At 42.9% G+C, this 60,948-nt stretch overlaps 1 pseudogene; it reads left to right on the top strand.

Moving 5' to 3' along the window:
• Positions 1-26,122: 26,122 nt before the first annotated feature.
• Positions 26,123-59,182, top strand: LOC123727314 (forkhead box protein I2-like; annotated as a pseudogene).
• Positions 59,183-60,948: the final 1,766 nt, after the last annotated feature.

Here is a 60,948-nt window from a genome sequence, read left to right on the forward strand (position 1 = left end):
GGTCTCGTCCCGTGGGATAATCATTGTGTGACTGTGTATTTATTCGAGGTACTCCTCACTCTTTTGTTTGGGTTTCTACCCTGTGTTTTGTATACGTGTTTGTTTGGTCTTTGTCCCCGTAACTGTACACGGCACGCTGTAATTTGAGTAATAAATAAAAAAAACTATTACGCGTTCTTGCGCCTGTCTCCCGACCCTTTATACCAACGTGACATGAACAGCAAAGACTAGTTTTACTAGAGAAAATAAACAGACAGCTAATTTCATTATAAATATGCATAACCTATATTCATGAAATGATTGAACAACAAAAACTGCATGACCAGGTACTGGACAGGCAGACTTTGCAGTGCCTCCGTGAGAAAAAGCCTGGAGCAGCAGTTTGAAGGACTTCGGAGGGAAAATGCCATGCAGTGAGGTGTAGGGAATTGTCTGCAGCAGGATGGCCCCCAGTGGATGGACGCTGAGGGTTGTGGTGCTCCTCCAGCCTCTTTCTCATGAGGTTCTCTTTGTACTTTTTGAAGGTAATCACCTCACCTATGAGGGAGTGGAGAGGATGAGGGAGTGGGACTGTGGGTGGAACTGCATGTGATTTGTATGTCCAATTACAACAAAAGAACGTGTTCAGTAATCATCTCACCTGTTAGCTGGCCGTGAACTAAGTGGCCATTGAGAACAGCAGTGTTGATCAGATGAAAAAATATATTCTTATACCACTTGGTAGTTTTCCGTGCACATTCCACAAAGCTGTTTATCATGTCTGCCTTATCCACTGCCCCCATTTTGAGGTTATAGTCAGGCACCCAGTCTGGTTTGCTCTTTCTCTCTCCCGTCAGGTGGTCCAACTTCCCTGTGGCCGGCATGGTTGCTGTATGGACAGCAGAGAGGACATGGACGTCTCGTTTGTCATGCCACTTTTCTGACAGCTGTTTACCATTCTCCTGGAAGACCACCTCCCCCCACTGCATGTTTCTGCTTCCGAATGCCGGAATCCACTTCCTGTTCGACCTGACTGTACCACAGGCCCCTGTGCTGTTCGAGAGCAGATGCTAGAAGAGTGTGGAACTGCTGTACCATTTGTCAACATATTAAAAGTGTGGCCCATCCTGAGACGGCGAGCCAGCATGGTCATCACCACGGACCCAGTCACCCGAAGCCCCTCATAATGTTGGATGTCAGTGGTGGACCCTGTGTAGACTATAATGTCCTGGACAAATCCTGTCTTCACGTCTCACATAGCAAAATAACCTGACCCCAAACCTGTGCCTTTTGGAAGGAATGTATTGGCAGAATGCCAGCCTACCCTTCCATAACATCAGGGACTCGTCAATGCATAGGTCCTTGTATGGCACAAAGACCCTACCAAATGCTGATTGTTTGTCTCTTCCACAATGTCTCCCACCAGTTCCTCTGTCATAAACAGCTTCAACCACTCTGGGAGATGGCAAGGGGCTTTGCACTCCAGACTGGGACTCATCAAAACCAACAGCCAGGATGGGTGAAATGGCTGGCGGCTTTCCAGCTACCGCATACCTCCTGTACTTCGCCCACTGTTGGTGTGCCTCCATCAACACCAGCAACTTTAGAGGGACCTGGGACATCGATGGGAAAGTGGTCCTCATATTCTGGATTTTCAAAGATCACAAGGTTTGGGGCAGCTCTTCACTGTTACTGCCAGAATCTGATACTTCACTTCACTTTCATACTCATTGTCAGAATTGACAAAACTCTCCAGAATTTCCGCATTTGTGAGTTGTCTCCTTTTGAAAGACGTTGCCCAATGCTACATCTTAGCCCACTAGCTACATGCATGAATAACAACACTGAATGGTTCCGAGTGACTGTCAGAGGTGACGTGATTGACTGCCTGCACATGCCACTAAATCATTATCAGAATTATGGTTTGTGTGGTAGTAATAATAATCATAATAAATACATTCAAATGTTGCATTCTGCTGCCGTCGTTGACGGCAGCCACCCTCCCTTCCCTCCCTTTAGTTAGGAGTTTATTCTTTTTTTTTTTTTAGGTGCATCCGGGGTCTGCACCTTTGGGGGGGGGGGTACTGTCACGTCCTGACCAGTATAGGGGTTATTTGTTATTGGAGTTTGGTCAGGACGTGGCAGAGGGTATTCGTTTTATGTGGTTCGGGGTGGTGGTTTGTTTAGAAGGGTGTTTGATTGATTATTTCTGCGTTATGTTCTATGTTTTTGTATTTCTATGTTCTTTCTAGTTTAGTATTTTCCATGTTAGGTATTGGGTGTTGGACTCTCAATTGAAGGCAGGTGTTGTAGTTGCCTTTGATTGAGAGTCCTATATATAGGGATGTGTTTTGTTTGTTAATTGTGGGTAGTTGTCTTTAGCACTGCTGTAGTAAGTATAGCCTGTTAAACTGTCTTCTGTCGTTCTTTTGTTTATTGTTTTTCTCGTGTTCACATTTATTTAATAAATTAATATGATGAGCACGCAACCCGCTGCGCCTTGGTCCTCTCTTCACGACGACAGCCGTTACAGTCACGTCCTGACCCTAGTAAGATGTAATTTTCTATAGTAGGGCAGGGCGTGACAGGGGGTGTTTTTGGGCTGATCTATGTTTTCTAGTTCTATGTTTAAATTCTAGTTTTCTATTTCTATGTTGGATTGTTTGGGGTTCATCTCTAATTGGAGGCAGCTGATCCTCATTTGCCTCTGATTAGAGATCGTATTTAAGTAGTTTTTTTTTCTTATTGTGGTTTGTGGGTTATTGTCTTTTGAGTAGTGTGTTGTCCTCTCTGCGTCACGGATTGTTGTTTTCCTATTTTCAAGTTATTAGTGTATTGCATTCAGTTTCTCTTTTAATAAATATGTGGAACTACGAAACGCTGCATCTTGGTCCGCTCCTTCAAACAGCCGTGACAGAATAACCCACAATATAAGGACCAAGCAGCGTAAGAAGGAGCAAGAGGAATGGACATGGGAGCAGATATTGGAAGGAAAGGGATCCTGGACATGGGAAGAAATCCAGGCCAGTATGGATCGCCTCCCATGGGAACAGGTGGAAGAAGCGAGGGAAGTGCAGCGACGAGATCAACAGGCAAGGCAACGAAGTAAGTGCGAGAGGCAGCCCCAAAAAATGTTTTGGGCGGGGGGCACACGGGGAGTTTTGCTAAGTCAGGATGGAGACCTGAGCCAACTCCCCGTGCTTATCAGGCAAGCACCGAGCTATGCGGTAATGAGCACTGTATCGCCCATACGCATTCACAGCCCGCTGCGCTTGGTGAAAGATCCTCAGCGTTGCCATGCTAGAGTTGGCACTCAGCCAGGAAGGAGTGTGCCTGATCAGCGCATCTGGCCGCCAGTGCGTCTCCTCGGCCCAGTTTATCCTGCGCCTGCTCTATGCACGGCAGCCCTCATTCCCCAGCACAGCCCAGTTCGCCCTGTGCCAGCGCTCCGCCCGTGCCGGGCTACAGTGACCATCCAGCCAGGACGGGTTGTGCAGGCCAGACCTCCAGTGAGTCTCCAAGACCCAGTGTACCCTGTGCCTGCTCCGCGTACTCTACCTCCAGTATGCCACCATAGCCCAGTACGTCCTGTTCCTGCTCCCCGCACTAGCCTGAAGGTATGTGGTACTAGCCTGGCGCCTCCTATACCAGTCCCACGTAGCAGACCTCCAGTGCGTCACCAGAGCCCAGTACGTCCTGTTCCTGCTCCCCGCACTAGCCTGAAGGTGTGTGTGACTAGCCTGGCGCCTCCTATGCCAGTCCCACGTAGCAGACCTCCAGTGCGCCACCATAGCCCGGTAAGGCTGGTGCCTGATGTGAGCACGCGATCCGAAGTACAGTGAAGGAAAAAAGTGTTTGATCCCCTGCTTATTTTGTACATTTGCCCACTGACAAAGAAATGATCAGTCTATAATTTTAATGGTAGGTTTAATTGAACAGTGAGCGACAGAATAACAACTAAAAAATCCAGAAAAACGCATGTCAAAAATGTTATAAAAATGATTTTCATTTTAATGAGGGAAATAAGTATTTGACCCCTCTGCAAAACATGACTTAGTACTTGGTGACAACCCTTGTTGGCAATCACAGAGGTAAGACATTTCTTGTAGTTGGCCACCAGGTTTGCACACATCTCAGGAGGGATTTTGTCCCCCTCCTCTTTGCAGATCTTCTCCAAGTCATTAAGGTTTCGAGGCTGACGTTTGGCTACTCGAACCTTCAGCTCACTCCACAGATTTTCTATGGAATTAAGGTCTGGAGACTGGCTAGGCCACTCCAGGACCTTAATGTGCTTCTTCTTGAGCCACTCCTTTGTTGCCTTGGCCGTGTGTTTTGGGTCATTGTCATGCTGGAATACTCATCCACGACCCATTTTCAATGCCCTGGCTGAGGGAAGGAGGTTCTCATCCATGATTTGACGGTACATGGCCCCGTCCATCGTCCCTTTGATGCGGTGAAGTTGTCCTGTCCCCTTAGCAGAAAAACACCCCCAAAGCATAATGTTTCCACCTCCATGTTTGACGGTGGGGATGGTGTTCTTGTGGTCATAGGCAGCATTCCTCCTCTTCCGAACATGGCGAGTTGAGTTGATGCCAAAGAGCTCCATTTTGGTCTCATCTGACCACAACACTTTCACCCAGTTGCCCTCTGAATCATTCAGATGTTCATTGGCAAACTTCAGACGGGCATGTATATGTGCTTTCTTGAGCAGGGGGACCTTGCGGGCGCTGCAGGATTTCAGTCTTTCACGGCGTAGTGTGTTACCAATTGTTTTCTTGGTGACTATGGTCCCAGCTGCCTTGAGATCATTGACAAGATCCTCCCGTGTAGTTCTGGGCTGATTCCTCACCATTCTCATGATCATTGCAACTCCACGAGGTGAGATCTTGCATGGAGCCCCAGGCTGAGGGAGATTGACAGTTCTTTTGTGTTTCTTCCATTTGCGAATAATCACACCAACTGTTGTCACCTTCTCACCAAGCTGCTTGGCGATGGTCTTGTAGCCCATTCCAGCCTTGTGTAGGTCTACAATCTTGCCCCTGACATCCTTGGAGAGCTCTTTGGTCTTGGCTGTGGTGGAGAGTTTGGAATCTGATTGATTGATTGCTTCTGTGGACAGGTGTCTTTTATACAGGTAATAAACTGAGATTAGGAGCACTCCCTTTTAAGAGTGTGCTCCTAATCTCAGCTCGTTACCTGTATAAAAGACACCTGGGAGCCAGAAATCTTTCTGATTGAGAGGGGGTCAAATACTTATTTCCCTCATTAAAATGCAAATCCATTTGTAACATTTTTGACATGCGTTTTTCTGGATTTCTTTGTTGTTGTTCTGTCACTCACTGTTCAAATAAACCTACCATTAAAATTATAGACTGATCATTTCTTTGTCAGTGGGCAAATGTACAAACTCAGCAGGGGATCAAATACTTTTTTCCCTCACTGTACGTCACCCCAGTCCGGTGAGACCAGTTCCAGCGCCCCGAAGGAAGCCTCTAATGATGGTCAATGGTCCGACGTCTCCAGCGATCCATGGCATGAAGCCTCCAGTGATGATCCATAGCCCGGAGCCTGTAGTGTTAATCCATGGCACGAAGCCTCCAGTGATGATCCATGGCCCGGAGCCCGTAGGGATGATCCATGGCACGAAGCCTCCAGTGATAATCCATGGCCCGGAGCCTCCAGTAATGACCCATGGCACAAAGCCTCCAGTGATTATCCATGATGCAGAACCAGTAGTGATGACCCATGGCACGGAGCCTGCAGCAAAGGTCCCCAGTCCGGAGACTCCAGCGATGCTCCTCAGCCCGGAGCCTCCAGCGACGCTCAGCAGCCCGGAGCCTCCAGCGACGCTCAGCAGCCCGGAGCCTCCAGCGACGCTCAGCAGCCCGGAGCCTCCAGCGACGCTCAGCAGCCCGGAGCCTCCAGCGGCGCTCAGCAGCCCGGAGCCTCCAGCGGCGCTCAGCAGCCCGGAGTCTTCAGCGGCGGTTGGTGGTCCGACGCCTCCGGCGATGATCCATGGTCTGGTTCCTCCGGACAGACAGAAGCGGGGGGATCAGCGGGCGGTGGGGGTACCACGCCCGGAACCAGAGCTGCCGCCATAGACATTAGTCACCCACCCTACCCTCCCTTTGTGTGTTTTTTGTGGTTGCTTTCTTGGGTTTTTGTTTGCATTCAGAGTCTGCACCTTTGGGGGGGGTACTGTCACGTCCTGACCCTAGTATGATGTCATTTTCTATAGTAGTGTAGGGCAGGGCGTGACAGGGGGTGTTTTTGGGCTGATCTATGTTTTCTAGTTCTGTTTAAATTCTAGTTTTCTATTTCTATGTTGGATTGTTTGGGGTTGATCTCTAATTGGAGGCAGCTGATCCTCATATGCCTCTGATTAGAGATCATATTTAAGTTTGGGTTTTTCTCATTGTGGTTTGTGGGTTATTGTCTTTTGAGTAGTGTGTTGTCCTCTCTGTGTCACGGTTTGTTGTTTTCCTATTTTCAAGTTATTAGTGTATTGCATTCAGTTTCTCTTTTAATAAATATGTGGAACTACGAAAACGCTGCATCTTGGTCCGCTCCTTCAAACAGCCATGACACACATATGATGTGGGTTTTATATAAATATATATATATATATATATATATATATACTGCGGAAAAAAATAAAGGGAACACTTAAACAACACAATGTAACTCCAAGTCAATCACACTTCTGTGAAATCAAACTGTCCACTTAGGAAGCAACATGCTGTTGTGCAAATGGAATAGGCAATAGGTGGAAATTATAGGCAATTAGCAAGACACCCCCAATAAAGGAGTGGTTCTGCAGGTGGGGACCACAGACCACTTCTCAGTTCCTATGCTTCCTGGCTGATGTTTTGGTCACTTTTGAATGCTGGCGGTGCTTTCACTCTAGTGGTAGCATGAGACGGAGTCTACAACCCACACAAGTGGCTCAGGTAGTGCAGCTCATCCAGGATGGCACATCAATGCGAGCTGTGGCAAGAAGGTTTGCTATGTCTGTCAGCGTAGTGTCCAGAGCATGGAGGCGCTACCAGGAGACAGGCCAGTACATCAGGAGACATGGAGGAGGCCTTAGGAGGGCAACAACCCAGCAGCAGGACCGCTACCTCCGCCTTTGTGCAAGGAGGAGCAGGAGAAGCACTGCCAGAGCCCTGCAAAATGACCTCCAGCAGGCCACAAATGTGCATGAGTCTGCTCAAATGGTCAGAAACAGACTCCATGAGGGTGGTATGAGGGCCCGACGTCCACAGGTGGGGGTTGTGCTTACAGCCCAACACTGTGCAGGACATTTGGCATTTGCCAGAGAACACCAAGATTGGCAAATTCGCCACTGGCGCCCTGTGCTCTTCACAGATGAAAGCAGGTTCACACTGAGCACGTGACAGACGTGACAGAGTCTGGAGACGCCGTGGAGAACGTTCTGCTGCCTGCAACATCCTCCAGCATGACAGGTTTGGCGGTGGGTCAGTCATGGTGTGGGGTGGCATTTCTTTGGGGGGCCGCACAGCCCTCCATGTGCTCGCCAGAGGTAGCCTGACTGCCATTAGGTACCGAGATGAGATCCTCAGACCCCTTGTGAGACCATATGCTGGTGCGGTTGGCCCTGGGTTCCTCCTAATGCAAGACAATGCTAGACCTCATGTGGCTGGAGTGTGTCAGCAGTTCCTGCAAGAGGAAGGCATTGATGCTATGGACTGGCCCGCCCGTTCCCCAGACCTGAATCCAATTGAGCACATCTGGGACATCATGTCTCGCTCCATCCACCAACGCCACGTTGCACCACAGACTGTCCAGGAGTTGGTGGATGCTTTAGTCCAGGTCTGGGAGGAGATCCCTCAGGAGACCATCCGCCACCTCATCAGGAGCATGCCCAGGCATTGTAGGGAGGTCATACAGGCACGTGGAGGCCACACACACTACTGAGCCTCATTCTGACTTGTTTTAAGGACATTACATCAAAGTTGGATCAGCCTGTAGTGTGGTTTTCCACTTTAATTTTGAGTGTGACTCCAAATCCAGACCTCCATGGGTTGATAAATTGGATTTCCATTGATTATTTTTGTGTGATTTTATTGTCAGCACATTCAACTATGTAAAGAAAAAAGTATTTAATAAGATTATTTCATTCATTCAGATCTAGGATGTGTTATTTTAGTGTTCCCTTTATTTTTTTGAGCAGTGTATTTTATAAGTTATGATTATGATGAGGTAATGCTAAGCTAAAGTATTCATACCCCTTGACTTATTCCACATGTTGCGTTACAGCCTGAATTCCACCCTGGTGGAATAAAGTGATGTTAATCTATTGTCCTGCTAAAAGGCAAATTCATCTCCCAGTGTCTGGTGGAAAGCAGACAACCAGGTTTCCGTCTAGGATTTTGCCTGTGCATGATGCAGCCACTACTACGCTTGAAAATATGGAGCATGGTACTCAGTAATGTGTTGCAATGGATTTGCCCAACCACTTTGTATTCAGGACAGAAAGTGAATTGCTTTGCCACATTTTTTGCAGTATTACTTTAGTGCCTTGTTTCAAAAAGGATGCAGGTTTCCCTTTTTTCACTTTGTAAATTAGGTTAGTATTGTGGAGTAACTACAATGTTGTTGATCCATCCTCAGTTTTCTATAACTGTTTTAAAGTCACAGTTGTCCTCAGTTGCATGTATTCATGGATGCCAAGGGAAGCCAGGCTTCCCCAAAAAATGTACAAAAAAAACCAACATACAAAACAATTGATCTTTCATCTCTCTGTGTTTCATAAATGTCCTTCAATTCACAAGAGGCTGAATGTATCTCCCTGGAGAAAGCATCACAGCGAATGAAACAGTGCCCCTCAGTCTCAGTATGTGTAGCCCAGCATTCTCTTGCTGTCGGTTTTGGATCCCTTTGTGGCCCCCCTAATTGTGGAGTATGAAATTATTTTTACATAACTAATTTTTGCTATCGTTCTTTTTTTACATCCGTTATTAGACAGTGGCAACGATGATGATTATGAACATGGTCTTTTGCCTGCTAATGCCTGCAATGCAGTGAAGAAAACGATATGACAACAATAACGTCTAATGTAAATGGCCCCTCTAATAATACAATTGACCCCAGCTTGGCCCCCCCAGTTGAAATGGTCTAGAACCGCCACTGGCAACACCACCAAGTCCATGGCATGTATCAGTTATTCTGACAGTTCTCATCACTGATGTGATTTAGGCCTACTTATTTCAACAATTTATGGGCTTTCAGTATAGTTGTCTAATGTTGGTGGGGCATGTTAACCTGTTTTAATGATACTCCTGAATCACTATTATCAATAAACATTTTTGTTGAGTGTACTTTTAACAGAGCTGAGATTTACTTAAGTACATTCACCTAATTGCTAACAGCCTTAACACCTATCAAGCTGTTTCAGATCTACACATGTGCAAAGGGAGGAGGGGTAGGGTTTATTCTGGATATTGGCCCAATAAGCACATGCTAGATATATCCTTTATTTGGACAGTGGTTAGGGCATTTGTCATTGGTGCTGTTGGCCTAGGTTTGCGACCCGCTAACGCAGTTACCCTTCTCTCACATTCTTAGGAAAATATGTTAATGAAATTATCTGGCACAAGTTATAACACACATCTGATTAATTTCTCATTGAAAGATGGGATTCTGTAGGATTTCACCTTGAGCATGAATTATGATCACATTTCCACTACCTCATAAATTATCAGTATTTATTAGTTGTATATAGCTGAGCATCTCAAGAGAATTCACGTATTTTTTTAAATCTACACCTAATATAACATTTATAACAAACGTGTCATTGACAAACTCATTTTAATTAGATCAGATAGGTGTGTTGTAACTGTTGCCAAATAATTACTTTAAAGGGATACTTTGGGATTTTGGCAATGAGGGCCTTTATCCACTTCCCCAGCGTCAGATGAACTTGTGCATACCATTTGTATGTCTCTGTGTCCAGTAAAGTTAGAGGTCATTTTGAGAGCCAATGCTAACTAGTGTTAGCACAATGACTGGAAGTCTATGGGTATCAGCTAGCATGCTATTAAGCAACGTCCAGACAACTGACACACAGAAATGTTCCTGTACGTTCCCATGAAACAAATCTAGAACATTAATATCTTAGATTCTGAGAACATGGCAACCGTGTTCTGTGTATGTTTGGTGGGATTTTGATGGAATATTTTCCTAACCCTCTGGACATGAATGTTCTTGCAACGTTCCCATGAAACATGTCTAGAACATTTATATCTTAAATTATGAGAACATGGTAAGCACGTTCTGGGTAAGATCTATTTGACATTAAGGGGATGGTCTCTTAGAAACATTCCTTGCACATCATGGGTACATTCCTACGAGAACATTATTTGATGACCTAATGAAACTCTTAAGAGAACTTTCTCCAAGGTTGTTGGAATATTTGTTGTTCGCTGGGAAGCAAACAACTAGGCTACACTGTATAGTGACTATAAAAGTAGTAGGAGACCACAAACCCAACATTTTATTAATCTTGTAATTAGAAGAAAGTGTCAGTGAATCATTTTCCATCTGAAGAAACCAAAGCAACACCTCCTGCCCCCATCTTCTCTTTCACATACACACACACTCCTACCAAAGTTCATACTCAAATGTATGATCATCAATAAGAACCACCATCCTTCTCTCCCTGAGATTGGCATGCGTTCCTCTCATCCTCCCATCTCCAGCCCCCTGCCTGTGGTTGACCCTGTGGTTGACCCTCTACCCGGCCGTCAGGCTCCGTCCGGCCCCCTGTGGGTCCCCTCCCCACCCAGTCTGGGGAGGCCCATGGCAGAGCTGCAGTTCGGGCTCATTAGCAGGGGCCATCTGGAGGCTGGCTAGGGGCCAGCAGAGGGCCCGGGCCCTTGATCTGTGGTCTATGAGCAGCAGTGTGACACGCTGCCTGGCTGGGGCTGGCCGGCTGGGCTAACATTACAGCCCACCCCAACCAGGCCAGCACACAGCCTATCGAATAAAGAGCACTCTCCAGCCTTCAGCCGACTGCAGCCCAATCACTACAGCCAAAACAAGCCACCCTCCTCTGTCCCCCTCTTCTGACTCCAACACAAACCTTTTTGAGGAAATGCAGGACATCTTTGCATGAATTAGCTACATGTTTTTTTTTTTTTTACTGTTGCTGTTAGTGATATCATTGTTAAAGATTTGCATGAAATGCTGGTGGAAATGGTCGGGTTTTTCATGTTTTCAAATCAATAAAAAAAAATGTATTTGGCCCCCCCTTCACATGCGTCGAATACAACATATCACTTTATCGTGAAACGCTTACTTACAAGCAATTAACCAACAATGCAGTGAAGAAAATAAAAGTTAAGAAAATGTTTACTAAATAAACTAAAGTAAAAAAAAAAAAAAAAAAAAGTACAATAACGAGGCTATACAGTGCATTCGGAAAGTATTCAGACCCCGTGACTTTTTCCACATTTTGTTACTTTACAGCCTTATTCTAAAATGGATTAAATAATTGTTTCCCCTCATCAATCTACACACAATACCCCATAATGAGAAAGTGAAAACAGGTTTTTAGAAATGTTTGCAAATTTATTACAAATAAAAAAGAGATACCTTATTTACATAAGTATTCAGAACCAAAATTGAAACTGAAATTTGAGCTCAGGCGCATCCTGTTTCCATTGATCATCCTTGAGATGTATCTACAACTTGATTGGAGTCCACCTGTGGAAAATTCAATTGAATGGACATTATTTGGAAAGGCACACACCTGCCTATATAAGGTCCCACAGTTGACAGTGGATGTCAGAGTAAAAATCAACCAATGAGGTGGAAGGAATTTTTCGTAGAGCTCCGATTGCGTCAAGGCACAGATCTGGGAAAGGGTACCAAAACATTTCTGCATCATTGAGGTCCCCCAAGAACACAGTGGCCTCCATCATTCTTTCAATTGAAGAAGTTTGGAACCACCAAGACTCTTCCTAGAGCTGGCCGCCTGGCCAAACTGAGCAATCAGGGGAGAAGGGCTTTGGTCAGGGATGTGACCAAGAACCCGATGGTCACTCTGTCAGAGTTCCAGAGTTCCTCTGTGGAGATGGGAGAACCTTCCAGAAGGACAACCATCTCTGCAGCACTACACCAATCAGGCCTTTTTGGTAGAGTGGCCAGACAGAAGCTACTCCTTAGTAAAATGCACATCATAGCACGCTTGGAGTTTGCCAAAAGGCACCTAAAGGACTCTCAGACCATGAGAACAAGATTTACTGGTCTGATGAAACCAAGATTGAACTCTTTGGCCTGAATGTCAAGCGTCACGTCTGGAGGAAACCTGGCACCATCCCTACGTTGAAGCATGCTGGTGGAAATATCATGCCGTGGGGATGTTTTTCAGCGGCAGGGACTGGGAGACTAGTCAGGATTGCGGGAAAGATGAACAGAGTAAAGTACAGAGAGATCCTTGATGAAAACTTGCTCCAGAGCACTCAGGACCTCAGACTTGGGCAAAGGTTTACCTTCCATCAGGACAACGACCCTAAGCACACAGCCAAGACAACGCAGGAGTGACTTTGGGACAAGTCTTCGAATGTCCTTGAGTGGCCCAGTCAGAGCTGGGACTTGAACCCAATCGAACATATCTGGAGAGACCTAAAAATAGGTGTGCAGAGACGCTCCCCATCCAACCGGACAGCTTGGGAGGATCTGCAGAGAAGGATGTAATCACTGCCAAAGGTGCCTTAAAAAAGTACTGAGTAAAGGGTCTGAATACTTACGTAAATTCTTTGTACATACAGTACCAGTGAAAAGTTTGGAAACACCTCCTAATTCAAGGGTTTTTCAGTATTTTTACTATTTTATACATTATAGAATAATAGTGAAGACATCAAAAAGTTGAAATAACACAAATGGAATCATGTGGTAACCAAAAAAATGTTAATCAAATCAAAATATATTTTAGATTCTGTCACGGTAGTGTTAGGATTGAGACCAAAACACAGCGGGTATATGTACACTCATCTTCTTTTATTTGGACAAAGAAGGGAAACCAAAAACAAACACGTATACAAAAACACAGCGACGATGGACAGTCCTGTAAGGCATAACGCTAAACACGGAAATAACCTCCCACAAAGTGACAGGTGAAAACAGGCTCCCTAAGTTCGACTCTCAATCAGCAACAACGATGTACAGCTGTTCCTGATTGAGAGTCATACCAGGCCAACACAGAAATACAAAACTAGAACAGCCCTTAGAAATATAAACACAAGAACAAACCCAACACCCCAGAACACATAAATCAAATACCCCTCTACAATACACACACACCCCGAACCACCTAAATCAACTAACCCCTCTACATCGACACTTACACCAATAAACCCCAGAAATACTCTACACAAAATATCCCTCTATCTAAACACATACACAAAACCATGAAAACAAATACCCTCTGCCACGTCCTGACCAAACTACAATAACAAATAGACCCCTTTACTGGTCAGGACGTGACAGATTCTCATTGTAGCCACCCTTTGCTTTGATGACAGCTTTGCACACTCTTGGCATTCTCTCAACCAGCTTCATGAGGAATGCTTTTCCAAAAGTCTTGAAGAAATTCTCACAGATGCTGGGCACTTGTTGGCTGCTTTTCCTTCACTCTGCGGTCCAACTCATCCCAAACCATCTCAATTGGGTTGAGGTCGGGTGATTGTGGAGGCCAGGTCATCTAATGCAGCACTCCATCACTCTCCGTCTCGGTCAAATAGCCCTTACACAGCTTGGAGGTGTGTTTTGGGTCATTGTCCTGTTGAAAATCAAATTATAGTCGCACTAACCACAAACCAGATGGGATGGCGTATCGCTGCAGAATGCTGTGGTAGCCATGCTGGTTAAGTGTGCCTTGAATTCTAAATAAGTCACCGTCAGTGTCACCAGCAAAGCACGCCCACACTATCACACCTCCTCCTCCATGCATCACGATGGGAAACACACATGCAGAGATCATCCATTCACCTACTCTGCGTCTCACAAAGACACGGTGGTTGGAACCAAAAATCTGGACTCATCAGACCAAAAGGACATAATGTCCATTGCTCGTGTTTCTTCGCCCAAACAAGTCTCTTCTTCTTATTGGTGTCCTTTAGTAGTGGTTTCTTTGCTGCAATTTGACCATGAAGGCCTGATTCACGCAGTCTCTTCTGAACAGTTGATGTTGAGGTGTGTCTGTTACTTGAACTCTGTGAAGCATTTATTTGGGCTGCAATCTGAGGTGCACTTAACTCTAATGACCTTATCCTTTGCAGCAGAGGTAACTCTGGGTCTTCCTTTCCTGTGGCGATCCTCATGAGAGCCAGTTTCATCATAGCGATTGATGGTTTTTGCGACTGCACTTGAACAAACTTTAAAAGTTCTTAAAATTTTCCGAATTGACTGACCTTCATGTCTTAAAGTAATGACGGACTGTCGTTTCTCTTTGCTTATTTGAGCTGTTCTTGCCATAAAATGGACCTGGTCTTTTACCAAAGAGGACAATCTTCTGTATACCACCCCTACCTAGTCACAACACAACTGATTGGCTCAAACGCATTAGGAATAAAATTAATTCCACAAATTAACTTTTAACAAGGCACACCTGTTAAATTGAAATGCATTCCAGGTGACTACCTCATTAAGCTGGTTGAAAGAATGCCAGGAGTTTGCAAAGCTGTCATCAAGGCAAAGGGTGGCTACTTTGAAGAATCTGAAATCTAAAATATATTTGGATATACATGTGTTATTTCATAGTTTTGTTGTCTTCACTATTATTCTACAATGTAGAAAATAGTACAAATAAAGAAAAACCCTGGAATAGTAGGTGTGTCCAAACTTTGGACTGGTACATTTGCAAAAATGTCTTAATCTGTTTTTGCATTGTCTTTATGGGGTGTTGTGTGTAGATTGAGAAGTGGAAAATCCATTTTAGAATAAGGCTGTAATGCAACAAATGTGTAAAAAGTCAAGGGGTCTGAAAACACTCCGAATGCATTGTACATACAGGGGGTATCGGTACTGAGTCAGGTTAGTCAAGGTAATTGAGGTAATATTTACATGTAGGTAGGGGTAAACAGCGAGTAGCAGCAGCATAAAAAAAGGTGGGAGCAATGCAAATTGTCCGGGCAGCAATTTGATTAGCTGTTCAGCAGTCTTATGGCTTGGTGGTAGAAGCTGTTAAGGAGCCTGATGGAACTAGACTTGGCGCTCCGGTACCGCTTGCCGTGAGATAGCAGAGAGAACAGTCTATGACTTGGGTGGCTGGAGTCTTTGGCAATTTTCAGGGCCTTCCTCTTTACACCACCTAGTATAGAAGTCCTGGATGGCAGGAAGCTCAGCCCCAGTGATGTACTGGGCCGTACACACTACCCTCTGTAGTGCTTTGTGGTTGGATGCCGAGAATTTGCCATTCCAGGTGGTGATGCAACCAGTCAGGATGCTCTTAATGGTGCAGCTGTAGAACTTAGAGGATCTGAGGACACATGCCAAATCTGTTCAGTCTCCTGAGGGGGAATAAGCTTTGTCGTTCCCTCTTCACGACTGTCTTGGTGTGTTTGGACCATGATAGTTTGTTGGTGATGTGGACACTAAGGAACTTGAAGCTCTCAACCTGCTCCACTACAGCCTCGTCGGTGAGAATGGGGGCGTGCTCGGCCCTCCTTTTCCTGTAGTCCACAATCATCTCCTTTGTATTGATCATGTTGAGGGAAAGGTTGTTTTCCTGGCACCACATGACCAGGTCTCTGACCTTCTCCCTATAGGCTGTCTCATCGCTGTCGGTGATCAGGCCTACCACCGCTGTGTCGTCGGCAAACTTAATGATGGTGTTGGAGTCGTGCTTGTAGAGGGAGGTGTTTAGTCCCAGGGTCCTTAGCTTAGTGATGAGCTTTGAGGGAGCTTTGAGGGAAAAGGGTGTTGAACGCTGAGCAGTAGTCAATGAACAGCATTCTCATATAGGTGTTCTTTTTGTCCAGGTGGGAAAGGGCAGTGTGGAGTAAAATAGAGATGACATCATCTGTGGATCTTTTGGGGCGGTATGCAAATTGTAGTGGGTCTAGGGTTTCTGGGGTGAGGGTGTTGATGTGAGCCATGACCAGCCTTTCAAAGCACTTCATGGCTACAGATGTGAGTGCTACGGGTCGGTGGTCATTTAGGCAGGTTACCTTGGTGTTCTTTGGCACAGGGACTATGGTGGTCTGCTTGAAAAATTTAGATATTACAGACTCAGTCAGGGACAGGTTGAAAATGTCTGAAGACACTTGCCTGTTGGTCAGTGCATGCTCTGAGTACACATCCTGATAAATCATCTGGCCCTGCAGCCTTGTGAATCTTGACCTGTTTAAAGGTCTTACTCACATTGGCTACAGAGAGTGTGATAACACAGTCATCCGGAACAGCTGGTGCTCTCATGCATGCTTCAGTGTTGCTTGCCTCGAAACGCGCATAGAAGTCATTTCTCTCGTCTGGTCGGCTCGTGTCATCTGGGCTTCCCTTTGGGGTCCATAATATTTTGTAAGCCCTGCCACATCCGATGAGCGTCAGAGCCAATATGGTAGGATTCAATCTTAGTCCTTTATTGACACTTTGCCTGTTTTGGCAGCTTAGGAATGGTTATTGCGCTGTTCGGCTATACACTCTCCCTCTCCATCATTTTGACAAACATTATCCCTGTTGGTGGTTGTTTGCTATACATTTTGGGTTTGCTGTGAACTAGCGGTGTTCTGACTCCCTGGGTGAATCTCATCTATCACTCATATTTAAAAAAATAGTTTACATATGTTGGTTCTTGAAAAGAGGATAGTTCACTTTAAGCTAAACTTCCCTTTAAACTTCTGAACTGTCCCTTTAAACCTCACAGGTGCCCCCTGGCAGTGTTTGCAACCTAATGACAGATGTGTTGAAAGTAACAGCAGGGAGAACATAATGGTTTATTCAGTTAGTTAACACAGTAGCCATGCCCCCCGGACAGTCGTTGCCCCCAGGCTCAATGTCATAGCATGGCACAGCCTCAGGTGAGAGTCTCTGTGGGGCTTCACAAGACAAGACCATGTCAATACACATGCTAACAACACCCAGGGGCAGGCCAAATCTACCATAGCTGAATGGTAAATCTACAATGGCTGACTTAAGAAAACGTCAACTTTGTAAAAGAGATGGCTAACTGCAGTAGAGAGCAGGTTAACTTAATTAAATAGCACAATATTATAAAATGACACCACTGAAGATGGGCAATTCCACGCTAACAGAATTTGTTGAAAGTAGTCCTTGTGCACAGAGTTCTATGGTTAGTTAAACTCTGAAATCATTGGTTTTTTTTGTATACATTTAAAAAAGTGAAAAATATGAGTCTCAGCATAATTCTGTTAAACTCATTCCACCTGCAGCCTGCTGTTCAAAGGGCAGCCTGCCGTTCAAAGGGCTCCTGTGATCTCCCTGTGCTGCACCTCAGCAGTGCACCGCAGACGGACACCACCACCACCTGCCATGAGGCTAACCTGGCTACAGCTAACACACCGCAGGTGACCAGCTGCTTCATCAAACACCACACCTCCCCTCACATCCCCCACACTTGTGCTGAATCACAAACCAAACCTTAACCCTTACAATCCTAGGCGCTCCTGTAGATTTGATAGCAAGCTAAGCAATATAGGTGAAAATTCCACTATGCCTATCAGAGGGCAAGATGGAGCTATTGGAAATATGGTTAACCTATCCTCTCCACAGGTACATAGGGATGCGGGAAGAGTTTGGGACTGGCTCACTGCCTCAGGTAATATTCAAATGTTATATTATTAATAGTAAAATGTTATTCAAATGTTATAATATTCAGCATTGGCCACACTTCTGGCCTATGACAGAGAGCACGAGGGTAACAGTAGCATTTAGTCAGCTCTGCATCAATCCCCCTACTGCGGGACGTAGCAAGATGGCTGTCAGTGCAGATGCATTTTTTGGTAGCTGAAAGGATTTTTGGATTTCCTCACTGAAATATTACCATTTGGTAATTTTTAAGGTCATAGAACCAAGGAAGAATATGGTTTAGTTTGTTTGCCAAAGGAATTGATTAATTTCTGCAAGTTATTCACCTCTAAAACTATTAAGTTAGCAACAACACTAGATAGCCAGATCAGCTAGCTAGCTCAAAAATGAGCTTGTCTACATGAAAACTTCCACGACCAGAACCAAAAGAAATGGAGATATCATCAGATGGACAATTAATGGCAAAATATGTTATAGTTTTGGGTACTCCTCTTCAGAATGTAACTGGGGGGAAATAGTGCTGTGGGTGGTGAGCACTGACAATAATGCTGACAACTTGCGCCCATCCAGTCCCCAGCTCAGGCCGCTATCTTACGACACCGACACTCCAGTCAAGCCCCAGGGGAAAAGATGTGAGGTCAAGAGGGTATGTCACTTCTTGAGATGCAAAACAATATTGTGATGCTTTTGCTCCACTAAGAGTTTTGCGATTATGCTGTGGGACTAAGAGGTAATTTGTGGTTTAGTACGGTACCCTGTGTCACCACTTCATTGCTCCAGACCAGCGCAAGGGGCAGATATAGCACTGATTATGCTTTTTGGTCCTACTGTGTCTCTAACTGACAATGAATGGGCGACATAAACCTAAATAGAAACTGATAATTGTGAACGACTTCAGTATTACTTACTAAAACTGTTGTTACACTAAGGTTTTTATTATTTTATTAGGATTATTTTGCTCTTACTCCCGACCAGTCACGTTGTACAGCGCCCTTTACAAATATATATATATTTCACCTTTATTTAACCAGGTAGGCCAGTTGAGAAAAAGTTCTCATTTTCAACTGCGACCTGGCCAAGATAAAGCAAAGCAACACAGAGTTACACATGGGATAAACAAATGTACAGTCAATAACACAATAGAAAAGTCTATAGACAGTTTGTGCAAATGTAGTAAGATTAGGGAGGTAAGGCAATAAACAAATTGCCCCGTCACACTAGGTAGCACAGAGCAACACTTTAAGGGGCATTGCACTAATAATGTCGCTGACAAGGGAAGCGTTCCCACTGTTCTTAGTGCCAGTCTGCACGTTCAAACTAAAACAATGTAACTAATAATTGCATATATATTTTCAGTTCAATTCTAACAGAAACCCAGAGTGTTTTTTCAAAAATAAATAGAAACACCATAATATTAATCAAATTAATCTCAAACTCTAAAACTAATTGGAAAGGTAGATCCAAATTATTTGTGACATTGTGGTTACAGTTGAGACTGGTGTTTTGCGGGCACTATAAGGATTGGCGTTCCATCAACGGGACAGTTGTAAATCATGCAGCATGTTATGTCAAGATCGCAGATTTTAGAGAAACAACAAATGTCGGTACATAGAAGTGTCTTATATCGGCTGAAAGCTTAAAATCTTGTTAATATAACTGTACTGTCCAATTTACAGTAGCTATTACTGCGAAAAAATGCCATGCTATTGTTTGAGGAGAGCTCCTAACAACAAAACAGTTTTTTTCACCGCGATAGCTTTGATAAATTCACCTCTGAAGGTGAAATGTGTACTTACATTCTGAAATCTTGCTCTGATTTATCATCCAAAGGGTCCCAGAGATAACATGAAGTGTCATTTTGTTAGATTAAATATTTTTTCATATCCTAAAAAGGTCCATATAGCATGCACAATCGATTTTGTATTTCCACTCGTTCAATTTGCAAAGAAAGGAATCTGTGAAAATCTCACCCTAAACGTTGTTTCAACGAGTCAAATCACGTTTGTATCTATTCCCTGAGATCCTAGAGGTAACAAGACTTCACTATTTCATTAGGGTTGTAGTATATCCTATAGGACACCATATTTGGTCAGAGCGCTATGCGTTTATGGCACGCAGATGACGCAGGCGGCCATCACTTGAACGACTGTATCTTTGTCAAATAAGCACCAATTGGGGTCAAACAAAGCTATCTAGATAGCCAATGACCTGGGATTTATGAAAACCATGTATATGTCAGAAAATGTAGCTACTAACCTTGTACAGCAGCATGCCTTTTCATTTTGGACAAAAATTATAAGGATATTCAGAGTTATGAAGTTCAACATTTGTTGAACTGGTTGTTTTGCAAATGTTGATCTTATAATATGGCTACTAATACTTGGCAAGCTAAATCAAAGTCCAAGTATACAGATATGACGATATTCTTGCAGAAAAAAATGGAATATGAATGCAAATATCTCCTTCACTATTTATCAAAATGTACCTTGGGACTTCACACTAAAAGTCTTGAGGTTCAGTCATACTTCAAGTTATCCATCTGAACCTTTACACATACACTGATGCCATCTTGTGGACACTATTGGAATTACAAACAGAGTGATGGCTGTAACTGTGACCTTTCTCTTGCATTTCAAAGATAGTGGTAAAAAAACACTGGTTGTTTTTTTCTTTGTTTTTTCTTCTACCAGATATATTGTGTTATATTCACCTAAATTCAATTCACATTTCCACAAACTTCAAAGTGTTTCCTTTCAAATGGTACCAATAATATGCATATCCTTGCTTCAGGGCCTGAGTTACAGGCAGTTAGATTTGGGTATGTCATTTAAGCGAAAATTGTAAAATTGCCAGTTGTGAGGCGTCTGGTTCTCAAACTAGACACTCTAATGTACCTGTCCTCTTGCTCAGTTGTGCACTCCTCTTTCTATTCTGGTTAGAGCCAGTTTGTGCTGTTCCTGAAGGGAGTAGTACACAGCATTGTATGAGATCTTCAGTTTTATTGCATCTTTAATCAGGCCAACAGTTTTCAGCTGTGCTAACATAATTGCAAAAGGGTTTTCTAAAGATCAATTAGCCTTTTAAAATGATAAACTTGGATTAGCTAGCACAACGTGCCATTCGAACACAGGAGTGATGGTTGCTGATAATGGGCCTCTGTACGCCTATATAGATATTCCATTAAAAATCTGCCGTTTCCAGCTACAATAGTCATTTACAACATTAACAATGTCGACACTATATTTCTGATCAATTTGATGTTATTTTAATGACAATTTTTTTAAATTTTCTTTCAAAAACAAGGACATTTCTAAGTGAGCCCAATCTTTTGCAATTTATTCGATGCTTAAGTACTCTGAAGTGTTACATTTCTAACTCAAAACAGCAGTACAGTATTTCTTAATCAACATCTTTATGCTTTCGCTAATAAAATAACTAGAAAAAAGACATTCAAAATGCAGATGGCTATTTAAACTAGATTTTAGTTGCACTTCCACCCAGCTCCACGTCCACGGGTAAAACCTTGCTGAGATTATCAATGCATTTGTTGCATTGTAGTATCATCAATTTCTCTAGCCAAAACATCTTGATGGCCTTGACCAGTTCATCTTTGCTTGTAGGCTTGGCAGAGATACGGATTAATGTTTTCAGTTGGTGCCAAACAAGTTCAATTGGGTTTAAACCAGGAGACCTACGTGTAGAGATTATTATTATTATTTTTAGATATATTGTAGGCCTACCGTAGGTGTTGTAGGTCTTATATTTATTTATTTTTATTCAACCTTTATTTTACTACATGAAGGTCTACTTACTCTGCTGGAGTCTTGACCCAGTTTATGCCCTCATTTGTAATGCAAACCTGGGCGGCAATGTGTTTTGGGTCATTGTCTGCATTTGGAGAAGAAAAAAATAAATTTAGCCTAACAGCCAACATTAGGTATAATAGTATAAATATACATGTAAATAGGCCTAAACATAACAAAATATTGCTATAATCCTACCTTGAAAGAAACGATGTGGTCCCAGAAACACCTCTCTGACATGGGGTCCAGCATATCTCTTGATGATTTCTTCCTCAAAGAAATCTCGAGCAATGATACCTGAAAAAGGAGGCAACAGTGAATTATTGTGGAACACATAGCAGTCCATGCAGTGTAGGTTACAATATTTTATGTACCTTTTGATTTGTAAATAGCCAAACTTACCATCAAAAATCAAATATGGGCCTGGTCCCTGGCGAGAAATTGCCCCCCACACATGAAGTTTGAGAGGGTGCTTGGGACTTGGCTTGCTTGACCTTCTTCTTTTTTTTCTGTAGCAATTTTGAGCAAATTGCTCAAGGGCCATGTTTGATTCATTTGTGAAGATGACATCATTGAATGTCTCACTAGCTTTGATCCATGCCTGGACGCATGGTCCATGCAGGACGCAAAGGTCTTTATTTGTCAGATGGATCATCGGGTCGAAACTACAGAACAGCACAAAACAAGCGAACACACATGGTTAATGTTCAGAAGAAAAAATAATAATAATAATTATAAAACATGTCTTACTGTGCCTTTCCATAAGTACAAGCAAGTTTCTTCAACTGTCTTCTGACTGTGAGAAGAGCGATGTTGATGTTGTGCCGTTATGCCAGCAGATTACAGATTGCCTTTGCCGATCACTCATCATCTTCATTCATCAGTGAGTCGATGGCTTGAATAGTCTCGCTAGAAATGGAATACAATGTAAAAATGCACAGCATACAGTTAAGACCAGCAGTCGATTTATTAGGCCTACTTAACTGTATTGTCGCCTACTGCACCTGTTCATAGGCCACTGTAATCGATGGGGGCTCAGGGCGGTACCATTCTGCTCATCTGATGAAGGTGCACATAGATCAGATTCAAACTTTGAAGACCGAGGTGGAGTCATTGAAGGCAGACCAGCAGAAAGAGAAACATTATCTGAGGGCAGAGATATGGGCGACAGCTGATGAATTGGTTCAGAGCCAGGCGGCATTGGCGGAGAGTCAGGCGGAGAATGACGCGTTGAACAATGTGAGGAATGAGATTGAGTCACAATCCATGCCAGGCACACATGTGAGCTCTGGAACTCCACCCCCGACAGGCAGAGTCAACATACCTGGCAGGTTCATCAGGTCATCGATTCACCCTGATATTTCCATTCCTCTTCTGATAACATAACTTTGACCAACTGCTCACCAGGCACAGCAAGGGCTGTCCGGACCGTTATGCTGTTCTGCTATAGATGAATAAACAAATGCAGGTGGCCAAATTATCCAAATGTAAAGGCATATACTGTACAGTCGTGGCCAAAAGTTTTGAGAATGACACAAATATTAATTTTCACAGTCTGCTGCTTCAGTTTGTATGATGGCAATTTGCATATACTCCAGAATGTTATGAAGAGTGATCAGATGAATTGCAATTAATTGCAAAGTCCCTCTTTGCCATGCAAATGAAGTGAATGCCCCAAAAACATTACCACTGCATTTCAGCCCTGCCACAAAAGGACCAGCTGACATCATGTCAGTGATTCTCTCGTTAACACAGGTGTGAGTGTTAACGAGAACAAGGCTTGAGAACACTCTGTCATGCTGATTGAGTTCGAATAACAGACTGGAAGCTTCAAAAGGAGGGTGGTGCTTGGAATTATTGTTCTTCCTCTGTCAACCATGGTTACCTGCAAGGAAACACGTGCCGTCATCATTACTTTGCACGAAAAGGGCTTCACAGGCAAGGATATTGCTGCCAGTAAGATTGCACCTAAATCAACCATTTATCGGATCATCAAGAACTTCAAGGAGAGCGGTTCAATTGTTGTGAAGAAGGCTTCAGGGCGCCCAAGAAAATCCAGCAAGCGCCAGGACCGTCTCCTAAAGTTGATTCAGCTGCGGGATTGGGGCACCACCAGTACAGAGCTTGCTCAATAATGGCAGCAGGCAGGTGTGAGTGCATCTACACACACAGTGAGGCGAAAACTTTTGGAGGATGGCCTGGTGTCAAGAAGGGCAGCAAAGAAGCCACTTCTCTCCAGGAAAAACATCAGGGACAGACTGATATTCTGCAAAAGGTACAGGGATTGGACTGCTGAGGACTGAGGTAAAGTCATTTTCTCTGATGAATCGTCTTTCCGATTGTTTGGGGCATCCGGGAAAAAAGCTTGTCCGGAGAAGACAAGGTGAGCGCTACCATCAGTCCTGTGTCATGCTAACAGTAAAGCATCCTGAGACCATTCATGTGTTGGGTTGCTTCTCAGCCGAGAGAGTGGGCTCACTCACAATTTTTCCTAAGAACACAGCCATGAATAAAGAATGGTACCAACACATCCTCCGAGAGCAACTTCTCCCAACCATCCAGGAACAGTTTGGTGATGAACAATGCCCTTTCCAGCATGATGGAGCACCTTGCCATAAGGCAAAAGTGATAACTAAGTGGCTCGGGGAACAAAACATTGATATTCTGGGTCCATGGCCAGGAAACTCCCCAGACCTTAATCCCATTGAGAACAAAAACCCACAAATTCTGACAAACTCCAAGCATTGATTATGCAAGAATGGGCTGCCATCAGTCAGGATGTGGCCCAGAAGTTAATTGACAGCATGCCAGGGCAGATTGCAGAGGTCTTGAAAAAGAAGGGTCAACACTGCAAATATTGACTCTTTGCATCAACTCCATGTAGTTGTCAATAAAAGCCTTTGACACTTTTGAAATGCTTGTAATTATACTTCAGTATTCCATAGTAACATCTTTCAAAAATATCTAAAGACACTGAGGCAGCAAACTTTGTGGAAATTAATATTTGTGTCATTTTCAAAACTTTTGGCCATGACTGTACAGTACTGTATTTGTTCATCTTTATGCTTTCGTTACTAAAATAATGATAAAAATACTCTTTCAAAATGCCAATGTTTATTTTGATTAATTAAGTATCGGTGTCAAGCTAGCGGGACAACTTCCGGTGAAACTGGAGGGCGCGTAATTCAAATAAATATTATGGATTTTAAACATTTAGGTACATACAAGTGTCTTATATCGGCTGAAAGCTTAAATTCTTGTTAATCTAACTCCACTTTCCGATTTACAGTAGCTATTACAGCGAAAACATGCCATGCAATTGTTTGAGGACGGCACCCCACATCAAAATATTTTTCCACCGGCACAGGTTTCATACATTCACATATAAAGATTAAATCTTCACTTACTTTTGAAAATCTTCCTCTGATTTGTCGTCCAAAGGTCCCAGCTATAACATGTAGTGTTGTTTTTTAGATATAATCCTTCGTTATATCCCAAAAAGTCAGTTTAGTTGGCGCCATCGATTTGAGTAATCCACTCGTTCAACGTGCAGAGAAAGGAATCTGAAAATCTACCCCTAAACTTTGTTTCAACAAGTCAAAATATGTTTCTATTTACTCCTCAGATACCCTAAAATGTAATCAAACTATAATATTTCTTTCTGAAAGAAGTATGTTCAATAGGAAACCGATTTTAGCAGATGCGTAATTTCTTTATGGCGCGTGCAAACACGGACTTCCAAGACTGTGTCCTTCTACTAAAACTGTTATTTCTTATTCGTTTTGGAAGTTACAAGACTGAAACCTTTAACATAGACTGCTGACACCCTGTCGAAGCCATAGGAATTGCATCCTGGGAGCTAGAATTCATTATGCCTCTATACTTTCCATTGTAAGAGCATGGGCTCTCAAAAAAAATCAGGTTTGTTTATCTTTGGATTTTCTCCTACCATATCTTTTGTGTTATATTCTCCTACATTATTTTACCATTTCTACAAACTTCGAAGTGTTTTCTTTCCAATGGTACTAATTATATGCATATCCTGGCTTCAGGGCCTGAGCTACAGGCAGTTTACTTTGGGCACATCATTCAGGCAGAAATTGTGAAAAAAGGGGCCTAGCCCTAAGAAGATTTATGGATCCATAACAAATTACTATGGGAATAAATATCACTGAATTACAAAAATATTGTGTCATGTGTGCTCCCTCTCTGGCCTCTAGGTCACCAGGCTGCCCGTTATGGCGCACACCTGTTACCATCGTTACGCGCACCTGCGTGTCATCAGACTCACCTGGACTCCATCACTTCCCTGATTACCTTCCCTATCTATGTCACTCCCTTTGGTTCCTTCCCCAGGTGTCATTGTTTCTGTTTCTTGTCTGTGTGCTGTTAGTGTTTCTTGTTTTGTATTATGTTCCATTTAATTTATTAAAACACTCACTCCCTGAACTTGCTTCCCGACTCTCAGCGCACATCGTTATAGAATGACGCCTCACCTAAGGGAAGAATCAGGGAGTGTTTTTTGTTGTTGTTTTGTTTTGGTGGGAATGATGTCGGGTCCGAGAGTCGCTACAGGCTCTCATGCCTTAGCCGGATTGCCAGGCTCCCCTGCCTCAGCCGGCTTGTTGGGCTTTCATGCCTTCGTCGGATTGCCAGGCTCTCCTGCTTCCACCGGCTCATCAGGCTCTCATGCATTACCTGGATCGCCAGGCTCCCCTGCCTCATCCGGTCTGTCAGGTTCCCGCGCTCCAGCCGGCGACAGGTTCCTGCGCATTAGCAGGGGTGACTGGTCCACTCCTGATCCCCGGGACCGTCCCTTTGATTGGGGTCCTGCGGCTGGAGCCGAACTCGCCGGGAGGGTGTACCGTCACGTATGCTATCTCTCCGGCGCTGTAGGTCACCATGCTCCCGCATCTCAGCCGGACTGACAGATTTCCCGCGCCTCAGCAGAGGTGACTGGTCCACTCCTCATCCTTTCAATTTAATCCACCAGAAAATATAAAAAATAATACAACAAAAAGTATTATTATTATGTATCACATCCGACCATGATTGGGAGTCCCATAGGGCGGCGCACAATTGGCCCAGCGTTTCTCTCCCTCTGAAAATAGAAATAAATTGTTTGGCCTTTACAAATATTATTTTGGACTTTACTCAGATTACAATCGCTCACTTTAGGTTTTTGAAAATGAAATAATCTCCAAAATATCGTTATATATTATCAAATTGATGGCACGGACATATAGTCCGGCACCTACAGGAGTGACTCACTCATTCATGGCTTTGGATCAAAATAAACAAGTACCAATTCTTTAATAAAGAAATGTTTTGGTTATCCTGACCTGGACACCATGTACAGTATTATAATAGCCCAGTATGGGCTATTAGCAGGACAATAAACCTTTACCAACACCTCTCTGTGATTTGTTACTTTGTGCTTAAAATCCTATTGCTTCTAACTTCAATATGCTCTTTAAATAAATAAGACCTACACCACTTTTAACAGCACATTACTCAACACTAGTGAGACTCATGTCGCCTACGGTAGGCCTACAGTATATCGAAAAATATGACGTGACTCTCCGCCATTAATTACATATAGAGGATTGGAGGATTCTAAATTAAAACCAAAAGCCGCCTCATGGGTCTCCCAGTGGCAGCCGGCACGGGTATTGAACCTGCATCTGTAGCAACGCTACGTATAGAACCTACAGATGCAGGTTCAATACTCGTACCGGCCGCCACCGGGAGACCCATGAGGCGGCTTTTGGTTTGCTGTTTACCCCTACATGATATGGAAACATGTAGTAACTGAAAAAGTGTTAAACAAATAAAAATATATTTTATATTTGAGAATCTTCAAAGTAGCCACTCTTTGTCTTGATGACAGCTTTGCACAATCTTGGAATTCTCTCAACCAGCTTCACCTGGACTGCATTTCCTTCACTCTGTGGTCTGACTCATCGCAAACCATCTCAATTTGGTTGAGGTCGGGGGATTGTGGAGGCCAGGTCATCTGATGCAACACTCCATCACTCTCCTTCTTGGTAAAATAGCCCTTACTCAGCCTGGAGGTATGTTGGGTCATTGTCCGGTTGAAAAACAAATGATAGTCTCACCTAGCCCAAACCAGATGGGATGGCATTTCGCTGCAGAATGCTGTGGTAGCCATACTGGTTAATTGTGCTTTGAATTCTAAATAAATAAATCACAGACAGTGTCAACAGCAAACCACCTACACACCATAACACCTCCTCCTCCATGCTTTACGGTGGGAAATACACATGCAGCGATCATCCGTTCACCCACAACGCGTCTCACAAAGATACGGCGGTTGGAACCAGAAATCTCCAAATTGGACTCAAGACCAAAGGACCAATTTCCACCAGTCTAATGGCCATTGCTTGGGTTTCTGGGCCAAGCAAGTCTCTTATTATTATTTAGTAGTGGTTCCTTTGCAACAATTCGCCCATGAAGGCCTGATTCACACAGTCTCCTTTGAACAGTTGATGTTGAGATGTGTCTGTTACTTGATCTCTGTGAAGCATTTTTTTGAGATGGTAATTTCTGAGACTGGTAACTCTAATGAACTTATACTCTGCAGCAGGGGTAACTCTGGGTCTTCCATTCTTGTGGTGGTCCTCATGAGAGCCAGTTTCATCATAGCGATTGATGGTTTTTGCGACTGCACTCGAAGAAACTTTCAAAGTTCTTGAAATTTTCCGGATTGACTGACCTTCATGTCTTAAAGTAATGATGGACTTTCTTTCTCTTTGCTTATTTGAGCTCTTCTTGCCATAAAATGTACTGGCTCAAACGCATTAAGATGGAAATAAATTCTACAAATAAACTTTTAAGAAGGCACACCTGTTAATTGAAATGCATTCCAGGATGACTACCTCATGAAGCTTGTTGAGAGAATGCCAAGAGTCTGCAAAGCTGTCATCAAGGGAAAGGGTGGCTATTTGAAGAATCTCAAATATAACATAAATGTTGATATGTTTAACACTTTTTGGTTATTTCATAGTTTTGATGTCTTCACTATTATTCTACAATGTAGAAAATAGTACAAATAAAGAAAAATCCTTGAATGAGTAGGTGTGTCCAAACTTTTGACTGGTACTGGATATGTAATAATATTCGACTAGTATTGGACTTGACAGACTACAACGAGCACATTATGAAAGATAGCTTTATTTAATTTCTAGACTTTTACAAGGCTTTTGATATAGTTTAACATTATTTTATTTTTGGGACTCTTCGATTTTTTGGTTTTGATCAATATTTTCAAAGTGTAATTAAGTCACTTTACAGGAATAGTAACATCTCTGTTAAATTATCCCATGGAACTTCACAGATATTCGACATTATACGCAGAATTAAAGAATGCCCAATTTCTCATTTTTTTATTGGTCATACAAGTTATGGCACTTCATATCAATAAGGATAGTTTTAGGGATATTCAGACACAAGATAAAGAGATAAAATGTTCACAATTGGCTGACGACGCCACCATTTTGTAAAAAGATCATAACGAAGTCAGGAAAGCTATTGAGTGTATTAATGCCTTCCCACATGTATCTGGTTTATCTCTGAATATTACAAAATGTGAATTATTTACGTTGAAAAGATGTGACTTAAACTCAATATGTAATATCCCTGTAAAAGATGTGATCACATATAATGGTATTAAAGAATAGCAAAGATCAGAAAGAAAGAGCCAACTTGAATTTCTCTCCTATTGTAGAGAAAATTGGAAAGAGATTTAACCCTTGGTTATTTACAAATGTTTCTTTATCTGGACATGTACTTTTGTCAAAATCTGAAGGTCTGTCCAGATTAGTTTATACCTCCCTTGCTTTGGATGTTCCTCTGTCAGTAAGTAAAATGGTTGATACTAAATGATTATGAAAAGTGGTAGTACTGTATGTAGCACCCAAAGTGAGGGAGGATGGAACGCTCTGGATTTTAAAACCTCTAATATAATCTTTAAGATCAAATGTATACAAAATGATTTAAGAAATAAGGATTGCATTTGGAATATAATCCCTCATTTTATATTCCAACAGATTGGTGGTCTATATATCTAATAAGGTGAAAGAAGAATCATACAAACTCATTCATTGAATCTACCCTGTAAAGAAATTTATTATACACAGATTCAAAATAGCTATTGATAACAAATATGCATTTTGTGGTTGTGACCCAGAGACTCTTGAACATTTATTTTGGGACTGTTCTTGTGTCAGAAGATTTTGGAGTGAGTTAGAAGATTTTATTTAAAAAGAAACGACTACTAATGTTGATTTGAAAGACTCGGATATTCTATTTTATTTTGATCCAAATGATATGGACTCTGATTAAACTTTCATTGTTAATTTGTTTATTTTTCATGGCAGATTCTTTATCTATGAAATGAAGTGGGCGGAGAACAAACCCCTCTTCACATTGTTTAAGATTGTTATAATTTCCAAATATTATATCATTTCAAAACTAAGTGTAAAAACAAGAAAGCAATACGTACCATAACTTTTTGGACAAATTGAAAATATATCTCGATATTTAATACCCTTGTCTGTTAGGTTTATGTACTCTTGTTTGTATGTTTCTGTTTTTGTATTTGTTTTGTACATAAAAATATAATAATGCAAATAAAATAATTAAATCCCCCTTCTGTTTGAAAAGACCTGGATGGTGATTGGGACGTCACGCTCCCTCTTTACTAGATTAAAGCTAATAATCTCTCAATAACGAGACTAAATCAGGACTGTTAAACTGCATTCTTCTCTGGTTGGCTCCACTGTGTTAGGGCATGCACATTTCCCTTTACTGCCTTATTTTATGACAGCAAGTAAGAGTTGATGTTACTCGCTTTTGTCAGCAAAAGAAAATGGGTACTTTTATGACTCACCTATACTTGTAAATCAGGCTGATAGCTAGATATAATAATATGCTCAAATTAAGGAGATTTATTCCCAGTACATTTTCAGATTCAAATCTACAGATGTACAGTCATTGAATGATGAACATCAGGGGGAATACCTCAGAGAGTCTACCAGGTATGAGTGGAGAAGATATATTTAAGAGGGGTGTTTGTCTGCAATACTCAAATGATAGTTTGTCACAATGCACTCTGGTGGACAGCACTACAGAGCACAGCAGGACCCCCAGTTCCTAGCGGCTCCACTTCTAATTAGATTCCACACCAAATGAAAGCCCTGAGAAAGCCTAAATCACAACCAGAGGGCCCTGCTCTCTGCTATTTTATCTTTCTATAGCTTACACACATTGCGCAGGAACTCAGTGACTAGCCACAAAGCGGAAACTAACAGACACAATATCTCTCCACTCATATCTCTCCACTCATATCTCTCCACTCATATCTCTCCGCTCATATCTCTCCACTCATTCACTGAACATGTCCCATGTCAAAGTCCCGCCCAGCCAACTTACTTGTCAACAGAAAGCAGATCGCGAGAGCAACAAAAATAAGAAAACAAATGAATTCCTATAAGTAGTGACGAAATAAGTACAGTAATCTACTGAATCCTTTTGACTATGTAGTAAAACCAAACAGCAAGAGAGCTACATAAACACAGTTAGGCTTAAGTATTGAAAGAAGAAAAAATCTAATCTCTCAGCGTTTTGATTAAAACCAGGAAAAATGACACCATTGTAGATGGTTGCAACTCCCCCACCCCCCCTGCAGTGTATTGTGGTAAAGGCCAGGATGCCCCTGGTTACCTTCCTGGGAAAGTAGTGCCGGGCTCATAATGAAGCAGGGACTCCTGCTGCAGCGGTGATTAGGACGAGATGCCTTAGCTATGAGGCTGCTAGATCGTGTGTCAGCACAGTCTCCTGCCCTGCAGGACTGAAGTCATTCACTGTAACACAACATTGACCCCAGAGCAGCTGAGTGGCTGAGATCTCGCACCCTCTCTCACACATTTAGTGCGGCGCTCAAGCAGCAGAGGTAGGAAGGAACCCCAGAGATTAAAGATATTACATGGTGAAGAAGAAGGGGAGGGGGGACTTTGACAGCGGATCTTAAAGCTAGACATTTTTTTTTTTACCTCAGTGCTCTACCGTACAGCTGGCACCATGTAAAAAAGGAGAGTGCTGACGCATTCAGAGATGTGTTGGAAGTATATTTGTTATGCCGGTCAGGACAGTTTCATGTGATTGAGAAAGATGGCGATAGGCCCATATCTTGTTAGTGTTCTGCATACACTTACGTTACAAAACAGCAGCCGAGAGATTATTACTGTATCATGATTAAGACAGAAAAGTGGAGAAATCAAGAAACTGATCATCAATTTCCTCAGATAGAGAAGTGAATAATACTAATATACTTATGTCAGAATTATTAAGCAACTCTGACTTTGTCTAGACGCAGATCCAAATTAGTTTGTTTGGGTCCTGTCCTGACCATCACTCTGGGGGACCACTTGTTTGGGAGACAAAGACATTCCAACCAGGAGACAACAACAGTCTCCATACTAGGGAGAAGGACCAAAACCTCGTTCCACGGCTTGACTGTGTCTCTGCTGACCTTATGCCAGAAAGCCGACTGGAAATGCCAGGAATGCTAGACTGCAGCTCGATAGGAGACCATGTTCACCTTATTGGCTACTGGTGAGCAGAGCCTCAGAGACAATGTCCATGATGAGTTCCCACACAATAGGAACAAGACATTTATGACTCTTTGGCCATGGAAAAATGAGAAGAGGTTCACACTCGGGACACACCGGTGCTGTAACCCCGCTGACACCCCAGGAATGGGAATGCTCGGCTTGACTTCCTGACATTTTTTAGCAAAGAGATGAGTGGAGTTTACAGGGCTGGAGAAAGGGTCTCCCCACAGTGCCCAATGAGCCTGTCCCATTTGGGGTGATTTAAATGCCTGGTTATTACCTTTCCCAACCATTGTCTCTGCAAGTCTTACAGACTAATGCCTTTAACCATTAGTCTCAAAACTCATTATGTGAAGTCAGCAGAATTCCTGAATGGCATTATTCTACTGCAGCGTTTCCCAAACTCGGTCCTCGGGACCCCAAGGGGTGCACATTTAGTTTTTTGTCCTAACACTACACAGCTGACTCAAATAATGAACTAATCATCAAGCGTTTATTATTCGAATCAGCTGTGTAATACTAAGGCAAAACCCAAAATGTGCACCCCTTTGGGTCCCCAGGACTGAGTTTGGGAAACACTGTTCTACTGGCATGTGAAAATGACAAGCCGAAAACTAGGCAACCCAAATTAAATTGTTAAGCCAATCTCAATGCAAGGAATGTGGGCTTCCATTGACCATGAATACGACAATCGTTAAAATATATTGTAGGTAAGAGACAAAAATCTATATTTGAAGTGTTGCCCAAAAATTAAATTGATAATCTCGTTAAACTTTCTCACAACATGAGACTCTGTCCCCATCATTGTGGTGAGTGACATACAGACCACATAGGCTATGTAGGCTTCATAGGCCTACACTTCAGTACAGCCTATGGATAATGCACATTGTGAGTCTCATCCAATACATTTTCTTTTGCGAGTCGACTGCGAGAGAAAAGGAAGAAATGAATATGAATGCAATGGCCTCCAGATAGATGATAACTGTGGACAAGTAGCAGGTCATTTGGTTTACTTTGTTTAGTTCTCAAAACAACATATCATGACATTCGTTTCTGGGTTGTCGCAATTGCAAAGACTTTTTTATGCTGATGGCGTATTGATGAGAAACATTGACTGAGTAGCCTACATGCACTTACACAGGAAAGCTTTGAAAGATGATATCTAAACATTTGATACGAAGCAGCAAGGTTTGAATTACCGATTGGCGTGCTCTGGCTGCAGGATAATCATCGGTCGATCATCGGCATTACGAGTCTGAAGTTGTTTATGATTGCCACCTACCGGCGTTAAGGGGACATCCCACCTCTTCAATGGAAACGGTGGAAGGACTTATTTCGTACGCATTGGTCGTGGATCATAATTTCCTTGAAATTACATGTCTGTCAGAATGCCCTATTTTCCCCCTTTCCAAAAGTCCAAAAAGATAATCAACGCAGTAAAAAAAAAAAGAAGCATCTCTTAAAAATGCAGTGGCTTAAAAAATTGTGTTACAAATAGGTGTTCATAATACTTTGTTGTTAATCAAACAATACAATCATATACAGGTAGGCCCAGGTTATTGTTCAAATAGGCTATACAACAAGAATCAAAAGCATTCAATATACAGACAATGGTCAGTCAGTGACTGAGAGAAACTGGTGTAGCAGGCAGAAAGGGAGACTATGGTTAACCCACTGGGAATCTATAGGATCATCAGTCGTTTGGTAACAGGTTTAAAATGCCTGTGGCTTAATGTATGTTTATCTTATTCTCTAAGGATGTTTATGTAAGTGATCATTTTACCTTTATTTAACTAGGCAAGTCAGTTAAGAATAAGAACAAATTCTTATTTTCAATGACGGCCATTGTGGGTTACCTGCCTTGTTCAGGGGCAGAACGACAGATTTTGTACCTTGTCAGCTCTGGGATTCAATCTTGCAACCTTTCGGTTACTAGTCCAACGCTCTAACCACTAGGCTACACTGCCACCCCATAATGAACTGTCATACTCAGTAAGTTGGAATGTCTGCAAACTGCAGCAATCATTCATGTCTCTGTGATAGGTTAGGCCTGCTCTATACTTTCATTTAAAATCACTGACTACAAGGTGTACATTAAATGTTCATAGAGATTTTACATATTTGTAAAATTTTCTTACATTAATTGCTGGCTAGCTAAATAACCCTAACCCTTTTCTGTCAATTCAGTATTTTCTTCATATTTAGACCTATCCCAATTAAATTGGTGTGCAGTGATGCTACCGGGAGCTTCTTTTGATACCTATCACACATAACCCCAATTAGGACCATGCCTGAACCAACACCTTTTCATCTACTGAGTCTCCTGCTCCTCCACTGATAGCCACTGTGTGCTTCAGCTGGTCTGCTGCTATTTGAACCTCACATTTTAACCTTTTCCCAATTAGAACCATCTTCCACTTGGGGTTTACTTGCTCAAAAGACAGGGAGAAAACAGACCCCCTTTTAACAAGTGTGCTCCATTCTCTAGTTTGCTGGAAGTTTACCCACATCTGCCACAGCCCCTAACCCCTGGAAGAGAATGGGTCGCTGCAAAGGTCAGGGGTCAGTACTTGTCCTATTGTGGCCTAGAGCCAACTCCAATCCAAGGCTACCGTCAGCAGGGGAGAGAGCTCAGGTGGTTTCAGGTCCACCGGGATGAAAACTGAACAGGGATTGTTGCTTTGACATGGTCTGCTGCATGGAAGAGGTTAAAAGGGACTGTTCAGATTTTCTAATTAAAATAGGGACTGAGAATTTGCAGTTGCATAGATGCGTGTGAAGCAGCTTGGTGAGAAAGTGCTCGGGGGGTTGGGGGGGGCTGGTGTGTGAGAACGGCTCTTGTTAGGAGCGTCACAACAGGCAGGACAAAACCAGGCAGCCAAGTCAAGCTCCACTCTGTCTGTAAGGTGACCTGGTGCTATTCTAAAGGTTTATTATAAAACAGCAGACCCCCTCTCTTTCCCTCACTGTCTTTCTCTCTCTCAATTTCTTTCTCTTATCAGCAAGACATCGTCTATAATTGACCTGATTCCCAGATTCTAGTTCCCTCTGTGACCACCCTTGCTGTAGCATAAAAATGGGCAGCGTAGGTGACAGAGACTGCCTGACCAAAAAGAAAGGAACGTACAAGAATGTATTCTTCTAATGGCATTGAAAAGAAAACAGGAAAATCAGCATAATGACCAGCTCCTCTCCTCCCACACATCCACTCACTCCCTCTCTCTCTTAGACACACACACACACACACACACACACACACACACACACACATACATACACACACATACACACTCCTTCACCTCCCCCTCTTCTCTTCCTCATCCAAATCTTGATTAACCTCCTCTCACACACCCCCTTTCCCTCCCACACACATTCACATACACACAATGTGCCTTGGGGGCCCCCTGACAGATGGGGAGAGAGGGGTTTCTTGGGGGTTTGCTTGGGACAAATGGCAGCCTGGTTTAGTGTGTTGTTGTCAGTATTTGAATTGATCCCTTTGGACCACAGAGGCTTCTCACTGCCAGTGTGTCACAATGGCAACAAGTGTGTGGAGCTGGGAGCAAGCTTGTGGAGGCATGGGACCCTCACTCATGAATGATAGCTTAGCAAATGTCCCTCTTTTCATTGCGGGCCATCGCTCGTTTTCTTTCACACTCTCAAAACGTAGCAAAGCTTTTTATAAAAACATTTTTTAGGGGGGGGGTTGATTGGTTTGAGATTCTGAAGTGTAACTTTCTGTCAGATTTTTGGGGTATTTTATGTATGGTAAATGTCTATGTGTTAAGTGGGTGAGCTCAGTCTCACGGTACTGTCTGAGAGATGGTGTAAAGCTATCTGTCATCAGCTAAATGGACTGAATGTGATTGGGTTCCATCTGAAAGGGCCTTTCTGGGAGGTCTTGATGTTTTTCATCCCGGTTAGATAAACACCATGTGTGACATTCCATAAATTCAACTAGATAACCGCAATAACAGCCTCACAGAGAATAAATCACAGTTCTATTTTTGTTGATTCATTTTAATCCTTGCCATTCTGTAGAAATATCTATGGATAAGATCATGAGGGAATTTCCCAAGCACATTGTCACAGCAAACCATAAACTCCACTATCAAATGTGTTTGGTTTGATGTGGCTGCTATGTTCATGGAAAAATATCAGACCTGGTTTCATAGCGTTTGTTTTCTTTCTAATATTTAAGCTGCACTTACCTGGCGGAATCGAACCAATGGAACAGTCCCAAACCCCACCCAGGTCTGGGCCCGTATTCACAAAGTGTCTCAGAGTAGGAGTGCTGATCTAGGATCAGGTCTTCCCTGTCCATATCATTTTATTCATTATGACTGAAAGGACAAAACACATCCTAGATCAGCTCTCCTATACTTTGAGACACTTTGTGGATACAGGCCCTTACATGGTCCTATACATGTGAGAAATGAGATCCCCCCCCCCTCCCACCCCCAGGATTAGAGCTCAGCTGAACGCCCACTCTGACCCCCTCAATGACCCGGCAGAGGAGGAGAGGCTTGGTTAAGGACGAAAAAAAAAAGAAAATGGAAGGTGATCGATTGATTGGTAAACAAACAGGGTGGACAGTGTGGCAGAGCAGAAGGGACTGGAGGGAAGAGCTGGGGTGTCAAATCAAATCAAATCAAATTTGATTGGTCACATACACATGGTTAGCAGATGTTAATGCGAGTGTAGTGAAATGCTTATGCTTCTAGTTTCGACAATGCAGTAATATCTAACAAGTAATCTAACAAATTCACAACAACTACCTTATACACACAAATGTAAAGGGAGGAATAAGAATATGTACATATAAATATATGGATGAGTGATGCGGCATAGGCAAGATGCAGTAGATGGTATAGAATCGATGAGTAATGTCAGATATGTTAACATTATTAAAGTGTCGTTTTTTAAAGTGACTTGTGATACCTTTATTAAGTCCATTTATTTAAGTGGCCAGAGATTTGAGTCTGTATGTTGGCAGCAGCCTCTCTATGTTAGTGATGGCTGTTTAACAGTCTGATGGCCTTGAAGTAGAAGCTGTTTTTCAGTCTCTCGGTGCCAGCTTTGATGCACCTGTACTGACCTCGCCTTCTGGATGGTAGCAGGGTGAACAGACAGTGGCTCGGGTGGTTGTTATCCTTGATGATCTTTTTGGCCTTCCTGTGACATCGGGTACTGTAGGTGTCCTGGAGGGCAGGTAGTTTGCCCCCGGTGATGTGTTGTGCAGACCGCTCTACCCTCTGGAGAGCCTTGCGGTTGAGGGCGGTGCAGTTGCCGTACCAGGCGGTGATACAGTCCGACAGGATGCTCTCGATTGTGCATCTGTAAAAGTTTGTGAGTGTTTTAGGTGACAAGCCACATTTCTTCAGCCTCCTGAGGTTGAAGAGGGTGAACTCCTGCTCTGGTGCCTGTTACACCACAATTGGTCACAGCTCATTACGCTAATCCCACAGAACAGTTAACCCTCCTTTTAATAGATCTCACTCTAGCACCATATTCAAACCACAATATTGGTATAATGCAAATACGACCAATTATGAAGCAGTGAGCAGGTTGTAATGGCAACAGGTTACAAGTGTACTGTACTGTATTACTTTTCATTCCTTGCTGAGGATGTTTTTGTAACACCATGTATGGCTAGTAAAGGGGTGATTGCATGCATTACAGTTTAGTGAATGGACAACATGTGGGCCAATATCTAGATTCTTATTACTCTTTGCAATAACTTCATTAGTCAATATGATTGTGAAATATGGCCCAAAATGATCTATACATAGACGATGCACATCTCAAGAACATCATTGTGAGGTCTACACTGGTTACGGGTCAAATAGCGAATGTACAGTACATACAATTCAAGACGTTACGTTCTCTCGCTCTCCTCATTCGGCCTGCCTAGCAATGGCAAGTACATTACCATGTGTTTGAGTTGGGTAGGTGTAGGGTTATGCACGTATTGTTCAACAGGCAAGGTCCGCATATTAAGAAAACACAGGGCAGAGAACAGCGAACTCACAAGGAGCCTGAATGAGAATCAATTAATTTTCATTTACTGCCATTTTCACTGGGCTTCAGATTAGCATCTGTGTACCTCAGGCCAAACTGGCTGAGGCCTTTTAGTGGGGAGCGAGGGAGACACATTAAGATAATGACACAGGGAGAGAGGGAGACAAAAGAGAGGGAAAGGCCGTCCTCTGCTCTCATTAGCACCATAGTGCCCTCCCTTCGCTGACTATCGTCACACAGACACCACTGGTTGATGGTTAACCACCACTACCAGTGGTGTGCCAAAATCTGAGGCAGGCCACTAATGGCTGCTAATGGGCAACAGGGTACCAATGAGCTCAGACCCAATCAGGACGATAGAGAGCACCTTTTTCACACTACTGAGCCAAACTAAACCCAGCCGAGCTGATCTGTACTGGGCTGGAGTGGGTGTGCATTCATCATAATAACTGGAACCTTGCTGGAAAGGACAATGTGAAAAGAAATGATCTGAGCCAGCAGATTACGGTTGGCTTCAGTGAAAAGAAATGATCTGAGCCAGCAGATTACGGTTGGCTTCAGTGAAAAGAAATGATCTGAGCCAGCAGATTACGGTTGGGTTCGGTGAAAAGAAATGATCTGAGCCAGCAGATTACGGTTTGGCTTCAGTGAAAAGAAATTATCTGAGCCAGCAGATTACGGTTGGGGTCGGTGAAAAGAAATGATCTGAGCCAGCAGATTACGGTTTGGCTTCAGTGAAAAGAAATTATCTGAGCCAGCAGATTACGGTTGGGGTCGGTGAAAAGAAATGATCTGAGCCAGCAGATTACGGTTTGGCTTCAGTGAAAAGAAATTATCTGAGCCAGCAGATTACGTTTGGGGTCGGTGAAAAGAAATGATCTGAGCCAGCAGATTACGGTTGGGTTCGGCACAATAGTGTGATGAACAGACGGTCATTCATAGCACATCACCGCCATCTACAGCCAGATCATATAGTATTTCTAACTTGTTCTCTTGTGGACTTTGGAGAATGGTGATCCACCTCCAACCTTTAAAAAAAAATTGACAGTATGCATTGATAGTCTGTAGGACAACTTTATACCGAAATAATGCATTGTGAGAATTATATATATGAGGTTGAAGTCGGAAGTTTACATACACCTTAGCCAAATACATTTAAACTCAGTTTTTCACAATTCCTGACATTTAATCCTAGTAAAAATTCCCTGTCTTACGTCAGTTAGGATCACCACTTTATTTTAAGAATGTGAAATGTCAGAATAATAGTAGAGAGAAGGATTTATTTCAGCTTTTATTTCTTTCATCACATTCCCAGTGGGTCAGAAGTTTACATACACGTAATTAGTATTTGGCAGCATTGCCTTTAAATTGTTTAACTTGGGTCAAACGTTTTGGGTAGCCTTCCACAAGCTTCCCACAATAAGTTGGGTGAATTTTGGGTGAATTCTTCCGTGAAAAGCGGAAGACTATGAAGCATACTGTATGTTAAAAAAAGATGGCAGCGTCTTCAGAACAGTGTGCGACTCAAGATTCTCTCTCTCTCATGTTAGAAGTGGCAGATTGTGGAAAAGAAGCCAAATTAAAATGGGATTAGATGTGAGAAGCTGGGAGGGTGGTCGGAGCTAGGAGCAAGATGCTGTTACTAGGGTCCACGTGTAGGGCGGGATCCAGACAGTATGAAATGGGGCAGAAGGTATGGGCGAAGAAAAGAGTATGAAAGCCCAAATGAGGGAAGGTTGCAGACAGGGTCACAGCTGTGACATTATGGAGACAATAGGGGAGACTGGGTAAAAGTGTGTAGACATCCCATCTTGGCCAAAGCTGTCTCTCAGCTGGTTTGATCACCTGTCTATTAAATGGGAACATATTTCTCGGCACACACAAAAGGAGAGACCGCTGACAAGGGAGAGGGGCCTTTAAGTGGTTGGATTATAACACTGGGGGCAGTAAATCCCATTTCCTCTCGATTTGGGTGACTGGACTGGACAAGCTTGTTAGACCCACATATGTGGATGGATGTCTACAATATTGAGTGGAGGATTTTGTTAACGGGAGGCATACAGGTCAGGTGTTACATATACAGTATGACGTCTGCACACAATATAGGACAGACAGGTTCCCTTCAAAAAGTGTTAGTAAGGGACTGGTGTTTCGCCAACCCAAACACCGACTGTGTCAGGGCAGCAGGCCTCTAAGTCAACAAGTAATATCAATCAATTCAGAGCTCCTTCCCTAAAGGTTCCTGCATGCACATTGTGCACACACATTGACATACTTACACTCACGCATACATACAAAATGTAAGCAAGTCACTAAGACAGAGGATTCCAGCCTGCCTCTTTAAGCTGACCACAAGCTGTGCACCCCATGAGCTCTGCATGATTTAAGGCCCCGTGTTGGGGGGGCTTTGCATTGACACCCAGACAGATATTGGACTGACCTCAAGTCCTTTTCCACTCAAGAGACACCACCCTAAAACAAAAGCAGACACGACAGCGAAGAGGGGGAGAAAATAAGATGGGTTAATTGTTCTCTCACAATTAGCCCATCACTCAAGAGGAACATTAAGCAATCTAGCAAAAAAGTAGCAAAGGGAGGTGGCAGTAGAAGAAAGGGATGAAAGAGGAGGGGGCACTAAAACACCTACTGAGCGAGAGTGAGTGAGAGGCCCTGCTATTGAAGGCGAAAAAGACAAGGAACAGTTGACAATACTGTACAATGCTGTTCTGCACCATTAAGTGGCACGGAGGGCAGGGACAATGAGGCTTATGTCCCCAGAGAGAAGGGGACAGCAGCTCCAGAAGATTTGTCCCTTTCAGCCCATATGCTTTCCGGCCGCCTCACAGGACGCTCCTGCCGCCACGGCCGCATGCTCGGCATCTGGACACACGAGGTCCTCGGTCACCTCATGACCAGGGAGCGAGTAGGGGGAGGGAGGGAGGCGGGGGGGGGGGGTCACTTTAGGAACACTAAAGGCTAATCTAGTTTAGATTTTTTTGTAATTGTGGTTTCCCTGAAGCATGAGTAAAGTGACTGCACAAGGTTATAATGTTGGCCCCCTTGTCAGTGTTAGAGAATATCATGAGTCTATTCTGTTTTGGAGACATAGTATTTCATATGCATTAAAGTCAAGTGATTATAGCATGACATGTTGCTTTCATGAAATCCTTGCAGTTTTGATCCATAACTCTGCCTAGAGTGCTGAAATAAATTCTACTTAGAATCTACCTCTAGCTTTTGTATGGAACATGCAGTACATACATACAGGCTTTTCAGAGATGCTAGTGTCTGTTTTTGTAAGATAATACATTTGAGTCTGCATGTGGGCAATATCTGTCCTGAAAGTATGTTGTTACACACTTTCCCTTTACTTTTTGCTATGTTGATATGTTTCTCCCAGAAGCTTGTTTTGTGCAGATGTGAATATCTGAATAATTTATACTGTTCTGTGTTTGTTCCTGAGTAACACAGGGTCCTATCTTGTCCCTTCTGGACAAGTGACAAAGAACTGTCACAATGATTGACTGTGGAACTGCTGCCTGCATTTCAAACAAGAGACCTGTCCATCTTTAACACACAGACCCTCAAAAACAAAAGGAGAAGAGAGAAAAGGAGGAGTCGGGGCGCAGCCCAGAGAAGAACAATCACCTCTTAACAAGTGTTTACCCTCATTTGGTTGCAGAGCTGTGGTGCAATAACCTACCGTAACAAATGGCTGCCGCTGATCCAGAAAGAAAACTCAGAGGCTGGTGAGGTCAGGGGTCACTAACTCTGCCATTGTCCCTGACAGGGCAAGCACACTCCAGCTTTTCTCCAGCTTTCAAAGGCCTGTGCTGAGGGTGGAAAGATAGGCCTGAAAACACTGGGTTGGGACCAGGGGCTTTGTGGTAGCTGAGGAAGAAAGAATCAGTCCCAAAAGGTTAAATGAAGAGCGAAAGGGCCCTTCTGTCCAATTACTGAGGGAAAAATGCTCCTCGTGACCTGTCAGGGTCAGAGTTCAGTGCAGCCTTTGGCAGCGGCACACTCAGGCCCTTTGTGGCCCACATGAGATGAACCTCCGCAGTGTTTATCTAAGTGACTCCCCGGCCAATAGTAAGGGTATAAATAATTTTGGGGCCTGAATGCTGCCACTTAACAGAATTAATTTATAGACCTGGACCTTGGCGGGTCAAATTCTTTAACAAACCTGTTTAGCGCGTGGATGCACATGAGGACGATCCATAGAAGGGATTTCTAAAGCATTTCTCTCATGTTTTCTTGTCCAAAAGAGAAGTGAACAAAACTATCCATGGGGTTGTTCTCATCATGGTTTCTATACCAGTCCTAATCCATTACCATCACATAGGACCCACTTAGAACAGAGACACATAAATACACTAGAGACTGTCTACATCAGATTCTGTCCCCAGCAAAGCTATGGGGACCAAGTGCATTTTTCGCTTTCAACTCCAATTGAGAAATGGAAAATGCAAGTCTTGCCAAGTCTCACCTTGAGTGCGACCACCATCTCTCCCTGCCCCCTCCCCTCCATCTCTCCCTGCCCCCCTCCCTTCGCTCCCGCCATTGAGTCCGGGGACTTTCCCAATCTTCTGCCCATCGCTGTCTCGGGCTGCACTTGTGGTGCTAATACCTGCTCACACAAAGCCCGTTGGAGTGGCGTGGTGAGGCTTGGATTAGACTGCCGGAACTACTCCCCCCTGAGCCCATTGGCCACCAGGGATTAACTGACTGAATTAATCATCTAGTAGTTGTTATGTTAACAAGCAAGGTGCAATCATATTACTGGTTCTGATCTGACTTCTCCCTCTATTTCCTACCTGTTAACGCACCACAGTCAATTCCAAATCTATCCAGGAATCCCTGGACCATGATGTTGTGTGGTGTTGGCCATGGTGATTACGCCGGTGGGGTTGGGGATGGCACAGGTGGTGGTGGCTGAGCAGGCCAATGAAAAATTCAAGACTCAAAGCTATGGCCTCTAGTGAGGGACTGAAAATGACTAAAAAGTCATCTCTATTAAACCGTAAATAAAGCTTTGAAGTTTGTGTGATTCAGATTTCAGATAGGCGTTTGAACCTTCCAGTGAATTTTTGATTCCACAAGTTCCACAAGATTCCACAACCCAGCTCGTTAGCCAGCATTAGGATCCATCTTCACAAAAAGGATTTGCAGAAGATTGTAGAGTATCCAGGTTAACAAGGTTTGCACTTGGGAGTCAAAGGTCATGGAAGTTATTATTGGTGAGAGTTTGGAATAAAACAGCCTAGAAAAAGGTGTTGTACCGAAACGTTGACCACAATAAATGTGCAGAGGTAAACTCGTCTAAGCAGGAGTTTTTCTGCAAAGCAACATCTTCAACCATATTCAACAATTTCAAAGATGCATATAAGGATAATACATTCATTAGGCCCTAATCTATGGATTTCACATGACTGAGAATATAGATACACATCTGTCGGGCACAGTTACCTCACAAAAATGTATGGGTGTGGATCAGAAAACCAGTCAGTACCTCGTGGGACCACCATTTGCCTCATGCAATTCGGCACATCTCCTTCGCATAGAGTTAATCAGGCTGTTGATTGTGGCCAGTGGAATGTTGTCCTACTCCTCTTAAATGGGTGTGCGAAGTTGCTAGTTATTGGCAGGCACTGGAACACGCTGTCATACACGTCGATCCAAAGCATCCCAAACATGCTCAATGGGTGACATGTCTGGTGAGTATGCAGGCCCTGGAAGAACTGTGAAATTTTCTGCTTCCAGGAATTGTGTACAGATCCTTGCAACATGGGGCCGTGTATTATCATGCTGAAACATGAGGTGGTGGATGAATGGCACAACAATGAGCCTCAGGATCTCATCACAGTATCTCTGTGCATTCAAATTGCCATCGATAAAATGCCATTTTGTTTGTTGTCTGTAGCTTATGGCTGCCCATACCATTACCCCACCGCTACTATGGGGCACTTTGTTCACAATGTTGACATCAGAAAACCTCTTGCCCACACGAGGCCATACACGCTGTCTGCCATCTGTCTGATACAGTTGAAACCATGAATCATTTGTGAAGAGCACACTTCTCCAGCGTGCCAGTGGCCATCAAAGGTAAGCATTTGCCCACTGAAGTCGCCTATGATGCCGAACTGCAGTCAGGTAAAGACCCTGGTGAGGAAGAGGAGCACGCAGATGAGCGTCCCTGAGATTGGTTCTGACAGTTTGTGCAGAAATTCTTCGGTTGTGCAAAGCCACAGTTTCATCAGCTGTCCGGTTGGCTGGTCTCAGACAATCCCGCAGGTGAAGAAGCCGGATGTGAAGGTCCTGGGCTGGAGTCGTTACACCTGGTCTGCAGTTGTGGGGCGGATTACGATAGAGAAATTAACATTAAATTCTCTGGCAACAGCTCTGGTGGACATTCCTGCAGTCACAGCATGCCAATTGCACACTCCTGCAAAGCTTGAGACATCTGTGGCATTGTGTTGTGTGACAAAACTGCACATTTGTCACGGTTGTTGTAAGAGATGGACCAAGGTGCAGCGTGTGTTGAGTTCGACATTTATTTAAAGTGAAACTTCTTCAACAAAACAAATAACAAGCAAGAAAACGTGACTACGTGGTGCAACAAGCACAAAACCAAACAATATCCCACAAACACAGGTGGAAAAAATGGCTACCTAAATATGATCCCCAATTAGAGGCAAAGATTACCAGCTGCCTCTAATTGGGAACCATACAAAACACCAACATCGAAATATTGAGCTAGAACACCCCCCTAGTCACGCCCTGACCTACTACACCATAGAGAATCAAGGGCTCTCTATGGTCAGGGTGTGACAACATTTTAGAGTGGCCTTTTATTGTCCCAAGCACAAGGTGCACCTGTGTAATGATCATGCTGTTAAATCAGCTTCTTGATATGCCACACCTGTCAGGTGGATGAATTATCTTGGCAAATGAGAAATTCTCACAAACAGGGATGTAAACACATTTGTGCATAACATTTTAGAGAAATAAGCTTTTTTGTGAGTATTGAATATTTCTGGGATCTTTTATTTCAGCTCATGAAAGATGAGAACAACATTTTGCGTTTATATTTTGTTCAGTATATTTGAAATGAAAGTCTTAAAATAAACTAGAGAACAATCCATCAAAGCCTTGCTGCTCTTAAATGAAGCGGCCTGGAACAAAGTATGTGCTATGAAAGCTTTAAGTCGCTTCCGCTGTGGAATCCATTTTGCATGCTACCAGAGTACGGTCCATGGTACTGGGACAACAGGACAATGTGTGAGGGAGAGATGGGAATGGGGGGATGGAGGTTGGAGGTTGGAGCCGTTGTTGAGGATTTTCCTCTCCCTGGGATTCCTCTCGGCAGGCCCTCTCTCCATCCCTCAAGACTTGGGCTAAGCCTGTTGGACACGCATCAGGCCTGGTGAAGGGGAGAGTCTAGGGCTCCCAGGGGCTTACAGGCCCTTAGAGGGAGCGGGGTGACCTTTAATCAAGGATCAGGAGCCAGGCCTGCAGCTGAAGGCCCCCAGGAGCCCTGATTATACCTCTGGCCTCGCAGCCCACTGCCACCACATAGCATCAGTCGGGTTGAGATGAAGCGGTCAGCACAGGCACGAGGTATATGACAACACGGCTTAATCTCAATAGGTTAGCGTTATCCTCATCCCCATACACTGGACAACTCACTCCAGAAAACCCATAAGGCAGGGGTGCATGTACAGTATATATCCTACTCTCCAGATCTTCACTGTCTACGGGTTTGGTCTGCTGGTCACCAACTCGAAGACAAACACAAAAAATGTAATTATGCCTCCTGGACACTGTAGTTGTCCCTGACAAATAGATATCCCAAGTGAAGTTTGTGCATGGATTGAGATTCAGCTAATGTGCATGTTTCCTCTGTGTTTATCAGAGAGCCAGGCTCGTCCTCCAATGGATTGGTCATGAAATACAAATAGTGTCAGAAGTGGGATCCTTAAAGCACATAGTGGTCCATAAATTGTTACCGTTTAGTATACTAAGTTCAGCTAGGCGGCGTGTTGACCGCTTTCCCCGTCTATCCTCAGATAAGGCAGAGTCGCAGGTCACCATATGGAGCAGCTCACATTTCTGTCTCTGGAGTTGAGATTGGGGTGGAAAAGGCAACATTAGGGTAACATTAAGGTTAAGGTTCTGACCACTTAACTAGGAGACGTACTTACTTGTTAAATCCGTCATAAATGTCTAATCCAGAAAACGAAGAAAATGACTGGTAGGCTGGGGAAATGTTCTTAGTGATGTTGATTGGCAGATTCACTCGTACCGTAAGTGCTGTACTATTTGTTTAGCAGTTTCATAACAGATAGAGGCTTAGGACAGCAGGGGTTGTGGAGTGGAGGCAATAGAACCGCTGAAAGCCTCACTGACAGGGAGGCAGCGTGACACTAGCCCTAGAATCATCACTGAACCTACCGCGCAGTTAGTCTCATGCTAGATGGCATGGATCTGCTCTTTCTTTACCCGAAGAATGAGCGGGCACTCAATTAAGGGCTGCCCATTGAGCCTGCAGAGTGAGCTTGAATACTGGCCCCTCCAGAGGAATGAAGTCCCATGAATAGATGGGAAGGCCCTCATGAAATATTAAAGAGCGGACAGATTTCCCACAATATTTGTACACCTCCCTTTGTGGGGATTTCTCCCTCCATTGAGCCCGAAACTGTTAACACATCCGCTCTGAAGCACGGCCCGCGGAACTATGCTAAAGAGTCCCGTGGTCCGGGGCATCAAACGATGGGCCCCCTCTTCCCTCCCTTTTTTTTCTCTTCAGTCGATCTCCCTCTCTCGCGTTCTCTCTCTCTATGCCCATGACCATGGCTTACAGAGTGAGAGAAGTCCTGAGCTATTCATGGAAGGGATTACAGCAGTTTTAATGACCACCTGCCCTTTCTCCTGCACTGTATTGTGTAGTGTTGGGCCGAGCAGCTAGGATTTCTCTGTTTTTAAAGGGTCAGAGACCAACTACTGACCCTTGTCTCCACCATCACAAACCTGACGGCACTGCCCCCAGATAGGTGGTGTGGTCATAGTTAATGTTATTATTAACATCCATCCATTTAGCCAACATGGTCATTTCATAGGCTACAGCTTCTCTTGTGTGACAAAAATAATGTTCAAATGAAACCAACAGTTTGTCAATGTTTTAGTGTTTTAAAGTGGAGTGAGTAATACTGGGCATGACTCATATTGTCTATAAGATAATGGCTGACATTTTTAGTGCTAAAGTCTTCTGCAAAGTGCCAAAAAATGACAATAAACCTCAGCATGATTTCATTCAAAATTCTTGTTCAACAACGTGAATTATGAAGAGGCAAATGTTTATGTATTGCTCAGTTTACTGAACTCAAGTTAAATAATTATGTATTGCTCAGTGTACTGAACTCAAGTTAAATAATTGCCTACTCATGCCACATATTGTTGAAGAATGTTTCAAATGAAATCGCACTGCAAGATTATAATGAGGTTTACGGTCATTTTTGCACATTGCTTTTTCACTACCAAAATGTTGCCCAATGTATTATGTTAATAGAAATATAATATATAATATAATATGGTTATGTAACAGTTAATGGAAGTTACGATGGGCCCTTACTATTCTTTTATATCCTTTATGGGCTGCTCTTATCACAAACAGTTTTGTGCTGATGAATTTTAAGCATAGAACCTACAATGTTTCATACACGTGAACATTATACAGCTTGGCGTGTTCTGTATCTATCTATAATCAGATGACATTTGCAGTTATTTGTGGATTTCACCTACCAAAAGACTTTCAAGAGTAGCTCAGCCATCAGAAGTAAACAAGTGATTTTTGACATTCTCTTTTTTTTCATTGCTTTTCTCCCCTCGTCCATCTTTCCTCGCCCTCTACCCATTCCTTTCACACACGCATGCACACGCACGCACGCACGCACGCACACACAGGGATCAGGCTTGAGTGCTGCTGCATGGAGAGTTCAGGCAGCTCGGTGAAGGAGGTGGCTCAAGCTTCCATTAGCATCAGAATGGCAACATATTCCTGCCGTGAGTCAACATTAGTTCATTTCAGAATCGAGGGGCTGAAGGCAGGCCAAAAAACTATAGCTCTCTCCTCTGGATATGTGTTCTGGGTCCTAACAGTGGCTGTGCCTTGCACCGTGTTTGCGTGTGTGGTCCATCCTCATTGTGGAGTGAATGAACTACACCTGTTCTGTATCTCTTTGGAATGTATGGTGGCTCACAAACAGGTCTCAAGGCCCGTCAGCGGCTTTTCCAGCAAAAGTACACAGAAAATGTCACTCTCCCCTGTGTAAGATTTACATTGTCTTCACAAACAAATGGCTATCACATGTTGTACTTGTGTCAATGGGGGGGTGAGTACTAGGCAATGAATAGGGTACATAACCAATGTATTTAGGTGCTTGTGCCTTTGTCCCAGCTTTATGCCTTTTACTGTAAGGACAGAATTACATCTGATGAAGACCAGTACTGATGAAGAATATTAAACAGCAGACTATAAAATGGGGAGAATTGGCAACCAAGAGTTGTATGGTGCTCTTTATACATACATGTATATTTTAATAGTCTGTTATTTAATAGTTTAACATTTTATAACAGGGTCATCACATTGCCCTTTTACACCACAACTCTTGCCCATCACATTGGATCTGTGTGTGTGTGAGTGAGAGAGAGAGAGAGAGAGAGAGGGGTGTGTCTCTGCACTACACTGTCCAATCCACCAGACCTCCAGCTGGGTCCAAAGGGGAGAGGAGTCCCATGGTCTGGCCTCCATATGCTAGTGCTCTGGACCCAGGCTGTCAGTGTTAGCCCCAGCACATGGAGGGCAGTCGGGGGTAAGCGGGGGGCCGCCTCCCTACCAGTATTGTGCGGAGGGGACGGGAGCCGAGCGGGGCCCAGCAGGAGAGGAGAGGCCTTTTCTAAAGAGTGAGCCAAATGAAGCTCTCTTTCTCACACCCTGCTTTCTCTCTCCCGCCACATTTCTCCTCCTCTCTCTCGCTCTCTCTCTCTCTCACACACCCTGCTTTCTCTCTCCCTGCTTTCTCTCTCCCTCCACATTCTCCCTCCGCTCTCTCTCTCTCTTTCTTATTCACCCACACCACCTCCTCTCTTTCTTCTCTGGGCTGGCAGATTGATACACTCGCTGAAATGTGATTTTTGTTTCAGTGTTCTCTGTGAATTGACTTTTCTGAAACCGAACCGACCATTCCTCTTTCCCACTAACCTATTCTCGGCTAAATTCAATCGAGCCACACTGCGCTGTTTTTCAATCATTTTGTACACATTCAAGTCGCTCGCGAGAAGATGTAAGGAAGGGACCAGACAAATCTCTTTGGTCTTTCTATACACAATGTCTCTCATTTTGAATTCCCACATGTATTGCTGATCACCAGTCTGAATGGTCCTGATTAAGTGTTGTTTTTGTGGTCTCCACACTTGAATTCCAAAGCCCGAGGGAGACATTTTCCCTTTTGTCTTTGACATCAAAGTTATTTGGGATGGAGTGTTTCTCAGCGACTGATGAATCATGGGGTCATCAAGTCTAATGTGTGTTTACCAACCACCACCCAACCAATCTTGGACTATGAACTATGGAATCACCATGCGGCATAACATGCATTCTTCAAGTGTTGGTGTGTTTTTGTGGTGGTACTGATTCCCATAGAGATCCTATATAATTCTATACGTAATTCAATGGTGATTCCTGAATTTGTTTCTGTCAAAAACTGAGACATTCTTCCTTTTTTGGGTTTGGTTAAAGAGGAGGCCTTTTATTTTGATGATCACCTTAATGTATTAGTCATGTCTGCTATTCAGTTCCATAAATGGTGTGGATTGGCCTGAGTTTTAAAGCTCCAATTGTCAATGGACCCAGTCCAGTACAGGACAGACCATAAATAGGCTGTGGAGAGTCATTCCTTTAATGAAATAGTAGAGGGTACTGCTGAGTACAAACATACTGTGTGGATTAACAGAGCTATCACAGGGAGTTTGTTCTATGTAAGACTGCCCATCAACTCACGTCTTATTTCAAGTTTGGTGTACACATGGTATACACCATCCAACAAAATGCTTACTTGCAGGTTCTTTCTCCACAATGCAACAACAATAAGAAATAATGAAAGATTAGAATACAAACATAAAGTAAATGGCTCAGTAGAATATAATAAACATTTTAAGAAGAGTATAATTCAGCAAGGCACAATTTATTGTACAATATTTACACATCAGAGAAAGGGGGATTGGGAGGCAAGTGTTTAAATTGTGCAGTATAAGCAATAGTAAATAAGAATCTGGTAGCAGCAATTGTGATATGTGTGTGTGTATGTCTGTCTGTGTGTGTGTGTGTGTGTGTTTGCGCATGAGGGAGTGCATGTGTGCTAAGTTGCAGAGAATCAGAGCAGGTGGTCAGTCCAGTTCAAGTGTTCAGCAGTCTGATGGCTTATAGATAGAAACTGTCTCTGAGCCTGTTGGTATCAGACCTCATGCTCCGTCTTCCCGACGGTAAGGGAGTGAACAGCTCGTGGCTGGGGTGTGTGGTCCTTGATGATGCTGCGGGACTTCCTCAGGCACTGTACATCTAACAGAGTGAATAGTTGATAAAGCAAGAGAAGATTGATATATAGATCAAAAAGATGTACTACATTTACTGTATTTGTGTATTCTAATGGTAGGCAACCGAGTGTTACACATTTTTAGGTATACAATATCATATTGCATTGACTCCAGCAAGGTTATGGTGATTTTGTATATTATTATAAATTGCGTGTTAATGTTATACTATTATTTTCTATTATACTATAGATTATTAAACTGCTAAAAAAGTTTGACTATAAAAGTTGTCAGTATTATACAACGAGGTGTAGCTGTGCTGTACCTAAACTGTAGCTGCTAATATCATCATCATCATTATAATGTAAATACAGTTTTAACAATAACTTACACTACCGTTCAAAAGTTTGGGGTCACTTAGAAATGTCCTTGTTTTAGAAAGGGACATTTTTTTGTCCATTAAAATAACATCAAATTGATCAGAAATACATTGTAGACATTGTTAATTTTGCAAATGACTATTGTAGCTGGAAACTCGTACAACACTGTGTACTACTCCCTTCACAGAACAGCGCAAACTGGCTCTAACCAGAATAGAAAAAGGAGTGGGAGGCCCCGGTGCACAACTGAGCAAGAGGACAAGTACATTAGATTGTCTAGTTTGAGAAACAGACGTCTCACAAGTCTTCAACTGGCAGCTTCATTAAATAGTACCCGCAAAACACCAGTCTCAACGTCAACAGTGAAGAGGCGACTCCGGGATGCAGGCCTTCTAGGCAGAGTTCCTCTGTCTAGTGTCTGTGTTCTTTTTCCCATCTTAATCTTTTCTTTTCATTGGCCAGTCTGAGATATGGATTTTTCTTTGTAACTGCCTAGAAGGCCAGCATCCTGGAGTCCCCTCTTCACTGTTGACGTTGAGACTGGTGTTTTGCTCCAGATACTCAACTAGATTGACCTCAAACCTCATTGTTTGTAGACATGTTATTATTAATTGTGTGAGCCAAACTTGCACATTATGGAAATTAAACGTAGATCAAACTGTGTAAAATGACTGAATGGCCAGGGGTGGAATTGGTGATATAAAAAGTGCTGATTTAGTAGCTGAATTCCTGGTGATTTTTCTGAATTCCTGGTGATTTTACTGAATTCGAATTCCTGGTGATTTTACTGAATTCCTGGTGATTTTACTGAATTCGAATTCCTGGTGATTTTACTGAATTCCTGGTGATTTTCCAGACCGATGTTTTTCAAACTATATTAAGGACATGTTGGCTGAAATAACAACACTATAAAACAGACATTTGCTTCCGTAATTTATATTTGACTATGACAGTGATGGTATGGTACACTGGAATTATTGGCACAATTTTAAACAATAATTTACTGTTTTTCATAAACCCAGCTTTTGAATGGGGAGTTATTATCTCAGAGGTTTTATTGATTTTCAAGTCTGCTCTGACCATGTTCCTCTGCTGCCCTCTACTGTTGCTGTTCTGAACTCCAAGTAGAGTGACACAGATCAAGGGATTTATCTCAATTCATTGATACCTTGCACCCTATCTCCTCTCACCTCCTTTTCAACTGTATTGTAGGAGAGTCAAGAGTACTTACCTACACAACACATAGCATTTTCAGCCTTTTTTTTGCACCATATCTTTTGCTGTATCCACTAGGTGGCGGAGGAGGGTCATGCATTTGTACATTTGTACCAGGGCATTCTTCTTTTATGTCACGGCCGTTTAGAAGTATTACATCCAGTGCTGGCTGGTGGGCGGAGATCTCGGCGGGAATGGGCTTACTGTAATGACTGGAATAGAATAAATCAAACAGTGATGTGTTTCAATTACAATCAGCCCGCTTACGATATCTCCCCCCACAAGAGTCCTCTGATTGCGTCGTCATGTGTGCTGGGACTGGACGCCAAACCATCACTTTTTTCATTATTTCAGTCCAAATACTGCTAAATAACTCATATATAGCATGGTTTATCCAGGAGAGTATCATCCCAGTATCATACCCAAAACATTATTGCTTTCCTTTGTAAGAGCTGATAAATTACAATCTACACAATGTGCCACTGGAGTAGTACAGGATTACGCTGTACAGAACAGAATCAGTATAACTTCATTATTAATCACCCATGAATAAATACTACATAATGTCATCTGACATAGGTACAAGAGATACCAAACACAGAAAAGTTCACAGGTCCACAGTTCAGATCTTTAGCCAGCTGGTGTCAGCATTATAACTGCTATATGAGGAGAATGAATGAATGAATGAATAATTATTATTGTTCTTCATAATAATTAAATGTATTGTTCTTCATCAAAAAATATTTTTTTTCCCACAGCTCACCAGTGCATTTGAAAAGTAGTTATAACATTGCATTTTTTGTGTTTAATTGCCCAAATTATGTACATTGAGTTGCAGTCTGTGATTGGTACATCCATTTTTTTATTTTTAAATTAATTATATATAGTAGTTGATTATTGAAGAATATAACTAAATGCCTCATGAGCTTAGTTCAACTGTTGTACCTCATCAGAACCCCCAAATGTTGTTTAACTCCATTGGTTGTAAACAATATAATTGTAATTTAATACTGTAGGGCCATACTTGCGAACATTAGAAAAAGTTTCAATTTAACCTAGACCTCCAGGTCAAAATGCGCATCAGCCAATTAAAATCGTTGAGGTACTTGCACATGATAGAACGCTACACGGTATGTGGTCTCATCAGATAACCTGGCACACGTTAGCCCTATGGTCCCATCAGATAACCTGGCAAACGTTAGCCCTATGGTCCCCTCAGATAACCTGGCACACGTTAGCCCTATGGTCCCATCAGATAACCTGGCACACGTTAGCCATTTACATTTACATTTACATTACATTACATTTAGCCCTATGGTCCCATCAGATAACCTGGCACACGTTAGCCCTATGGTCCCATCAGATAACCTGGCACACGTTAGCCCTATGGTCCCTTCAAATAACCTGGCACACGTTAGCCCTATGGTCCCATCAGATAACCTGGCACACGTTAGCCCTATGGTCCCATCAGATAACCTGGCACACGTTAGCCCTATGGTCCCATCAAATAACCTGGCACACGTTAGCCCTATGGTCCCATCAAATAACCTGGCACACGTTAGCCCTATGCTCTCATCAGATAACCTGGCACACGTTAGCCCTATGGTCCCATCAGATAACCTGGCACATGTTAGTCACCCTTTTTGCTAAATTCACCAGCTGACAGTGACTATTTCCTGTACCAAATTCTGCATAATCTTATTAACAAAGATCTTAGACTTTGTAGCCACCAACCAATGGTATTTCTTAAAACAGGTCAACTTGGCCACCAGAAGGATATTTTAAACCTCCAAATTCAAGGTTTACTTTTGTTCCACTAGATCTGTAAAGTGTAGTGTCCCACTCAATATTGCATGATGCATCCTTGACAAGGCAGGCACATGACAAAATCCCATGTTTTTGCCGATCACACACATTCATGTGTTTTCACAGCAATAAAGATGTAGGAGGATTATATAACATGTAAATGTATTGTAAAAAAAAAAGTCGCTGACGCTTATACTTACGTCAAATAGCTGTAATCTACACCTCCCTTAACGCTATCACTAATTGGTGGTATGCTCCACAAAGAAGTTAAGTCCAGAGAAAGCAAAATACGATGGATGGGAGTTCAAATCCCCCTTGGGGCAAGGTTTTTGTTTTAGGAAAAAACGATCCACTGTTTGTCCTCGAGTCAAATAACGCATATGTGACGAAGTAGATGATAATAAAAAGCATATAAAACTTTGTAGGCTTACATTTATATGTAAATGTCCATGGAATATAGACTATGCAATATGACTATTAGGCCATAGCAGTGTTTGCCTTTAAGAGGACCTTCCCCAAACTGTTGCCACAAAGTTGGAAGCACAGAATTGTTTAGAATGTCATTGTATGCTGTAGCATTAAGATTTCCCTTCACTGGAACTAAGGGGCCTAGCCCGAACCATGAAAACAGTCCCAGACCATTATTCCTCCTCCACCAAACTTTACAGTTGGCACTATGCATTGGGGCAGGTAGCGTTCTCCTGGCATTCGTGTGATTCATCACTCCAGAGAATGCATTTTCACTGCTCCAGAGTCCAATGGCAGCGAGCTTTACACCACTCCAGCCGACGCTTGGCATTGCGCATGGTAATCTTGGGCTTGTGTGCGGCTGCTTGGCCATGGAAACCCATTTCATGAAGCTCCCGACAAACAGTTCTTGTGCTGACGTTGCTTTCAGAGGCAGTTTGGAACTCGGTTGCAACCGAGGACAGACAATTTTAATGCGCTTAAGCACTTGGCGGTTCCGTTCGGTGAGCTTGTGTGGCCTACCACTTTGCAGCTGAGCAAAGTTTCCAATTCACAATAACAGCACTTACAGTTGACCAGGGCAGCTCTAGCAGCGCAGAAATGTGATGAACTGACTTTTTGGAAAGGTGGCATCCCTATGACGTTGCCACGTTGAAAGTCACTGAGCTTTTCAGTAAGGCCATTCTACTGCCAATGTTTGTCTATAGAGATTGCATGGCTGTGTCCTCGATTTTATACACCTAGCAGCAACAGGTATGGCTGAAATAGCCGAATCCACCAATTTGAAGGGGTGTCCACATACTTTTGTGTAGCTATATTGTATTATTTAATGGCGCTTGACGGGACAGCTGCCGTTTTATGTGCTCCAAAGCAACTGTGCTGTTTTGTTAATTTTTTCGCGTTATTTGTAACTTCGTTTTTTTTACTTATTTTGTACATACAGTAATATTGCTGCTACTGTCTCTTATGACCGAAAATAACTTCTGGACATCAGAACAGCGATTACTCACCTTGAACTAGACAAAGATTTTTTTCTTTAATGAGTCCGACGCAAAGGGTATACTACTTTCTCGGGAACTGGCCCAAATCCCCGTCATTTGCGTGAAGAAAAGATGGAGAAAAAGGGGGCGGCGGTCGGGCGAGTGAGTAAACACCCTCTACCATCAGTCCTATTAGCCAACGTACAATCATTGGATAACAGAATGGATCAGCTCTGATCAAGGATATCCTACCAATGGGACATTAAAAACTGTAATATCTTGTGTTTCACAGAGTCGTGGCTGAACGATGACATGGATAACATACAACTGAGGTAGAGTATTTCATGATAAGCTGTAGACCACACAATTTACCAAGAGAGTTTTCATCTATATTTTTTGCAGCTGTCTATTTTTCCACCACAATCTGATGCTGGCAGTAAGACGGCACTCAACGAGCTGTATACTCCACACACAGAGACGAGTACGATGCTCTCCCTCACCCTCCATTTGGCAAATCTGACCATAACTCTATCTTCCTGATACCTGCTTACAAGCAAAACTAAAGCAGGAAGCACCAGTGACTGGCTCAATAGCTACAGGACTGTTTTACTAGCACAGACTGGAATATGTTTTGGGATTCTTCCGATGGCATTGAGGAGTACACCACATCAGTCACGGGCTTCATCAATAAGTGCATCGATGGCGTCGTGCCCACAGTGACCATACGTACATACCCCAACCAGAAGCCATGGATTACAGGCAACATCTGCACTGAGCTAAAGGGCAGAGCTGCCGCTTCAAGACATCTTTCTATGCCCTCCGACAAACAATCAAACAGGCAAAGCGTCAATACAGGACTAATATTGAATCGTACTACACCGGCTCTGACGCTCGTCGGATGTGGCAGGGCTTGCAAACTACTACAGACTACAAAGGGAAGCACAGCCACGAGCTGCCCAGTGACACGAGCCTACCAGACGAGCTAAATAACTTCTATGCTCACCTCGAGGCAAGCAACACAGAAGCACGCATGAGAGCATCAACTGTTCTTGACGACTGTGTGATCACTCCCTCCTTAGCCAATGTGAGTAAGGCCTTCAAACAGGTCAACATTCACAAGGCTGCAGGGCCAGATGGATTACCAGGACGTGTACTCCGAGCATGCGCTCACCAACTGTCAAGTGTCTTCACTGACATTTTCAAGCTGTCCCTGACTGAGTCTGTAATACCAACATGTTTCAAGCAGACCACCATAGTCCCTGTGCTCAAGAACACCAAGGTAACCTACTTAAATGACTACCAACCCGTAGCACTCACGTCTGTAGCCATGAAGTGCTTTGAAAGGCTGGTTATGGCTCATATCAAAACCATTATCCCAGAAACCCTAGACCCACTCCAATTTGCATACTGCCATAAGAGATTCACAGATGATGCACTCCACACTGCTCTTTCCCTACTGGACAAAAGAAACACCTACACGAGAATGCTATTCATTGACTACAGCTCAGCGTTCAACACCATAGTGCCCTCAAAGCTCATCACTAAGCTAAGGACCCTGGGACTAAACACCTCCTTCTGCAACTGGATCCAGGACTTCCTGCCAGGCCGCTCCCAGGTGGTAAGGGTAGGTAACAATACATCTGGCACTATGATCCTCAAGGGTGCATGCTCAGTCTCCTCCTGTACTCCATGTTCATTGTTTGCTATCATGTGATTCCAAATCCTGAATCAATCCATACTATTTGACCACAGATAGTGCTATCCAGAATCCTTGGCATGTCCCTACCCTAAACCTAGCCTTAACTCTTACCCTAACCATAAACCTTACCTAACCCTTACCTTAACCATTTTAAATGGGATGTCCCAAGGATCCCGGATAGCATGGGCCATTTGACTACAGGCAGTAACCTTCGCTGTTGGTTAAACAGGCAAGACTGCTAAGCAGTGCATGTAGCCCTGCCCCACGTAGAGTTGGTAGCTAAATTGAATATCCAAGTGTTCATTGGCTGAGCCGGCAAATACGTTTTGTTTTACTGGTATATGCCCAAACCACTGTTTCCACTCAGGCCAAGCTGTCTTTGACAATTTTAAATGTGACAGATTTTCTTTTTGCAAACAGTGCTGAGATCTGCAATTTACAGTTGCTAAGTACGCACTTGTTATTCTTGAACATTTTAGCACAGAAGTGATCCAGACATTTTGTCTACATTCAACGGCAATGATCAGCTACTGATTAATGATGAAAATGACAGGGATTGCAATAACTAATACAAATGTATTAATTGATGCTATCTTTTTCACTGAGACAGTACACAGTTATCAACATGTCAGTTTACACGTCAATATACATTTTCCGGAGTAAGCTATGAAGCTAATTTTCATCCTTAACACCCGGGCATGCTACACAACCCACAACGTACTGAGATGCATTTTCAGATATGGTTAGATTTGTTTGCAAGCGTACTCCATTAGGATGTGAATCTACTTTATCTGTTAAAATTTCGTTTTAAAAAAACAATGTGTGTCTAAGTGTTGGAAAAATGAATATTTTGTCACACAGTAGCCTAATAGTACACCCACAATTCAAAAATAGAATGGTAGGCTTGTCTTGGGAGTGGATCAGCTGGTTGCTGTGGAGTGAGTTGCATCGCTGTGGGCTGCAGGCCAGACTGGTAGAAAAAGGCCCAAGTGCTGTCATATAGAACCTGCCCAGTGGTGCATTATGGGAAAAGACACGGGTCACTGGCTTGGTGAACTGAACAGGGAACTCTTGTATCTCATCACTTGAGAGAAGCAGGGCCACACCTAGCACAGGAATTTAGCCAAGGCAAACTGACTTGAAGAAAAACCATTAGGTCTTCTATTGAAACAAAATATCTAATCTATCATCTCTGTTTTTGGTTTTATGCTGCTTCATTATTGTATGTATGACCTAACCTAGAGAAGTCATCACATCACGACTGATGACATTTTCTATCCCACAATCCTTTCCTTTCTCTAGAGTTTCACATTTCCCTGCTATGAGAAAAACAAGAAGAGGTGGCAGAACAGCATTCGGCACAATCTCAGTCTCAATGATTGCCTCTTCAAAGTGCCCAGGGAAGGTGGATGTGACAGGAAAGGGAATTTCTGGACATTGGATCCTGCATTTGAGGACTTATTTGAGAAAGGCAACTTCAAATGCCAGAGAAGGGTGAGGAGACACTGCCTGTCTATGTACCGGCACCTTTTGTCAGTAACCCTTGGACCCTCTCCCAGCCAAACTCACCTCAGGCCACCTCAAACAGCTATCCACAGTCGCAACCTATCAACAGACATGCGTTCCAAATGGATACGTCAGCTCCCCTGTGACCTACTGCCATCAGCTCCAAACCACCTACAGTGCTTACCACTGAAACGTGTCCGTTCTGGTGCCATATAACGGATGCCACTACGGTGGTATGACCCAGCCTTTGAGCCCCAGTGGTGGCTAGACTTTCTCAGCTAGCTACCCCCATTTCTCCTATGTCAGACAACCAGAAATGTCACTTATGCACTCATTTGAATAGATGTTGGAATCAGGTTTGCGAACATTGAACGCATGTTTTCTCCAGATTTCAGCTAATTTATCAAATTAAATATTTGTGCAAATACAGACAGATTGTTGTTTTGATATCTGATAGGATTTTAATAGCTAATTTACAAACCCAGTATTTCTCCAGCTAATCACATTTGGACCAGGTTGGACCAATTATGGCAATCCGATGAGTTATTTTATTTTGAAATATCATGTTTCTTTATTACAGGCAGGCTATTAGGCTGTTCGTTGTTAATGTTATTTCTTTTCCATTTTTTATTGAATTAAATATTTAAGGCTGGGGTCGGCCTATTGCATTTTTCATCTGGATTTTCCAATTTAGGCATTTTGGTATTGTAGGCAGTGGTGGAAAAAGTACTCAATAGTCATACTTCAGTAAAAGTAAAGATACCTTAATAGAAAATGACTCAAGTAAAAGTGAAAGTCACCCAGTAAAATACTACTTGAGTAAAAGTCTAAAAGTATTTGGTTTTAAATATACTTAAGTGTCAAAAGTAAAAGTATAAACCATTTCAAATTCCTTTATATTAAGCAAACCAGATGGCACAATTTTCTTATTTTTTTTTATTGATGGATAGCCAGGGGCGCACTCCAACACTCAGATATATTTACAAATGAAGCATTTGTGTTTAGTGAGTCTGTCAGATCAGAGGCAGTAGGGATGACCAGGGATGTTCTCTTGATAAGTGTGTGAATTGGACCAACTTCCTGTCAAAATGTAACGAGTACTTTTGTATGTCAGGGAAAATGTATGGAGTAAAAAGTACATGAATTTCTTTAGGAATGTAGTGTTGGAAAAGTTGGAAAAAATATAAATACTAAAGTAAAGTACAGGCACCCCAAAAACTGCTTAAATAGTACTTTAAATATTTTTACTTAAGTACTTTACACCACTGATTGTAGGTATTGGTATTTTATTTAGATCCCCATTAGCTGTTGTGAAAGCAGCAGCTACAGTGAGGGAAAAAAGTATTTGATCCCCTGCTGATTTTGTATGTTTGCCCACTGACAAAGAAATGATCAGTCTATAATTTTAATGGTAGGTTTATTTGAACAGTGAGAGACAGAATAACAACAAAAAAATCCAGAAAAACGCATGTCAAAAATGTTATAAATTGATTTGCATTTTCATGAGGGAAATAAGTATTTGACCCCTCTGCAAAACATGACTTAGTACTTGGTGGCAAAACCCTTGTTGGCAATCACAGAGGTCAGACGTTTCTTGTAGTTGGCCACCAGGTTTGCACACATCTCAGGAGGGATTTTGTCCCACTCCTCTTTGCAGATCTTCTCCAAGTCATTAAGGTTTTGAGGCTGACTAAAATCGGTTTCCTATTGAACATACTTCTTTCCATATGAAATATTATAGTTTGATTACATTTTAGGGTATCTGAGGAGTAAATAGGAATGTATTTTGACATGTTTAAACAAGGTTTAAGGGTAGATTTTCGGATTCCTATCTCTGCATGTTGAACGAGTGGATTACTCAAATCGATGGTGCCAACTAAACTGACTTTTTGGGATATAACAAAACGACACTACATGTTATAGCTGGGACCCTTTGGATGACAAATCAGAGGAAGATTTTCAAAAAGTAAGTGAATATTTAATCGCTATTTGTGAATTTATGAAACCTGTGCAGGTGAAAGAATATTTTGATCCACAGAAGGTGGCGCCTCTCCCCGGTCGGGCGATGCTCGGTGGTGG

Source organism: Salmo salar, chromosome ssa15 (assembly GCF_905237065.1).
Source record: "Salmo salar chromosome ssa15, Ssal_v3.1, whole genome shotgun sequence".
NCBI classification, from domain to species: domain Eukaryota; kingdom Metazoa; phylum Chordata; class Actinopteri; order Salmoniformes; family Salmonidae; genus Salmo; species Salmo salar.